At 32.8% G+C, this 69840-nt stretch overlaps 1 protein-coding gene across 5 annotated transcripts; it reads left to right on the top strand.

The window, feature by feature from the left end:
- Positions 1-10878: 10878 nt before the first annotated feature.
- On the top strand, positions 10879-47658 carry LOC127838029 (uncharacterized). 5 transcript variants are annotated; one of them, XM_052365557.1, is made up of 12 exons: positions 10879-11054; positions 30093-30192; positions 32180-32239; positions 32998-33078; positions 34524-34559; positions 34897-35079; positions 36521-36816; positions 37969-38183; positions 39402-39504; positions 39873-39972; positions 43505-43621; positions 45380-47658. In XM_052365557.1, exons 3-12 carry the CDS (start codon positions 32212-32214, stop codon positions 45454-45456), a joined length of 1236 nt encoding a protein of 411 aa, XP_052221517.1. In that variant the 5' UTR covers positions 10879-11054; positions 30093-30192; positions 32180-32211; the 3' UTR covers positions 45457-47658. The 5 variants fall into 5 exon arrangements, with proteins under 5 accessions (XP_052221517.1, XP_052221504.1, XP_052221512.1 ...); XM_052365544.1 differs by lacking the exon at positions 10879-11054 and adding an exon at positions 12624-12747; XM_052365552.1 differs by lacking the exon at positions 10879-11054 and adding an exon at positions 19321-19973.
- Positions 47659-69840: the final 22182 nt, after the last annotated feature.

Genomic DNA, 69840 nt, shown 5'->3' with positions numbered 1-69840 from the left:
ATACAATTAGTCTTACACGATTGTGGTATTAGTTGAAAACGTTTGTTTATTTCTTTGTTTGTTTTTCCATGAACTAAAATGTCACCGATATTCCTATCTCGTCTGTATGCAACTATTGGTACGTCTGGGAATATATTTTTCATTCTGTCTGATTTATATAGTTTGTCTGTATGTTTTCGAATTATTGAGTGGATATTTGGAAGGTTGTTTGAATAAGTTATAGCTAGTGGTACTCTCTTGTTGGCTGTTTTATTTGTTTCTTTCTTCTTAAGTAAGTCTTTCCTATTTAAATTATCAACTCGGGATAGCTCATGGTTTACAAATTTATTTGGATATCCTCTTTTTTGTAGATTCTGTTTTAGTTCTTTTTTACGATGTCTGTATTTGTTTTCGTCAGAACATATTCTTTTTAAACGTATTCCTAATCCATAGGGTATTGCTTTCTTCACATTTGTTGGATGGTCTGAGTCATATTGGACATATTGATGTTTATCAGTTGGCTTTGAGTATAAATCAGTTGTTATTTTATTATCTTCTAGTTGAATTTTTGTGTCTAAGAAATCTATCTGTGCTGTGTTCCATCTTAATTCTACTTTGATGTTTTCATGTATTTTGTTAGCATAGTCGAAAAATTTCATGAGTTCGTCAATTCCATGTGTCCATAGTCCAAACCCATCATCTATGAAACGTTTATAGAATATTGGTTGTTTATTGTATTCAGATAATTGTTCATCCCATTTTCTCATGTAACAACAGGCATAATTTCTCCCAAGTTTCGATCCAATAGCTACTCCCTCTTTTTGTCTGTATTCTTGTCCACAAAATTCGATCACATTATTTTCTAAAACAGTTTCAATCATTTCAATCACCGCTTCAGTGTTGATGGTCTTAGTACAGCGTTCATTTAAAGCTTGTTTGCACGCCTCTAGGCCCTCTTTCTTTGGAATCGATGGGTATAACTTGACAACATCAAAACAGTATAAGATAATTCCTTCTGGTAATGGTGTAGTTATTTCCCTCTCTATAGCGTTTAAAAATGCTGTGGTGTCTCTTATATAGCTTGGTGTTTCTATAACATAGGTTTCTAGCTCCTTTTCTGCTACCTCTGCCATTCTTTCAGTACTTGTTCCAATGCCATTTACGATTGTTCTATACGGGTTGCCTTTTTTATGTATTTTTGGATTTCCTTTAAGTTTCCCTCTTGATGGATATTTTGGTATCAAGTATTGTTGTAATTTCTTTGAGATAATGCCGTTTTTAAATAGTTTATTTGCTAGTTGCTTCACCTTTGTGTTTGCATTGTCAAGTCCATTCCCATTAGTTTTTTCATATGATGTGCTGTCATTAAGTTCATTCCGGAGTTTTTCTACATATTCATTTGCGTCTGTTATCACTATTCCAGAACCTTTGTCTGCAGGCCTTATTATTATACTGGAATCATTTAGTAACGTGTGCAATGCTTGTTTTTCTTGTCTTGTGATATTTGACTGTCCATTTTCTTTTATGCCATTTAGAATATCATTTTTAACTGCTTCTATATAAGCATCTAGCCACTTTTCTCTACCAGGTTCAGGAGTAAAACGGCTTTCTTTCTTTATCTCATATTCCTCCTTTTCATTTTTCCTTTCTTGATTTTCATCACTATGGAAATACTCTGCGAGTCGCATCCGTCTCTCCCATTCTGCTAGGTCACTGTGTATCTTAGATAAATCTACGTGTTTTTTAGACGGTACAAAAGATATTCCTTTGGATAATAGACTTGTTTCTGCTTCTGTTAACTTTCTTGAAGACAGATTAGTAACAGTGTCAAGACTATTATTATTTGTTTCAATTGTGTCTTTTTTTGCTGGTTTATTTTCACCCTTGTTTTTAGTTCTTTTATCGTTCGATTTAAGTTTTTGTGTATCACACTCTTGCGTTTTTCTATTTTTCTTATCTTGATAGTTCATTTTATGCCCTCTTTCTTCAAAATTGCAACAGGACTCCATTGTAAACCAATCTATTTGAACTTCCCTATTCATTCTCTCATATTCAGGAAGGTATTGATGTTTGTTTTGGTCCAATTTTATATGTAGTAAAGTAAAATGCTGCATTCTTAATCTTAGGAATATTTTTCGTTTTGTTTTTACTCCATTAAGTGGTTGGAAAAGTAGTTTACTTGTAATATTTTGGTCGTCAGCAAATATGCATATTTCACTTAAAAATAGGGTTGCTGCTGCATATATTTCGGCTTCAGTTGCCCACGATTCAACTCTTCCGTCACTAAATGAATGATTTTCTATATGCTTTGTGATACTTCTATCTACGTATTCTTTGTAAACATCTTTTAAGTCCTTCATATGGTTATTAATTTTTTGTCTAACTATTTCGTGCTTGTTGTCATTGTTATATATTTCTTTTGCAATACATCTGTAGAAACAGTTCCCATCCATTTGTATGGAACTTTCTTGAAAATTGTCTATTGTTACCAATGAAGATAAAAAATCTAACTTACAGTTCAACAGCTTGTAGAATTTTTCATTCTTTTTCTGTGTAAGTTCAGCTAGCTTCCGTTTTGAAAACAGTTTATGGTCGTCATTGTTTAAATCTTCCACACATACATCGCTTCTTAGTTTGTTAATTTTCTCTTCACAAGCTACCAATGTGAGTTCCATGAGTTTCACCGACGCATCTTGTTTGATTTTTTCACACTTGTTTAGTATTTCATCGCTACAGTCTATCTGAATATTCCAGTTGATCTTGAATCCTTCTGGTACAATCCCATGTCTTACACACTTTGATATAAAATCTTTATGTGACACATAACGTAAGTATTTTTCCATCTCTTGGCTTATGCAGTCCAACACATCTTCCATTTTGTTTTTCGGAGTTAAAAAACATATAAGCTCAGTTGAATTATCCGAAGGGATATTAAAATAATCCGCAATAAACATCAAATCTCTTAAATAATAGCGCAAATATATCATTTTTAGTATCAATATTTTTTTTATTCATAAATATATTTTCCTCTTTATATAAATACAAATAAGAGTAAACGTGATCGGAGGACTACATATATATACTGACAGAGACGTAGATAACACGTTATATATCTATCTACGTCTCTGATACTGAAAATCCCACAAAACAAAACACATAAATAAGCCGTTTTTTTCTTATATAAATGATAATTAAACAATAATAACACATTTATTTATTTGATCATAATTATAAGTGGTGTGGATGTTGTTATTGTTCATCAGCGATCGAAAGTGTAAGCTTGAGGTTCATGCAACCAGTTATAAAACAAAGCCCTCAAAAGCGGAATACATAACAATTGTTAAATGTTGTTAATTTTCTTCAATCACTCACTCCCTCACTCCCTCCCTCCCTCCTCCCTCCCTCCACTCCCTCCCTCCCTCCCTCCTAGCCCTCCCTCCCTCCCTCCCTCCCTCCCTCCCTCCCTCCCTCCCTCCTCCCTCCCTCATCCCCTCCCTCCCTCCTCCCTCCCTCCCTCCCTCCCTACCTCCCTCTCCCTCACTCCCCTCCTCCCTCCCTCCCTCACTCACTAACTCACTCACTACCTCACTCACTCACCACTCACTCACTCACTCACTCACTCACTAACTCCACTCACTCAGTCATCCATCCATCCATCCATCCTCCATCCCATTTATTATTTCATTATTCATTTTTCATTGATTCATTCAGTCATTCATTCATCCATTTCATTCATTCATTCTGTCATTCATCCATCCCATCCTTCATTCATTCATTCATTCATTATTCATTCTTCATTCATTCATTCATTCAATTCATTCATTCATTCATTCATTCATTTATTTATTTATTTATTTATTTATTTATTTATTTATTTATTTATTTATTTATTTTTTTTTTATTTTTTTTTATTTATTTATTTATTTATTTATTTATTTATTTATTTATTTATTTATCGTGCAAATTTAACTGTCTTTGCGTGTATATTCAAATCTCTTTACTAGAGACAAGGATCGATTGATATTTGTAACAATCAAGCATTTTATGATTAATAAAACTATATATTTAATATGTTTTACGCAAGTATTTTGGATTGCTTGTTTTCATGATGATGTTTTGTGCACTGCTGTAACGTACAATGGTAACACGTAATAGCCGATTATATATTTGCCGCTAAACGTTAAATACATTAATTGTGTAGCAGTTAAATTCAACAACATTTTTTATTAATAATTATTAGACATTGTATATTATAATAAAACTGGCTAATATATATACACTTAATCCTGCTACTCCATTTCGGACTAATATGTTCTTTTTTTAAATATGTGACGTATATTATTTAAACAACTGTTTTCTATTTTGGCTTTAAAGTTTGGCTTAAATGACTGCTCAATATGCCAAGAGATGACATAGGGGTTATCATAAATTGTGTTTAATGGCCATATAATCATCTGCCACATGTGGTTTATGCAGGCGCCCCAAGTATAGGTCCCTAATTTTATGACACCATGTTTACTTTGTAGCTGTCTGGACAATAAACGATCATAACATGATAATCGGTTTGAGATGAACGAACATAATTATAATGTGCAATTTAACACCGGGTTAAATATGATGAAACAAACAGTCTCACAATTGATGTGAACAATTAAATACCAACAACAACCTTTATTAGCATATATGATAACACAATGCTTTTTTGCAACAAAACAGAAAGTTACGCAGTGTGTATAATTATATCAATATATTGATTCAATAAGAGAATTAATTATGTTAAAAACACCAACAGTATAACAGCAGTAATCAATATAATTATATCTTCAACTGTAACTCGTGGAAATTGTAGATTTTATTAAATTATACAAACATATTCAATGACAAATATCATTTAACATGGCTATCATCTTGTTATTAATTATAACTGATTGTCCATATTAATACGCATTACATTAGCAGTTAAAATATATAAGCAAGGTTAATAATGTCTTTTTGTATTTACCGACTGCATTAGAATGTCAAATTTATTTAACGTCATCTATGGTTTTAATGTTCCTTTCTAATTTCTCAATATAGGGGGCAAACAAGAAGAAAGTGGTACTCGTTTTCTATAGCTTGACCGTTGCAAAACTTATATTTTCAAATAAAAACAATAGCTTTTAGCGAGAGAATTTATTTAATGTGTTACATTGTAAGTTTTTAAAGACATATTAAGGTTCAAATCAGAACTATTTGTTGCGTAAATAAATTCGATATATATATATATATATATATATATATATATATATATATATATATATATATATATATATATATATATATATATATATATATATATATATATATATATATATATATATATATAGACGAGTTAATTGTTATTGTTTACATTCGGGATTTTCCGCGCATGCGCACTGACTGGTTGGCAAAAACACTGGTTACAGTAACGTAAAACATGTATAAAGGGCTTTTGTTTAGTCAATAAATTGATAATAAATACGAAATAAACATTAAAACTCTTTAAAAAAAGTGCAAATATAGCATATTTAGTACCAAATAAATGTATATTCACAACTAAAATTTCCTCTTCATAAAAATACGAAGTAGTTATTAGCATAGAGTAAACGTGATCGGAAGACTTAATACTGACAATTCCACAAAACAAAACAATAAATTAGCCGTATTCTTTCTAATAATAAGACTTGAATAAATTATATTTAAACACTAATAAAACATATTTTAATTGTATTATAATTTTAAGTGGTGTGGATAGTGTTTTATTTCATCAGCGATCAATAGAGTCAGAGGTGCATTTAATCAATTATAAAAAAAGCCCTAAAAAGCGGAATACAGTACTATTTTTAAATATTGTGGTAATTTTCTTTTACATTGAATGAATTTACGTTTCGTTTACATTGAATGAATATAAATTCAATTTACCATACAAACGGAAAAACCCTGCATATTAATTACCCAAATGTAACTGTCTTTGCATGTATATTGAAATCTCTATTAGTAATAAGGAGTGATAAAAATATAGCATTTTATGATAGATGCATATATTTAATTTATCTAACGGCCCCTTTTGTGACTGCTTATGTTCATGATCGTGTTTCGGACCCTGCAGTAATGTACAATCTTTACACATAATAGCGGAGTTAACTTTTGCCGGTACCCGTTAAATACCTTAATTGCATAGCAGTAAAATTGCACAATATTTAAATGTATAGTTATTAAACAATGTATTATTAAGTTTAACTGGCTAATAAATATATACACTCGTTCCCGTTAATACATTTCCGACAAATGTCTTCATTTTTGTTAAAATATTTCATAAAAAATTAACTTATCAGTATTTTTAGCTTTAAAATGTGGCTTAAATGATTGCTCAATATGCCAAGAGATGACATAGAGGTATCGTGACTTATGTTTACTGACCAGACACTCGTCTGCAACATGTGGTTTATGCAGGGGTCCAAGTGTAGGTCCCTGGGTTTATGACACCATGTTTTCTTTGTAATTGTCTGGACAGTATCCGATCATAACGAGATAATCGGTTTGTGATAACAAAGGTGCAATTATACACCGGGATATAAATGCTGCAACAAAGAGTGCCAAAATTAGTGTGAACAATAAAATAAAACAATTACATTAAATAAAAGAATTTATTGAATGTGTAAGAAGGTTTTCCAGACACATAAAGGTTCAAATCAGTTACCCTATGTCGCGTACATACAATTGACCTATTCGTTGTTTGTTTTTATCCTTATTTGTTTTCGTTCATTAAATTTAATTCATTCTAAAAGAATTTTAATTTCTGAGAAGTTTTTAACTAAAAATGGTCGCGATGAAGTGCCAAGTAGAGAGATTTTTGTTTAACCACATACCGAGCTCTTAGATTGTGTTCCACTCCCGAGTTCGTTGTCAGTAAAAACAAATAATAATAAAAACAATAAAATCGTTCCAAAGATGCATTTCCTTGCATGCTAATGTTTTATTCAGACATAATTAGTAAAATTATATTCGATATTGTGCATGATTATCATTAAAAACGAAGATTTCGTCAACCTTCTCTATATGCGCTTATATAAATTGCACCTCTTTTGCCAACCAGTGGGCGGAGTCTAAACTTTGCAGGTGCGTGTGACGTCACGCGTTAACTCGTCTATATATATATATATATATATATATATATATATATATATATATATATATATATATATATATATATATATATGTTGTTTGTTGTCAACCTTAATAGTGATTTTTTTATTAGATTAAATTAATTCTGAAAGAATTTGCATTTCTGAGATTTTTTTATATCTCAAATGATGTGCTAATTAAGTTAGGAGATCTTTGTGGTTACCACATATACCGAGCCGTTAGATTGAATTCTACTCCCGAGTTCGTTTTAAGTAATAATAACAAATTATTACTACAGTATATTCGTTACTAAAATGCATTTACTTGCAAGCTTATGTTTTATTCATACATAATTTATAAAATTATATTTGATATAGTGCATGATTATCAATAAGATCGAGGATTATGTTCACCGTCTTTATATGGGCGGAGCTTATACGAATTCCATCTATTTTTGCCAACCAGTGGGCGGAGTATAAACTTTTGCAGGTGCGCGTTACATCACTCGTCAACTGATATGATATAATACATAATCGTCACAACACATTATAAATTATGTGTATTTGAGACGACCTGTAAATAAATCTCAAATACACACACACACATTATAAATCCAACATACTAGTATCTTAATTACAATTTCAGTTCGTGCTGTTATAAAATAACTTAAAAGCATTGCTATTATAATTGGTAAATATGGAGTGGTCTGTTCGCTTGAGTGCGATGACTTTGCTGTTGATAGTCAACGAGGAAGTGAAAGGAATCATATCTGGACTGAAGGCTGCAAGGAACAGTATTTCACAGCTGAAGGTATGTTGTAAAGCTTGATCTCCTTATAACATATTAAAAAAGTTCTGTCACCTTTGCCAAACAAAAGTAAATGGATGATTAAAGTGAGTAAACTACGTTCTATTGGGCCACATTTGTAACTGTAATAAAATTATATACTTGCTGGCTGATCAAATTCAGTTTTAATTTGTTCTAGAAATTAAATTATACAATGCTGAACTAATTAAATTTTTATTTGTTCAAGAAATATATTGACTTGTTATTATAATACAGTGATATTCCTCCATTGTTTTCAACGATATAATTACGTTTTCTTAGTATGAATACAAAAATATTTAAAAATCAATATTGAATTTGCTTGATAAATCATACCAGTATAAATCACAGTTTGGGTATTGGGTGTAGTGTGACATGTGTCCGCTTAGGTTAATTAACCACAGATAACGCTGCTTATTAAAATATACATGTATTTAACACCCCAAACCACCGCTTCACACATTTCCTTGCATTTCGCACAATGTACCAAACAGTGCGCACAACGTTCCAAAAGTGGAACAATGAAGAGGGAGCTCATTAAGACATTTGTGCATAATGTCCTGCACCCTCCCGGTCCCAATTGAATAAGTTTTTATCCTGCTATTTTTCCATCTAAGGAAATTATTTAATATGTAACTTATATCATTATTAAGTAAAATATACTTTCATTATAATTTTTTATGTGTGAAATATACATGGTTGAATAATCTTTTAAATTGTATTACTTAAATTAGTAATAGGAGGTTTTTGTGTGACGTCACAAGAGGGGTTTTCCGTTACTAAAAATAGATTGGCCGTCAACTTCTTGATCGCGGCCAATTACATTGTATCAGAGTAAAGGTCGTCGGAAGACTTATACTTACAATTTCACAAAACAAAACTATAAATACCCGTATTCTTTTTTAAAATAAGAATTTAATTAATGATATTTCAAAAATAATAAAACATATAATGATTTGAATATTATTATAAGTGGTGTGGATGCGATAGTGTTATTTTTCATCCGGGATTGAAAATTAGTGTAAGGGGTGCATTGAATCAGTTATAAAACAGAGCCCTAAAATAGCTCACTACATTTCAATCTTGAAATGTAGTTTTAATTTTCTTTTACATTGAATGAATTTTCGTTTCGTGAACATTGAATGAAAATATTAATAAATTTAAGCATTCAAATTGAAAAAACACCTGCATATTTTGCAAATTAAACTGTCTTTACATGTACACGTATATTGAAAACTCGTCTGTCGTGATAATGAGCAATACAAATCTAGCATTTTATGATACCATTAATCTACGCATTTAATTTATTTAACGCAAGTATTTTATATCCCTATAATGACCAAACGCGATTGCTTGTTTTCATGATGATGTTTCGAACACTGCAGTAACGCACGATCTTAACACATTATAGTAGAATTTACATGTGCAGGTATCCGTTAAATACGTTAATTGTGTAGCAGTTAATGTGTACAATATTTTAAATGTATAGTTATTAAACACTTTATTATTATGTTTAAACTGGCTTATATATATATACTTAATAGTTCCTAGCTGTTAATCCATTTCGGACAAATGTCTATTTTTAAATATGTTCAAATAGCAAAGCAACTGTTAAGTTTTTGACTTAATATGTCGAGAGATGACATGGAGGTATCATAAATTGTGTTTAATGACCAGACACATGTGGTTTATGCAGAGACCCGATACAGAGTCATACAAGTATAGGTCCCTGGGTTTATGACACACTGTTTTCTTAGTAATAGTCTGGACAGTATCCGATCATATCGAGATAATTGGTCTGTGATAAAGAAAGGTGCAATTAAACACTGGGTTAAAATACTGAAACAAAGAGTGTCAAAATTGGTGTGAACAATTAAATTAAAAACATTAACATTTATCAAGAGGATTTAGTTAATCTGTAACAAGGTAAGTTTTTACAGACAAATAGGTTCAAATCAGTTTCTATATGTTGATTACATAAATTCAATCAATTTGTTGTTTGTTTCGTCCTTATTTGTGTTCGTTCATTGGATTCAATTTAATCTGAAAGAATTTCAATTTCTGAGTATTTTTTGTTCATCAAAAGGGTCGCGAATATGTTTGTAACCTTATCACGATGCGCTTCATCAATGCAAACAATAGCAGAAAGGCCGCAGTTTTGACGGCCAAAATTTGAGCATGCGCAAACGTGACGTCATTATCGGAATCCCCAAAACCTCCTATTATATTTTCCTTCTATATCTTACTTTCTTTGACTTAAACACGCATGGTTTACTTTTAAAAATGCATGATAATCTCTTTATCTCTTGTATTTAGCATGTCAGTTTGTTTATTATTGTATGCCAGCTTAATTTTCGTATATTACTTAAATATGTAGTATTTAATATGAGAATATATTTTTCTATAGTGATAACTTATTATCAAGTGGTTTGTTACTAAAAATTATAAGCTCCAGCTAGCAATAAATAGAGGGGCGCCGCGCCCCTCTAAAATTTGCCCACTTAAAAAGCGCCCCTCTATTTTTCTGTTAAATGCCCTTTTAATCTCTAAATTCCTGCTTTCAGGCCGTATAAATCACCAGAAACATCGACATGAATACACAGATAACACCCTTACATGACTGCCTGGGGTGTATTAAGTCAACACAATGTGAACAAACAAGCCCCAAGGGCATGGTTTGTTATTAGATCACTAATTAGCCTTTTGTTGCAGACGATAGTAACATGCTGTGAAAGATTATCTCTGAGGTCACGCTTGGTTAGGCACAATCACACTCGAATGAAATCAAACTCAGCACTATTGATTTTTTTAAACTTCTGAAATCTTTGGCTACATTTTGTTTGTTTGCAAAAATATTGATTTTTAATTCAAAATACCTATTAACATTTGAAAATTAATCATCTTTTTTGAATGCGAATATGCGGATAATTTTAAGTCCGAAATTACGTCATGGAAAATATATTTTTGTTTGGATTTTATTTCTGAACTTTAAAACACTGTCTGTCCTCAATCATGATGAATTTTAACATGAATAGGGGCAGACAGTTGTTATTTCAAAAAATAAAGAACTTGTTTGGAAGGAGGATTTATCACTCTGCGAGTAAAATGTAATGTTGATATTGTCATATATTTTCGTGACCTAACAAAACTGTCAACGTTGTTGACATTAGTTGAAATAACGTGTTGTGAAATATATATATCCTATTATTAACAATAACAATGTTTCATTTTAATCTCCAGACTGGATGCTACTTCATGGTGACATTGATCATTGTTGAGACTTTAAATTTGTCAATATATTATAGATTTTTGTTTTAATAAATATTATTATTGTGGACAAACATTGGCTCAAAGTTATTTAAAGCAACAAATTTAAGTAGTGACAGTCACAACGTTTTTTTGACCCAGTGAAACCCCTGAGTTTATTTCATGTTTTCTTTATTTCATTTTCTTCTAAAAGGCAACTGATGCTGAAACTGGAACCTGAAAGATTAACATGCAGTTCAATGATGATAGGTGATTAAAAAAAATCAAAATCCCCCCCCCCCCCCCACACACACACATACCGGAAAGAAATATGATATCTACATATCTCTAATGCGTGAAGTCGGATGTTAGCCCAAGTCGGTTAGGAAATTGGCTACTAAGTTGTTTTCCTTAGCGCTAGTCAATATAAATTGCCGCCTTTAGAGTCTTTTGATGATTTTTTCTTTGGCAGACTCTTGGCGTCAATAGTCCACTCTATCTTTTTAATAGCGAGAGTTTTCCTTCTTTGTCTATATTGATGCGCAAGGAATTTGGTGCGCAACATTCAAGCCCCGATATCAGACAGTTAATATCAACGGATTGCAATAATATTTACATACCTGTGTAGATAATTCATTTCTCAATAATGTTCCGTAATAATTATGTAATGACTTTTTCAATTTTGCACGCCTGACCAATTTAAATCAACACACTACTCACATTTTCAATTCCAATCGCTGTGCCCGCTGTATACGGCAGGTAGATTTTAATCGATAACGCAGCCTATTACACCGTATGCCTTCTTCTGATTGGTTGATATTTAAATATTTCATAACATGGCGAGAGGTCAGTGATTGTATTGCGATTTAAGCAGAAGTTTAACTGAAACAAATTATGCCTTTTAACTTCAATTCGACGCTATTTGAGGTAAAAATGGACTAATTAACTAAAACTTTATGAGTTGGTTATGTTATTTTGCAATTTTAAGCATATTGATATAATAGTATTGTATTTAATTTTCGTTATGGTTTTTGCAGACCGGAGTTTCAGCGTTCAGATTTATTCTGAACGCGAATTATTTCAGCTACCTTAGCGCCAATGTAGATAGTAATATATTTATTATAATTTCATTACAAAAAATGACGAACAGCATACAATTGGTGAAGTCATCCAATGCACTAATGTTTACAATAACTAAGTGTATAGTATAACCAAAGTATATACTTAGGTATATTTATCACCAAATGCCCTATTTTCCAAAATTACGAGTAAAATGTGCCCTTTTTGGGGAAGCTCCCCTCTATTTTGAAAAGCTGGCTGGAGCACTGCAAGTTAAGTGTAGAACGTAATGCCAGGGGACTCTCTTTCACAGCGGTTAATTAGGGGACGAACGACAAATCTGCTAGGAGAATGGTCAGGGGTTTCGTTTAACTATTGGTGTTGAGTAACCTTTAAGCGACCAATCAATATCTTTGGGACGCCATTTAAAAAAGGGCAATCATGAACTTGTTTAATAAAACATAACATTTGTAATGGATAAAAATCGAAGGAAAGGTAACACTAAATATAACACGTTTTCGCTTGATGCATATTTGAGTAACTTTTTACACTGGGGCGTTCAACCGGGGAAAGACTAAAACAAAACGGTGGAAGATTTAGAGAATTTTGCTCGTCTCTGACAGTCTGAGTCTGTCTAGACTCTAGTCCAACATGTTTAAAAATATAAATAATAAAGCTACTTTTAATATTGGTTATATTTGGTTCCTTAGAATATAGCCTTAAAAAAATCCATCTAAATTCTTTGCGCGCCCTCAAAATCTGTCCTGGCTGTTGTATTAGCTTTAGAAACTTGTGCTGCGAATGGATTAGATGATGAATTTTCATAGAATATTTATTGACGCTCTCAAATATTAAGCTAATTTTAATATTGGTAATATTAAGAGCATACAACCGGGGAGGCAATCAAACAATGGTGGAGAGTTTTCTGGTTTTCTATTTTGTTGCGCAAATAAGATATTGTGAGCAACATTCAAGCCCGGATATCAGACACTAATAGCATAAAGGGGCCTTATCACACATTTTGGCATGTTTTGAAGTAAGTAATTAAATAAATGTAAGCATTGGATCTAAAAAGCTCCAGTGAGAAATCAAGATGAAAACTTTAAAAAGTAGCCCACAGCAGGGCTCGAACCACTGACCCCCCGGAGACCTGAAGTAAAAACGCATTAGCCCGCTCGACTATTCTGCCAAGCATATAGGTATTTCGTATTTTATGCCCTATATAAGCAATCTTCGTAGTTTCACAAAATTAAACGACAACAACAGAACTCTCCAAATTTAATATGAAATCGTTTCGCGTTGCAACGCTTTATAATTTTCAGGTTTTTAAATCGTCAAAAGATGCATATAATGGCTATATTAGACCATGGTAAATGTTTGGTAATACTGTTTCCTCACAAATATCATAACTTAAACGAAAATTTGCGAATCTAAAACAACTTAGGGCTGGGGGTAGCTCTGCCCTTTATCGTGGTTGGGGACGTGTGGGCCCCAGACCCTCAGTCTAATTTTCCGGATTTCACATTTGGGACAATCGACCCCCCTGCTATAGAAGCTTATTCAGAACTGAATCGATATTTTTGCCTGATTGTCAAATTCGGTCATTTGGGCACTCATTGAACAGTGTAGTAAGTTGATCATTCTAGACTCTATAACTTGTAATATTACGGGATGGAGTGGGTTAGGTCCAAGACTGACATAGTTACAAATGTTACAAAATAATAACTTTAATTCGGGCTAGTTAAAATTGATTCAGGCTAGTAACATTTCCCAGCTGGTAGCCCGATCGGGATAGTGCCTCAAAAAAATAATGCCAAGACTGGTGTAGGTATAACAATAAATGTGTTTAGAATTTAAATTAACATTAATGGACATGTGTATTTCAGCAACGGACAAGATAAATTTCCTAAATTGTTGTTCGTGGACAAGTACAATTTTTTAAGATTTCGCCAACCCTGGACCTCTGCGCTACAAAGTTGTTATTCACTATCTTTATTATCCTTTCAATTATTCGCTCCTAAAAAGTTATTCGGGATTTTCCGCGCATGCGCACTGACTGGTTGGCAAAAACACTGGTTACAGTAACGTAAAACATGTATAAAGGGCTTTTGTTTAGTCAATAAATTGATAATAAATACGAAATAAACATTAAAACTCTTTAAAAAAAGTGCAAATATAGCATATTTAGTACCAAATAAATGTATATTCACAACTAAAATTTCCTCTTCATAAAAATACGAAGTAGTTATTAGCATAGAGTAAACGTGATCGGAAGACTTAATACTGACAATTCCACAAAACAAAACAATAAATTAGCCGTATTCTTTCTAATAATAAGACTTGAATAAATTATATTTAAACACTAATAAAACATATTTTAATTGTATTATAATTTTAAGTGGTGTGGATAGTGTTTTATTTCATCAGCGATCAATAGAGTCAGAGGTGCATTTAATCAATTATAAAAAAAGCCCTAAAAAGCGGAATACAGTACTATTTTTAAATATTGTGGTAATTTTCTTTTACATTGAATGAATTTACGTTTCGTTTACATTGAATGAATATAAATTCAATTTACCATACAAACGGAAAAACCCTGCATATTAATTACCCAAATGTAACTGTCTTTGCATGTATATTGAAATCTCTATTAGTAATAAGGAGTGATAAAAATATAGCATTTTATGATAGATGCATATATTTAATTTATCTAACGGCCCCTTTTGTGACTGCTTATGTTCATGATCGTGTTTCGGACCCTGCAGTAATGTACAATCTTTACACATAATAGCGGAGTTAACTTTTGCCGGTACCCGTTAAATACCTTAATTGCATAGCAGTAAAATTGCACAATATTTAAATGTATAGTTATTAAACAATGTATTATTAAGTTTAACTGGCTAATAAATATATACACTCGTTCCCGTTAATACATTTCCGACAAATGTCTTCATTTTTGTTAAAATATTTCATAAAAAATTAACTTATCAGTATTTTTAGCTTTAAAATGTGGCTTAAATGATTGCTCAATATGCCAAGAGATGACATAGAGGTATCGTGACTTATGTTTACTGACCAGACACTCGTCTGCAACATGTGGTTTATGCAGGGGTCCAAGTGTAGGTCCCTGGGTTTATGACACCATGTTTTCTTTGTAATTGTCTGGACAGTATCCGATCATAACGAGATAATCGGTTTGTGATAACAAAGGTGCAATTATACACCGGGATATAAATGCTGCAACAAAGAGTGCCAAAATTAGTGTGAACAATAAAATAAAACAATTACATTAAATAAAAGAATTTATTGAATGTGTAAGAAGGTTTTCCAGACACATAAAGGTTCAAATCAGTTACCCTATGTCGCGTACATACAATTGACCTATTCGTTGTTTGTTTTTATCCTTATTTGTTTTCGTTCATTAAATTTAATTCATTCTAAAAGAATTTTAATTTCTGAGAAGTTTTTAACTAAAAATGGTCGCGATGAAGTGCCAAGTAGAGAGATTTTTGTTTAACCACATACCGAGCTCTTAGATTGTGTTCCACTCCCGAGTTCGTTGTCAGTAAAAACAAATAATAATAAAAACAATAAAATCGTTCCAAAGATGCATTTCCTTGCATGCTAATGTTTTATTCAGACATAATTAGTAAAATTATATTCGATATTGTGCATGATTATCATTAAAAACGAAGATTTCGTCAACCTTCTCTATATGCGCTTATATAAATTGCACCTCTTTTGCCAACCAGTGGGCGGAGTCTAAACTTTGCAGGTGCGTGTGACGTCACGCGTTAACTCGTCTATATATATATATATATATATATATATATATATATATATATATATATATATATATATATATATATATATATATATATATGTTGTTTGTTGTCAACCTTAATAGTGATTTTTTTATTAGATTAAATTAATTCTGAAAGAATTTGCATTTCTGAGATTTTTTTATATCTCAAATGATGTGCTAATTAAGTTAGGAGATCTTTGTGGTTACCACATATACCGAGCCGTTAGATTGAATTCTACTCCCGAGTTCGTTTTAAGTAATAATAACAAATTATTACTACAGTATATTCGTTACTAAAATGCATTTACTTGCAAGCTTATGTTTTATTCATACATAATTTATAAAATTATATTTGATATAGTGCATGATTATCAATAAGATCGAGGATTATGTTCACCGTCTTTATATGGGCGGAGCTTATACGAATTCCATCTATTTTTGCCAACCAGTGGGCGGAGTATAAACTTTTGCAGGTGCGCGTTACATCACTCGTCAACTGATATGATATAATACATAATCGTCACAACACATTATAAATTATGTGTATTTGAGACGACCTGTAAATAAATCTCAAATACACACACACACATTATAAATCCAACATACTAGTATCTTAATTACAATTTCAGTTCGTGCTGTTATAAAATAACTTAAAAGCATTGCTATTATAATTGGTAAATATGGAGTGGTCTGTTCGCTTGAGTGCGATGACTTTGCTGTTGATAGTCAACGAGGAAGTGAAAGGAATCATATCTGGACTGAAGGCTGCAAGGAACAGTATTTCACAGCTGAAGGTATGTTGTAAAGCTTGATCTCCTTATAACATATTAAAAAAGTTCTGTCACCTTTGCCAAACAAAAGTAAATGGATGATTAAAGTGAGTAAACTACGTTCTATTGGGCCACATTTGTAACTGTAATAAAATTATATACTTGCTGGCTGATCAAATTCAGTTTTAATTTGTTCTAGAAATTAAATTATACAATGCTGAACTAATTAAATTTTTATTTGTTCAAGAAATATATTGACTTGTTATTATAATACAGTGATATTCCTCCATTGTTTTCAACGATATAATTACGTTTTCTTAGTATGAATACAAAAATATTTAAAAATCAATATTGAATTTGCTTGATAAATCATACCAGTATAAATCACAGTTTGGGTATTGGGTGTAGTGTGACATGTGTCCGCTTAGGTTAATTAACCACAGATAACGCTGCTTATTAAAATATACATGTATTTAACACCCCAAACCACCGCTTCACACATTTCCTTGCATTTCGCACAATGTACCAAACAGTGCGCACAACGTTCCAAAAGTGGAACAATGAAGAGGGAGCTCATTAAGACATTTGTGCATAATGTCCTGCACCCTCCCGGTCCCAATTGAATAAGTTTTTATCCTGCTATTTTTCCATCTAAGGAAATTATTTAATATGTAACTTATATCATTATTAAGTAAAATATACTTTCATTATAATTTTTTATGTGTGAAATATACATGGTTGAATAATCTTTTAAATTGTATTACTTAAATTAGTAATAGGAGGTTTTTGTGTGACGTCACAAGAGGGGTTTTCCGTTACTAAAAATAGATTGGCCGTCAACTTCTTGATCGCGGCCAATTACATTGTATCAGAGTAAAGGTCGTCGGAAGACTTATACTTACAATTTCACAAAACAAAACTATAAATACCCGTATTCTTTTTTAAAATAAGAATTTAATTAATGATATTTCAAAAATAATAAAACATATAATGATTTGAATATTATTATAAGTGGTGTGGATGCGATAGTGTTATTTTTCATCCGGGATTGAAAATTAGTGTAAGGGGTGCATTGAATCAGTTATAAAACAGAGCCCTAAAATAGCTCACTACATTTCAATCTTGAAATGTAGTTTTAATTTTCTTTTACATTGAATGAATTTTCGTTTCGTGAACATTGAATGAAAATATTAATAAATTTAAGCATTCAAATTGAAAAAACACCTGCATATTTTGCAAATTAAACTGTCTTTACATGTACACGTATATTGAAAACTCGTCTGTCGTGATAATGAGCAATACAAATCTAGCATTTTATGATACCATTAATCTACGCATTTAATTTATTTAACGCAAGTATTTTATATCCCTATAATGACCAAACGCGATTGCTTGTTTTCATGATGATGTTTCGAACACTGCAGTAACGCACGATCTTAACACATTATAGTAGAATTTACATGTGCAGGTATCCGTTAAATACGTTAATTGTGTAGCAGTTAATGTGTACAATATTTTAAATGTATAGTTATTAAACACTTTATTATTATGTTTAAACTGGCTTATATATATATACTTAATAGTTCCTAGCTGTTAATCCATTTCGGACAAATGTCTATTTTTAAATATGTTCAAATAGCAAAGCAACTGTTAAGTTTTTGACTTAATATGTCGAGAGATGACATGGAGGTATCATAAATTGTGTTTAATGACCAGACACATGTGGTTTATGCAGAGACCCGATACAGAGTCATACAAGTATAGGTCCCTGGGTTTATGACACACTGTTTTCTTAGTAATAGTCTGGACAGTATCCGATCATATCGAGATAATTGGTCTGTGATAAAGAAAGGTGCAATTAAACACTGGGTTAAAATACTGAAACAAAGAGTGTCAAAATTGGTGTGAACAATTAAATTAAAAACATTAACATTTATCAAGAGGATTTAGTTAATCTGTAACAAGGTAAGTTTTTACAGACAAATAGGTTCAAATCAGTTTCTATATGTTGATTACATAAATTCAATCAATTTGTTGTTTGTTTCGTCCTTATTTGTGTTCGTTCATTGGATTCAATTTAATCTGAAAGAATTTCAATTTCTGAGTATTTTTTGTTCATCAAAAGGGTCGCGAATATGTTTGTAACCTTATCACGATGCGCTTCATCAATGCAAACAATAGCAGAAAGGCCGCAGTTTTGACGGCCAAAATTTGAGCATGCGCAAACGTGACGTCATTATCGGAATCCCCAAAACCTCCTATTATATTTTCCTTCTATATCTTACTTTCTTTGACTTAAACACGCATGGTTTACTTTTAAAAATGCATGATAATCTCTTTATCTCTTGTATTTAGCATGTCAGTTTGTTTATTATTGTATGCCAGCTTAATTTTCGTATATTACTTAAATATGTAGTATTTAATATGAGAATATATTTTTCTATAGTGATAACTTATTATCAAGTGGTTTGTTACTAAAAATTATAAGCTCCAGCTAGCAATAAATAGAGGGGCGCCGCGCCCCTCTAAAATTTGCCCACTTAAAAAGCGCCCCTCTATTTTTCTGTTAAATGCCCTTTTAATCTCTAAATTCCTGCTTTCAGGCCGTATAAATCACCAGAAACATCGACATGAATACACAGATAACACCCTTACATGACTGCCTGGGGTGTATTAAGTCAACACAATGTGAACAAACAAGCCCCAAGGGCATGGTTTGTTATTAGATCACTAATTAGCCTTTTGTTGCAGACGATAGTAACATGCTGTGAAAGATTATCTCTGAGGTCACGCTTGGTTAGGCACAATCACACTCGAATGAAATCAAACTCAGCACTATTGATTTTTTTAAACTTCTGAAATCTTTGGCTACATTTTGTTTGTTTGCAAAAATATTGATTTTTAATTCAAAATACCTATTAACATTTGAAAATTAATCATCTTTTTTGAATGCGAATATGCGGATAATTTTAAGTCCGAAATTACGTCATGGAAAATATATTTTTGTTTGGATTTTATTTCTGAACTTTAAAACACTGTCTGTCCTCAATCATGATGAATTTTAACATGAATAGGGGCAGACAGTTGTTATTTCAAAAAATAAAGAACTTGTTTGGAAGGAGGATTTATCACTCTGCGAGTAAAATGTAATGTTGATATTGTCATATATTTTCGTGACCTAACAAAACTGTCAACGTTGTTGACATTAGTTGAAATAACGTGTTGTGAAATATATATATCCTATTATTAACAATAACAATGTTTCATTTTAATCTCCAGACTGGATGCTACTTCATGGTGACATTGATCATTGTTGAGACTTTAAATTTGTCAATATATTATAGATTTTTGTTTTAATAAATATTATTATTGTGGACAAACATTGGCTCAAAGTTATTTAAAGCAACAAATTTAAGTAGTGACAGTCACAACGTTTTTTTGACCCAGTGAAACCCCTGAGTTTATTTCATGTTTTCTTTATTTCATTTTCTTCTAAAAGGCAACTGATGCTGAAACTGGAACCTGAAAGATTAACATGCAGTTCAATGATGATAGGTGATTAAAAAAAATCAAAATCCCCCCCCCCCCCCCACACACACACATACCGGAAAGAAATATGATATCTACATATCTCTAATGCGTGAAGTCGGATGTTAGCCCAAGTCGGTTAGGAAATTGGCTACTAAGTTGTTTTCCTTAGCGCTAGTCAATATAAATTGCCGCCTTAAGAGTCTTTTGATGATTTTTTCTTTGGCAGACTCTTGGCGTCAATAGTCCACTCTATCTTTTTAATAGCGAGAGTTTTCCTTCTTTGTCTATATTGATGCGCAAGGAATTTGGTGCGCAACATTCAAGCCCCGATATCAGACAGTTAATATCAACGGATTGCAATAATATTTACATACCTGTGTAGATAATTCATTTCTCAATAATGTTCCGTAATAATTATGTAATGACTTTTTCAATTTTGCACGCCTGACCAATTTAAATCAACACACTACTCACATTTTCAATTCCAATCGCTGTGCCCGCTGTATACGGCAGGTAGATTTTAATCGATAACGCAGCCTATTACACCGTATGCCTTCTTCTGATTGGTTGATATTTAAATATTTCATAACATGGCGAGAGGTCAGTGATTGTATTGCGATTTAAGCAGAAGTTTAACTGAAACAAATTATGCCTTTTAACTTCAATTCGACGCTATTTGAGGTAAAAATGGACTAATTAACTAAAACTTTATGAGTTGGTTATGTTATTTTGCAATTTTAAGCATATTGATATAATAGTATTGTATTTAATTTTCGTTATGGTTTTTGCAGACCGGAGTTTCAGCGTTCAGATTTATTCTGAACGCGAATTATTTCAGCTACCTTAGCGCCAATGTAGATAGTAATATATTTATTATAATTTCATTACAAAAAATGACGAACAGCATACAATTGGTGAAGTCATCCAATGCACTAATGTTTACAATAACTAAGTGTATAGTATAACCAAAGTATATACTTAGGTATATTTATCACCAAATGCCCTATTTTCCAAAATTACGAGTAAAATGTGCCCTTTTTGGGGAAGCTCCCCTCTATTTTGAAAAGCTGGCTGGAGCACTGCAAGTTAAGTGTAGAACGTAATGCCAGGGGACTCTCTTTCACAGCGGTTAATTAGGGGACGAACGACAAATCTGCTAGGAGAATGGTCAGGGGTTTCGTTTAACTATTGGTGTTGAGTAACCTTTAAGCGACCAATCAATATCTTTGGGACGCCATTTAAAAAAGGGCAATCATGAACTTGTTTAATAAAACATAACATTTGTAATGGATAAAAATCGAAGGAAAGGTAACACTAAATATAACACGTTTTCGCTTGATGCATATTTGAGTAACTTTTTACACTGGGGCGTTCAACCGGGGAAAGACTAAAACAAAACGGTGGAAGATTTAGAGAATTTTGCTCGTCTCTGACAGTCTGAGTCTGTCTAGACTCTAGTCCAACATGTTTAAAAATATAAATAATAAAGCTACTTTTAATATTGGTTATATTTGGTTCCTTAGAATATAGCCTTAAAAAAATCCATCTAAATTCTTTGCGCGCCCTCAAAATCTGTCCTGGCTGTTGTATTAGCTTTAGAAACTTGTGCTGCGAATGGATTAGATGATGAATTTTCATAGAATATTTATTGACGCTCTCAAATATTAAGCTAATTTTAATATTGGTAATATTAAGAGCATACAACCGGGGAGGCAATCAAACAATGGTGGAGAGTTTTCTGGTTTTCTATTTTGTTGCGCAAATAAGATATTGTGAGCAACATTCAAGCCCGGATATCAGACACTAATAGCATAAAGGGGCCTTATCACACATTTTGGCATGTTTTGAAGTAAGTAATTAAATAAATGTAAGCATTGGATCTAAAAAGCTCCAGTGAGAAATCAAGATGAAAACTTTAAAAAGTAGCCCACAGCAGGGCTCGAACCACTGACCCCCCGGAGACCTGAAGTAAAAACGCATTAGCCCGCTCGACTATTCTGCCAAGCATATAGGTATTTCGTATTTTATGCCCTATATAAGCAATCTTCGTAGTTTCACAAAATTAAACGACAACAACAGAACTCTCCAAATTTAATATGAAATCGTTTCGCGTTGCAACGCTTTATAATTTTCAGGTTTTTAAATCGTCAAAAGATGCATATAATGGCTATATTAGACCATGGTAAATGTTTGGTAATACTGTTTCCTCACAAATATCATAACTTAAACGAAAATTTGCGAATCTAAAACAACTTAGGGCTGGGGGTAGCTCTGCCCTTTATCGTGGTTGGGGACGTGTGGGCCCCAGACCCTCAGTCTAATTTTCCGGATTTCACATTTGGGACAATCGACCCCCCTGCTATAGAAGCTTATTCAGAACTGAATCGATATTTTTGCCTGATTGTCAAATTCGGTCATTTGGGCACTCATTGAACAGTGTAGTAAGTTGATCATTCTAGACTCTATAACTTGTAATATTACGGGATGGAGTGGGTTAGGTCCAAGACTGACATAGTTACAAATGTTACAAAATAATAACTTTAATTCGGGCTAGTTAAAATTGATTCAGGCTAGTAACATTTCCCAGCTGGTAGCCCGATCGGGATAGTGCCTCAAAAAAATAATGCCAAGACTGGTGTAGGTATAACAATAAATGTGTTTAGAATTTAAATTAACATTAATGGACATGTGTATTTCAGCAACGGACAAGATAAATTTCCTAAATTGTTGTTCGTGGACAAGTACAATTTTTTAAGATTTCGCCAACCCTGGACCTCTGCGCTACAAAGTTGTTATTCACTATCTTTATTATCCTTTCAATTATTCGCTCCTAAAAAGTTACTTATGTCGATTTGTTTCGACGACGACATAATGTGGGAATATAAACGGTGTCCGAATAAACATTACTTTATGCGCACTGCAGACTGGTTTCAGTTCCAGCATATAGCGCAGCATTTCTATCGCTATTAAACGACCGCACAGTCTATTAAAATGACAACAAGACTAGCACCTGTTACCTAATCAAAGCACTGGCCTATCTAGTTATGCGGAGATTCCATTCGCCCGAGGCTAAAATACGGTCGCCAATGCGAGCGGGCGACAGTTATTTTACACCCCTGCTAATCATTCGATTTTATTTGTTTATACATAATCTTGTTCAGCGATTTTCCTTGTCCAATTGGGAAAAGTACCCGTACCGGTTCAATTGGGAAAAATTGAGTCGTGAAAACCTCAAAATTGGGAAAAATCGAGTCGTGAAATCCTTAAATTGGGAAAATCGCGCCATGAAGTTTGGGTCTTATTGAATACATCATGCAGTTCATACTTAAATTAAACATACCCATTAAAATAATCATTTGCAGACATGCCTTAATGAACATTAAGTAAAGAACACACAAAATCAATTACTAGTTGTTTTAATCTCTTATAAAGCAATGTCTCTGTCTTTCATTTTTTAGCTCATCTATTTTTTGAAAAAAATTATGAGCTATTGTCATCACCTTGGCGTCGGCGTCGGCGTTGGCGTTGGCGTCCGGTTAAGTTTTGCGTTTAGGTCCACTTTTCTCAGAAAGTATCAATGCTATTGCATTCAAACTTGGTACACTTACTTACTATCATGAGGGGACTGGGCAGGCAAAGTTAGATAACTCTGGCGTGCATTTTGACAGAATTATGTGCCCTTTTTATACTTAAAAAATTGAAAATTTTGGTTAAGTTTTGCGTTTAGTTCCACTTTTCTCAGTAAGTATCAATGCTATTGCATTCAAACTTGGTACACTAACTTACTATCATGAGGGGACTGGGCAGGCAAAGTTAGATAACTCTGGCATGCATTTTGACAGAATTATGTGCCCTTTTTATACTTAGAAAATTGACAATTTTGGTTAAGTTTTGTGTTTAGGTCCATTTTATTCCTTAAGCATCAAAGCTATTGCTTTCATACTTGCAACACTTACTAACTATCATAAGGGGACTATGCAGGCAAAGTAATGTAACTCTGACTGGCATTTTGACAGAATTATGTGCCCTTTTTATACTTAGAAAATTGACAATTTGATTAAGTTTTGTGTTTAGGTCCACTTTATTCCTACAGTATCAAAGCTATTGCTTTCATACTTGCAAGATTTATGAACTATCATAAGGGGACGGTGCAGGCAAAGTTATGTAACTCTGACTGGCATTTGGACGGAATTATGGGCCCTTTATACTTAGAAAATTGAAAATTTGGTTAAGATTTATGTTTTGGTCCACTTTACCCCTAAAGTATCATAGATATTGCTTTCATACTTGGAACACTCACAAACTATCATAAGGGTACAGTAAAAGGACAAGTTGCATAACTCTGGTTGTCATTGTTACGGAATTATGGCCCTTTTTTGACTTAGTAACTTTTAATATATGGTTAAATTTTGTGTTTCGATCCACTCGAAGTATCAAGGCTATTGCTTTCAAACTTCAAATACTTACATGCTATCATGAGGTTACTGTACCTGGCAACTTGAATTTTACTTTGACCTTTGAATGACCTTGACTCTCAAGGTCAAATTATTAAATTTTGCTAAAATTGCCATAACTTCTTTATTTATGATTAGATTTGATTGATACTTTGATGAAACTACTCTTACCTGACATACCACAATAGACTTCACCCAAACCATCCCCCGTGCCCTCCCCCCCCCCTCCCCCCCCCTCCCCCCTCCCCCCCCCCCTATTTTTTTTTTTTTAAAGATCATCTCACAAATGACCACCACACCCTCACACTATACCCCCACCCCACCCCCCCCACCCCACCCCCCCCCCAATTTTTTTTTTTTGATTTTTTTTTTTTTTTTAAGATCATCTCGCTTTTTTGGAAGATAATGTAATAAATGTCCACAACCCCACACTATACACCCCTCTTCACTCCACTCCTCCCTCCTTTGTGATTGAAAATGAGAGTCCCTTCACCTTTAAAAAGAAAATAGATGAGCGGTCTGCACCCGCAAGGCGGTGCTCTTGTTTGAAAATTTCAACAATCTTTGATGTTTGATCATCTATCAGTTGCTGGCATCCCTCTCTGCACAGCATCATTAGTGCTGTCAATGTGTCCTGTTATAGACGGTTCCGAATGGTCGTGCAAAGATTGTTCATTAGACTGAACACACTTTCCACAGAGGCAAGGTTACAAACTGACGTAAAACAGTACGCTGGCTGCCTGACAAAAGCACCGTAAACAGTAACGACTCTATTGATCGTACGCGCTGAATAATAAAACCGAAACTAATCGAGCGCGTGGTTACACACAACTATACGATTTTCTTTGTTCGCTCGCCGAAAGTTGGGTTTTGTTACAAAACTTTCGATCGTTTTGAGAAAAATTCGGACGCCGATTGGGATTTTTTCAGATGCTGATTGGGAATTTGGGAATTTTCATTCGATTGGGAAAGTACCGTTTACCGGTACTTTATAAAGAAGGAGGAAAATCGCTGTTGTTGCTTATTTATTTCTATTTCGAAAATATAACTTTTAGTATATTTTCGTTGTTATTAATGGATTTATAGCGAGTTAAACACAAACAGACACATTTTACCCCAGCCCTTTAAACAGTGTCGTTACTGAGTCACGTGACCGTTAGCAATTGATTAGCTTACATCAATTCTATTCTCCTAAGCAAGATGTAATTTATAAAACTGAACTCCAAATATAAACGCTACAAATTGGTATAAAGTATGAACATGCAGGCTTTTTCCGCCCTATGCCACGGGTCCGGCCCCATTCCCAATGCAAATCTGGTTGTTTTTTTCCAAATTGAAAAAAATTCCCAATTCCACAAAAAAATAATATTATTTTTTTTACCTTAAAATATATAAGTTAACCTGATCCGGTGTAGAAAATAGAAAGTGTTGCATAATTAAATTATCTGTTGCCTCGAATTTGTTTTAAAAACTGTAAAAATATGTTAATGATTATTTAAGACTTTCCTTATTTTCCTCAAAATCCGGCGCTTCGCACGATTTTTTTCACCTCAAAAAAGGCCAGGCCTTTTCCCAAAGTTCAGATTAAAAAACCTGCACTTATCTCACATGTTCATAATACTTTGTAAAATTTTAATTATAAGTTATCAAAATAGTCGTTATTTACCAGTTAACTGCTTCTTTGAAATATAAGGAACACTATTTACATGCGATTATTTTTCCCAATTGAGCCAATTTTGCGAATATTTTTTTTTCCCAAAATGGGGGTTTTCACGACGCAAAATTCCCAAAATTCCAGTGTGGTGTATTCCCAAAATGGAGCGGTAAAAGCCTGACATGTCAACCGTAAATCTAGATTGTAATACGGTATGATATTTTCGAAAGTTGAAGTTATAACTCGCCGGGCTGCCCAAATCAGATGAAAACATAATATATATTTATATATCCAAAAACAATGCAACATGGGCTTTCTATTGATATTTACATGTATACAAATTGTTGACTTTGATTAAATGAATAATAGTGTTTTGCATAATTATGAGTACAATCTTATTAGTGCACATTTTTGTGATAATGATTGATGATTCAATGTGCAGGGATGGAAACTTACTTTAAACAATTGATTGCCAACACTGGCAACCATCTTTAGTATTTAGGTTGCCAAGCAAAGACTCACAAGCCCAGTATGATGTTTATGTAGTGTCATATGTATGTAGGACTTCTTTGAAATATAATAAAAGGTATCGGGTCCGTTCGCCCTAGTTACACGTTCGCCCTGGGTCCGTTCGCCCTGGGTTCGTTCGCCCTATATTATCATGTGCATATCGGGGTATGAACAGTTGATTGTTCACACATATAAGCAAGTTTGAACCTTAAGTTTTCATTAATTAATATAGTAAGCAATTAGTGAAAATAACTGGCCTTTGTTACAAACACGCTTACAAGTTAAAGAGCGCCGTTTTGATTTTTCACACATGTAAGCAAGTATGTACCTTAGATTTCATCATTAATTAATATAATAAGCAATTAGGGAATATTACTGGCCTTTGTTACAAATACGCTTACAAGTTAAAGAGCGCCGTCTTTTATATTTCGGTAACACTTTTTTGTTTGATATGTTCGGAATAACCTAACTGTGAATTATCACAATATAAAAAATGGAGCTCAAATGTCTGGTTCTATTATTTCAAAAATGGATAATGTGTTGAGCATTTCGTGCAATTTGGAGGTACGACCAAGACAACATGCGATTACACGCGACGTTTGTGAACGGTGGCAGCATCGGCTATGTGGAACTGGTTAGTTTAATTTAATGTGTCAATTGCATATAATAAAAACATATCGTACGTACTTTTTCTATATATTTTTAATGTTTCTTGAGGATTTCATTATTTCCATCTAATGTAACTGGTAACGGGATCTTCCTTTACGTACGATAAATTATTTAGTTCTTAATAATTAATCATTCTGTTCATTACGGTCTTAGTGAATGTTGTCTCTATCGTATTTCATTTTCAATTAGCATTAAATGCTACCATTCTTCGACTTATGCGAATTAGCGTTAAGCGCTAATATCCTTTGATCCATAATAGATGTAATTAATTAAAGAAGCTTACGTTTGCGTTCTTGATTTGGTAAACAATTTAGATTGGAATTTGCTACTCGCTCTCTTAGCTTACTAAACTGTTTTATTATAGTACATCAATGTATTTTTCCACGTGTTAGAGTTTGTAGCTCACCAAGCACAAAAAGTATACCGATGTGGTTTTGTGAAAAATGGGCTTAATGCGTGATACGGACTGCCCAATTCCTTAAGTATTTCTAACAATATACAATAGTTATTCTAAACAATATGCAATAGTTATTTTAAACAATATGCACTAGTCATTTTAAACAATATGCAATAGTTAGTTTAAAAAATATGCAATAGTAATTATAAAATTTTGTTAATTGAAATTAAGTAAAACTTTATTAATTATGATTAATTAAAATTATTAAATAAGTTAAAATGGAAATTTAAATATTACAAATATGTACACAATATAAAGTGCATCATTTATTATTCTATATATAAGCTGTATATATTAAATTTATAAATTATTTGTACATTTATATGTGTAATATAGTCATTAAGATTATGAGATTTTGAGTGTAACTTCTTGCGTTGTTTATGGTTCTTTCATTCAGCAATATATAACCACCGTCTGTCGGATTATCTAAATTCTTGTCGATCCCTGCATAGGCAAATAAATTTAAAATTCATATGAACATCATTATATCTCAATATAAACATCATCGATATTCAATTTACTAAACTGATCAACTTCCAATAATTCTCGCGTGTATTGCGCGGTGTGAAGTAGCAACCGGCCTTTATTGATCGGTGTCGATTAATTAAGAGATTATAGAGATAACGATCTGTGTTAATTGATTGATTGAGTGTCGTATTTACCTAATATAGTTAATATTGAGAACAATTACTAAATCATATAGAAATTAGTTATGTAGAATATGCTTATTAAGTTGAAACTATTATCCTAAAGAGTATACTTAATATTGATGCATGCATAAATCATGTTTATAAAACAGAACTGTAATTTTTTTTTTTTAGAAATTATCTTTAATATGATTATTAGCGTATGATTAAGAAAATAAACATAAATTATGTAAATAAAACAGAGCGGTATATTTTAAATTGTGTAGAAATTGGTCTCAAAGAAAATGTTCAATTATAATAAATACATTAAGTAATAAGATTATTATTAATTAATTATACCAGAACTATATTTTAAGCAATTAAAGCCGTGTTGTCAGTGAAATTTGCCGATGTCATTGTAAGTTCATGAAATTTGTATATATCGTCCGCAGAAAGCAGGCCCCATATGTATATACAAAGAGAACTGATGTATTTATGGAACGTGAATGATATATAAATCATTTACGTTTTTAAATAACTAAACAATAAGAGAAAATTACTGGCATTCGACGGCTTTGTTACAAACACGCTTACACGTTAAAGAGCGCCTTCTTATTTTTTTTACATATGTAGGCAAGTTTGTAGCTTAAATTGTCATTTATATATTAAAATGTTAAAAAGATAACAAATTTCGTTATATTTATTGCTTCCCTGCTTTGATAATAAAATTTAGGGCGAACGGACCCAGGGCGAACAGGTTTTAGGGCGAACAGGATTTAGGGCGAACAGAAATTAGGGCGAACGGACCCGGATTCATAATAAAAGATAACTAAACAACAACTTTGCTTAATTTACAAATTAATGATTAACTCACAGTAGCCAATTGCATTAAATGTTTAATTGCACTGAATTGTTTAAAGCTTAAAAAAGCAAGTTGCCCATCCAGACTACTAACTTTTGAATTTGTGTTGCCCAGGACAAAATGTACTGGCACTGGGCTCACAGGCAACCACTAATTTCCATCCCTGATATGTATGTTTCAGAAGGAAAACGAACCTTAAGATTTGCCAAGAGTTAACAACTTCCTTTCTTAACTTAACATTGTACAAAATTTTCATTTAAAATGCCTTATGAATCTTGTGACAAAAAAGAACAAGTCAAGAGTAAAGTTATTGCTACTTAACACGAGGAGAAAATAAAAGACACATACCCCGGTACATTCATCTTTGATTCAACTTTTGAACCATAGAAATACCTATATAAAAAAATTCATATGAAATAGGATATTCAAGCATAAAGTTCATTGGTATGTAATGTCGCCAAAATTGTAAGAAAAAAAAGATTTTGACTGAATTCTATTTCAGGTGAAAGTAGGAACAGCTTGCTTTCTGCTCTCTTTGGAAGATAACACCAATGAAGGAAAGAAAACTTGTTCGGCTTTCTTAAAAAGATGGTCCAGCTATGGTAAAATATTTTTCATTCTTTTCAAACAAAAGTTTACAGAGCTATTAGCCTATTAATCATATTAATGGCTTCTTGGTTACAGTAACATTAAAAAATTGTGCAATAAAACGTTATTTTGTATTTTTAGCTCTACTGGCCATAGGCCAGAAGAGGTTATGGGATGGCATGGTTTCTGTCTGTCTGTGTGCGCGTTAGACTTTCTCTTGTTTATCCGATAAAGTCCACATTTTTCATCAGATTCTTTTCAATCTTGTCCAGTGTGTTGATATTAATGAGGACTCTAACCCTATCGAAAATGGGTTACATCAGAGTAAAAAGTCCAGAATTAACTCCCCTTGAATTTGAGAAAATTGTGAAATAAGGCTTGTTTACGAAATTAAGTCCACAGTTTTTATCCAAACATTTCCCGACTTTCACAGTGTCTTTATTTGAATGATGAGTCAAACCCTATTGAGAATGAGCAATATTGGAGTTATAAGTCCAGAATTATCTCCCCTTGAATTTGAGAAAAAAATGAAAATCTTTTAACATTTTGCCATAACTTTTGCAATATTGAAGATAGCAACTACATATTTGGCATGCATGTGTATCTCATGGATCTGCACATTTTGAGTGGTGAAAGGTCAAGGTCATCCTTCAAGGTCAAAGGTAAAAAAAATAATCAAAGAGGCGCAGAAGGGGACATAGTGTTTCCGACAAACACAATTCTTGTTTGTTTAAATATGAAGTTCTATCCTTTTGAAACTTCAACGGATGTTTTATATCATCAAGGGCCAGAACCCCATTGAGAGTGAAGAAAATTTGTCCAACTTATTGTTGAAACGGAGCCATTTGAAGTTTAAATTTTATGTATTTTTTTGTTTATGCGATGAATTTCCCATTTTGGGTCTGTTTGTTTAAAACTTACTCAGATTGTTCATACTATCAAGGGCTTGAGCCCTATTGATTCCAGCCAGTAGAGCGATTCAGGCCCTCATGGGCCTCTTGTTTCTTACAAGCTTTGATCATTATGTGCCTTTATATTGTTGAAAGATGTCAATTATCTGGAGAAAAGGTGTAGTAGCTACCTGTAGAACATAAAATTAGATATGTTGATATTTTCAAGGGCTGATTATTTCAATTTCTGAACTTTGAACAAGAACAACACATTGTTTATAAATAATTTATTAAAGAAAATGGGAGCAGAATTGATAAGTATTGCCAGTAAACTAATTGAAATGAGTTGGATTAAAAAGGACAATTTCATTGTGTAAATATCCAGATTTAAAGATGCATTTGTATTTGTATTGAAATGTTAACTATGTGTGGTTCAACCAGGGTTTTTAATCTGATTTTGGAGAAAGGGCCTGGCCTTTTTTGAGGCGAAATAAATCCCGCGAAACTCCGGATTTTGGAAGAAAAAACACACGAAATGCCTGATTTTGGGGGAAAATAAGGACAGTCTTAAATAATCAATTAAGCATATTTTACTGTTTTTAAAACAAATTCAAGGAAACAGAAAATTTAATTATGCAATATTATTCTATTTTCTACACATGATCAGGTTAACTTATATATTTAAATGTTTAAAAAAATAAAAATAAAAATTGTTTTTTTTTGGAGGGGAAAATGAAATCTAGGGGAAACTTTACCAGCTAAGGGGAACCAAAAAATCGGAGGGGAAAGGGCCAATTTTCGGCGGGTCACAAAGAAGGAAAAAAAAAACCTGTCAACTGTTGTGGGTTGATTCTGAAAGACACATACATCGTTGAAAATATATGTTCTTAGTTGTTTATCAAAAACAATTGGAAAAACGTGGGAATCATATTAAAAAATATTCCAACCAAATGAAGTTCCATTTTTCAGTTATTTTATATGCAGTGAGTGTCTGTGTACAGGTTCAGTTGTTCAGACTTAAACAACTCAATTTTAAATGAACTCCTTCACAAAATATGATAAAATCACAATATCTGGCTCTGTAGTTTACAATAAAATGTTTTTATTGCAGTTCAGTCAACCACATCAGATTCAGAGGACAATATGCCAAGTAGTGATGATTCCTTCACTGGTATGCTGTATAATTTCAGGGCTTTTTTCGCAACTTTGGAAACATGTACTTTACCCTTTAAAATTGATAATTCCAGTGTCAATTTACCCCAAATTGGGAAAATATTAGTAAAACTTAATGAATTGATGGATAAATTGTTTTTGATAAATGATTTTATTGGTAATTTCAACATGTAAGTCCTTTATATACACTGGAAGTCTCATATTTTCTAAACTTTTTCAAATCAACCTATTGGGATATTTTGTGTGAGGGATTTGGGAAAAAATGAGTTTTGCTATTGATAATATTGCTTATAGTGGCTATAAAATCAGCTGAAAAAAGCCTGAATTCTTTTATTGACACTGAATTATTTATTTTTATAATTTTTCAATTTACAAACAAAGGAACTGCTAAATGAACTTAATGTTTTTTTTTTGCAAGAATAAAGCATATGTTTAATGGTGACCCATGTTTTAACCACTTGTGTCATTGCAGATAGTTTTAAATTTATAAAGAAGTGTGCTTCAAAATTGCTTTATTTTAACAGTTTGTATTCATACCATCCATAATGTTGTGCTGGATTTTTCAAACACATAAATAAATGCAAAAAAAACCCACACAGTTGCATTTAAATAATATTTTGTCTGCTCCATAAGGATACAAAAAAATTGAATATTTGTCCTCAAAAATAAAACTAGCGAGCGAAATAAACAAAAATGAATGAATGGTGTGAGGGGGCGTAAAGTGGATGGGTATTCATTCTATTTTTTGTTAAACAGAGTCTTTAACTGATGTGCCAGACCTTTCTTTGGATGATGGAGTTGAGACGTTGATAAAGGCACGTGATTCTTCTACGAAAGGTACCAGTAATAATATAGATTTTGCATTGTAGCACTAGATTTTTTTTTTTAATTCTTTTAATCAAAGAAAATCTAATTACCAAATCAGTCCAGCCCAAAAATCACCGTTATTTAAAAGAAATTGATCTATTTAGACCCGTATTTACTGCAATTAAATAACTATTGGGATCTATACACTCGATCAGAGCTTCCTTAATTGGGCAGAAAGATAATTTTGTGAATCAAGTTATTTTTTTCGATAACGATACACTTAACATTTTTGAACAAAAATGGAAACACATTAAACTTTCATAACCTAGTCAAGTTGTTTATCTACCCCACTTTATGCAACTCATATATAGTTTAATTATTACATATAGGTAAAAACATTATAAATATTAGCATATATTGTATAATATGTTTAACATTATCATTGCTGCATGTTATAATTTGTTCTTGCTTATGCACATGTTTACATTATATGTTTTATATTGAATAAAAAAAAAAAAAAAAGTTATTTTCACCCAATTGGGAACATGTCCGTTGCCTTTCGGAAATTTTCGCGCCCTGAAATCACCAAATTGGGTAAAATCAAGTTGTGAATTGTAACAATTGAAGAATGTTTTTTTTTTTACTTTGTTTACTTGTTTAACTTTTGGCAGCTTTTGTTAACACAGGAAAGCTACATAAACTTTTATTCACAGTCTTGCACAAACAACATTTGACCAAAACACAGATTGTTACAGACATAGTTCTCTGCTTTTATTTGCGTTAAATATATCAAGCTGGCATCTTTCTGGGCTGATGAGAGTCCAGACACCCCCAGGCTTCATACTTATCACTAGACTACTGTCATCTTCGACAATTTTTTGCAGTGTACTGAGGGGAAAAGGTGGACTAAACAGACGCTTAACTTTTTACAAAGCAAAGATCGCTTAACAAGTTGCTTTTGACTTATCTAGGCTTTAATTTTGTTCTCGACTCATGGCGAATATTGTCGAAAGCGTCAGAAAATTCAGACGGGTTTATACTTTGCCATAACATACACGTATTTAATGTGCAAATTTAACGTTAAATATTTAAACCAGTCAATGATTGAGAAGTAAAATGGGCAGCAAGTTGAAACAGTCTCGAAATACGTCAAGTTGGCGATTTCGGGGAATTGTTTACTCGATTTTGTTGTAGTTTTTTTTGAAATTGGGATGGGTCTGGTTCATTTTGGGAACGGGTCCATAGGTCATTTGGAACAGGTCCGTTTACCGTATCTGTCCATAGAAGGAAAAATAACACTAGCTTCTGTCTCTACCATACATAATCTGGCTATTGAAAAGTTTGTGAGATCAAGTTTCTGAAATCTCGACAATGCTGTGTTTACTTGTAATTTATATTTGAACTTGGTAGGCAATGAACAATGACAATTTGCTGAAAAACAATAAGTAACACTAACAAGTACTACTTTGTTTCAGACACTAATGAGAATGAAGCACAAAAGATGTTTTTGGGTAAGAACAATTATATATAATGTTGGAGTGAGCTTGTGATAATGATATTGTTTGGTATTTTCATTCCGTCCATTATTCTGACTGTCTGAACTGGGGTCTGTCACACTTTTCTTAGCTGTTCTCAGTAACTTTTGTATGGAATTTCATGAAACTTAAAAATAAATGTCTAGCATACTGCCAGTGATAAATAAATGAGTTTGCTATAGATGCATTGTTATCTCAGGAATTAAGATCATGATATATCGATAAATCAATTTAATGTTGCACCACTACAGGCAAGTGACAATGCAATCATGAATGTCTTGTTTGAATTTACTGTTCATCAACATTTTTTTAGGAATATTTGATGTCCACATTGAAAATCTCATCCCACCTTCGCCAAAAAGAGCATCAAGACTGCTGGACCTTGAACACGTGAAGTTTTTAATGGACTCTTTTCAAAGTGGAGTTTTTCAACAACTTACAATCCTGGTAGGAATGGTCCCTGACGATTGTGACCCGTCGATATTAAAGATGAAAGGTATATATTCGAGCACTATTTTATATATTTAGCTCACCACAGTACAAAGTGTACAGTGTGAGTTATTGTGACAAGTCTTTGTCTTTCATCAGATGTGTTTTGGGATTTACCTTGTAATTCCAGAGTTATGCCCCATATTTTTACTGAAACTAATCTATTTTTGTCAACTTTTTGCCGTCCAGAGCTGATTTTTCAATAACTATAATATTGCATCCAATTTCCTTAAGCTTTTAAATCAATGTCTATCATCATACATTGTACTGCAGTTTTGCATGTGTAAAGTTTGTTAAGATTGTCCTGATAACTTCAGCGTTATGCCCTCTTCTGTGACTTTAATCAATATAATCAATAAATTTTGAAAACCTTTTTTTGGTGTCCAGAGCTGTTTCTGTTTAAATATTGGATGTAATTTTACGAAACTTAAAATAAATGTGTATTATTTAGACAATAACACACGACAGAGCTGGGCTGGACGTCTATAATCTGCCCGCTGCCGACATAACAGCTTTGTTGAATCTCAATTTTATTGATCACTGTTGGCTAAGGCTGAATGTGGACGCCATTTTGTTCAGTAAAAGTCGCGTGTTTCCATTCTTTTCTGATATGAAAAATCGGCCCGGCTCAGCGGGCTGATATAATTTATATTGGCCCGCTAGAGATGAATAACGGCCCTGTCGCAAAGTCATTTTGTTACTATTTATAGTAATGATATGTGATATACTGCAATAGTGCACATACAATTATGTTGGGATAGCCTTGGTACTTCCAGAGTTTTGCCCCCTTAATTTATCAAAATTGAAGAGTAGATTAGTAACTTCCATGGACTTACAGTCCCATTACTACTGAAATAAAACAAACATTTTGTATAATATTTCGTAAAATAACGTATAATAAACAACGAAACATAGTGTTCATTTTTACATTAGACAATTGCCGAATTTTCAACGCCAGATGTGGTCTGGTAAAATAGATGCTCGTTTTTATTATTAATTTGCATATATAATGCCATCTTCATTTCCCACAACAATATATATTATTCATACGACACATTCTGTTTCCTATGAATAGATCTATTTGCAGTAAAAATAAAAATGGAATAAATTGTGTCACAAATAAATAAAAACGAGCATTTTGTTTCTTCAAAGATCTATGTAATTATACCACATCTAGAGTTGAATTTTGGCTTTTGCTTAAAGGAACACTGATTGTTTTGGTGTTGACTTTATTTAAAAAAATACTAATTTTTGTTGATTTTGAGCGTTATAGAGGGTTTAATATAAAAAGAGAAATACTTATGATGAGCAGATTTAAGACAGTAATTTACTATCAGAGACCGGTGAAATAATGATTTTTTTATATTCTAAATGCTGCTTGGTGATCTTATTCTGTTAAACTAGTACATTGCATTTTGTCAACTTATAATGATATCATGGAACTGCAGGTGCCGGACAGGTTGAGACCCTTGGAGGGAACCACACAAGGGAAGCCCTTCAGGGTCTTCTAAGGCGTGGTCTCGCAACTATAACCACAGTCAAAATGAATATTTATTCAGCCCTGTCAACATGCACAGCCTTAACGGTGGGTTGGCAGCACAATGTTTGCTTGCAGGAGAAGCAAAAGCCTTTAAGCTTCATTGACAAGGTGAGGCTTATGAGACAGGTTCGCCCATCAATGCACATGTCACCAACGGATATGAAGGCTTGGAAAGAAGCTCTTTCTTCCATCTTTCATGTGAAGGTATAGTTACACTTATATAATGGAAGGGTCTGAAACGTGCATTCTCATGCTTATATAGTATGGTTTGACCAAGACACTTTTAAACAGTTTTTCTTTGAATTATTTAGATTTAAATCAATGAACAGAGGGATCAGTTAGATTGGCATTTGACTACCTGCTAACTCATGAATGGCTGTTGAATGATTTGACATTTAATAAATATAAATAAACACCATTTTGATGAAAAGTACTTATGTAGGCATTGACAATATTATAATCTTAACATAGTTGGTGCACATTAAAATTGTCTGCAAAAAGCAATACCAATCCTATGTTTAAAGCAAGCACGTTGAGAGACTTTATTATAGTTTAACCCTTGGCGGGCGGCATCCACAGCAGTGTCCGCTCTCTAATTGAAATAGTTTTCATCCGATCTTCACCAAACTTGGTCAGAAGTTGTGTCTAGACAATATCTAGGTCAAGTTCTAATATGGGTTATGTCGGGTAAAAAAAAAGGTCACTGGGTCACTTTCAAGGATTAAGCATGATGTCCGCTCTCTAATTTAAGTAGTTTTCATCTGATCTTCTCCAAATTTGGTCAGAAGTTGTGTCTAGATGATATGCAAGTAAAGTTCGAATATGGGTTATGCTGGGTCAAAAATGAGGTCACAAGGTCACATAGTGCATTTCATGTGTATGGTGTCCGCTCTCTAATTGAAGTAGTTTTCATCTGATCTTCACCAAATTTAGTCAGATGTTACATCTAAATGATATCTAGGTCAAGTTAAAAAAAGGGTCATGCCGGGTCAATAACTAGGTCTAGAGGTCACTTACTGCATTTCAAGCATTAAGCATGGTGTCCAAAACCTACAAACGGGCGTATCTTGTGACAGTTTGGCACTCTTGTTCAAATTTGACTTTTCTGCTATCCAATTATGTACAATATTTGGAGTAATATAATGGGCATTGTTCACTGTTGAAAGAATTAACAGGTCAAAAGAGTTAAGTTAAAATGTGGTTACTGACCAATTATCTGCAACTCATCTTGCTACCAGTTGTTTATAAAAAAAATATCCAATATTTTACATTGGACAGTCCTCTAAGTTGATTATTCAAAGCGTTATTATTTATAGTTTTGTATACTGAATGGTTATCATTATTCATGATTTACAGGACATCAGAAGATTCCAGAATTCGTATGGACTGCATATGAAGATGGCTCAGCTTGAACAGAGAGTTTGGGCCATTGTGGAGGAAGTCTCGGGTGGTGCAGTGAAAATCTCTGAAAAATTCTTCAGACCACTCTTGAAAATTCAATCAACCGAGGATATTGAGTCGTGTCTGAACATTCTGCGAAGCAAAGGATTAGCTGAATATAACAACAAAATGTAAGAATTAATTGTGAATTTACAAAACTGTAACAGACTTTAAAATTTTCATTGTATTTCTTATAACGCAAGTGGGAGTGGTGTCATGGGAACAAGCTTATTTATTTATCAATTGATGATTTTCAGGCATAATTTTGTCAGACCTGCCTTGTGTGATCTTGACATATTTGTCACAATGATTGTTTGATGTGTTTTGTGCTGTTAATCCGGACAATGCTTGTCTAGAGAGCTACTCTGTCATTAGTAGGCACAATATCAAATAATTTGACAGTGGCTTTGTCAAAAATCAACCAAATTTACTGCATTTTATTTAAACTGTATGTCTTTAGCTAAAGGGTATCATCTTATTTGAATTATTAAAGGAAAGATTGTAAATGTGAATATTATTTTTTTTAAAGAAATAATAGACTGGTAGGCATTAGTTATTGCAGTATTTTTTTTTTGAAACGGTTAAAAAACACAAATATTTATTTTTATTATTTTATGTTTGAAATACCGTCCAACCATCGCACCCAAGAATCTTCCCCCTTCCCCCCCCCCCCCCCCCCCCGATTTTTTTTTTCATTTTTTTCGCATTTTTGGAAGATAATGTGATAAATGTCCACACCCCCACACTATACACCCCTCTTCACTCCACCCCTCCCTCCTTTGTGATTGAAAATGAGAGTCCGTTCCCTTAAAAAAAGAAAATAGATGAGCGGTCTGCACCCGCAAGGCGGTGCTCTTGTTATAATTTCACAAGCATGTTGAGGCACCTGTGTCGCGGGACGTTTTTAAAGCCCAGGGTTTTTTATCTTACTTTGGGGAAAGGGCCTGGCCTTTTTTGAGGGGAAAAATAATCGTGCGAAATGCTGAAATTTGGGGAAAAAATCACGTGAAACACCGGATTTTTGCGGAAATAAGGAAAGTCTTAAATAATCAATTTAACATATTTTGCTGTTTTATAACAAATTCAAGGCAACAGATAATTTAATTATGCAATATGTTATAATTTCTACACTGGATCAGGTTAACTTATGAATTTAAAGTTAAAAAAAAAAAATTAAGGGAAAAAATCACGTCTGGGGGAAAATTTGCCTGCTGAGGGGAAAAAAATCCGAGGGGAAAGGGCCATTTTACGGCGGGTCCCAAAGAACGAAAAAAAGCCCTGAAGCCACAGACAATGTAAAACATGTTGGTGTTGTATATATTTGAAGTAAATTTTTGATTATTTTTTAGAAAGGAATTTTTGGGATCCAGACCACTTACAAAAAAAAGAAAGCAAACTGACCTGGAAGATGATGCCAATGAGGAATGTTCAAACACTTCTGAGGGACTCCTTGTAAGTTAATTAATTTCCTTTTTTGTATATCAGAAACATGAGCAATTAAATAAATAGTATTTGGTTTATGTATTTACACTGGTGAACTGCAAGTATTAAGAAAGGCCTTGTGTTTGATTGGAAATCAGGTAAATGATGTTAAAATGAAAAAGTATTTGATCTTTTAAATAGCCTGAAAAAGCATTTTGAGAACATTACCTGTGATATTGGGAAGTTGTGCTTCAATTTTCCTTGTGAGAATAAAAAAGTTTGTTTGCATGGCAAAAAAAAAAACTTCAGAATTTTTTTTTTTGGGAACATGAAACTACTATTAAAATCGGCAGAGAAAGGGTCTGCTCATAGATCAATATATTAACTTGTACTTCTAGGAGAAGTACAGCAAGGTAGTTGATGAGCGTCAAATGATGAAGGACAAATGTTCCAAACGGGAAACAGAAAACTCAGAATTGAGGCGTCAACTGACAGAGCGTAAGTGCATATATTTCTTATAATATTCTTGAACACTTAATGAATGGATCTTTTTTATAAATGATAACTATTTCTTGACTTACAGAGTTTAGAATAATTCACAAACATTGGTTTAAGACCACTTCGAGTGAACACACATCTTCTGATGCCAACCCCATTAATTTGCCTAATATTTCAATGTTTTTAAACCTGAATATGCAGTTTGAGTTATTAGGCATAGACACAAATGTCCAGGCTTCGAGTACCAAATAACCTCATAAAGACCCTGTTTGAGACACCAGTGACAGTTGATCAGATATAAGTTGACATACATTGACACTTGATCATAAGTGAGTTATCCTGATTTATATGTAATAAATATTTTTATGCACCCCTTCCGAGAAGAGGGAGAATATTGTTTTGCACATGTCGGTCGGTCCGTTAGTTGGTCGGTTTGTCGGTCCATCTGGCAGAGGACCCCTATTGATTTTCAGGTCACTAGGTCAAGGTCACAGTGGTTCGGGATGATAACTCAGGAATGCTTAGGCCTTGATCATGAAACTTCATTGGTACATTGATCATGACTGGCAGATGACCCGTATTGATTTTCAGGTCACTAGGTCAAAGTTAAAGGTCACAATGGCCTGGCTGCCACTACAATGAACTGCCCATTTGGAGAGCATGCGTGTTTTACAAACAGCACTTGTTTTTACATCTTCTGTAATATATTTCTATTAATTTTTTCTGTTTATTGAATTGTCAAGTTAATGCTAATAGAAGTATTCTTTTCCACAATTATCCTAAGATTTAGACATAAACAACAGTTTTCGCAATTTATCTACCGTTTATTGTTTGTTCACCCATTGAAATACATAATTTGGGTATAATTTAAAAAATGTGCTAAAATGATGACGACACGGTGGTCTGCTCAACTTGTCACCTGTCCCAAATAAACCATGAATAGTTGTACTATCAATATGAACATTTTTAATGGTCCATTTCTCAGAGACTGTCAAAGACATTTGGTTCAACTTAGGTATTCATGATTACCAATTAAAAATGCATCTCAGTTCTCAAGGGCAAATAAGCCTAAATTGAATCATTAGGGCTATGAATTAGCAAGAGTCCAGTAGCCAAAGGCCCTAAAACTTGAGCTGGGCTCATAAAGATAAGAACACACTTGGGAGAATGGGTTAAAGTTTTAGTTTTATAACCTTTTCTCATAATTATGGCCCATTTTCATGTTGTAATTTTCATTGTTTATTGACCCTATTGTTGAGGACAATTTCTTTAAAAAATGGAAATAGATATTTGGTCATAGTCAATTATTCTTGTTTATTGTCACAAAGTGAACATATTTATCAATGGCAGATAAACCTTGATATTATTTTTCTAAATGTGTGCCCAGTGTCCGACAAATTTCTTATTTTTCAGGTAGCCCACTGGGCTACCAATAAAAATATTTGGTAGCCAATAAAATTTTCCTACAAAATGGTAAGAGGCAGGTTTTCTTCTTTATTTTATTTCTTCATTTACATATACATAATATGTATACATACATATACATAAAACAGCAAGTAGTCTGATGTACACAGTCAATATCGTAAATTAATGTTACAGTACAGGCACCGTGTACTTAAATGTAAATGTACCAAAGAAAATCATATACTACATGTAGATATTACATGTATGTGTACTTAAATTCGGACAGCACGTTTAGTCGTAAACGTAAATAAAGCGTTTAGATGATCAATACGATTGATTCGTATGGTGTTAATCAATGCTATTGCCCTTTTTAACAACAAATACCGAGTTTCAAGAAATCAAGAGTATTAAATCATTTATTTACTTGTGTCCGACTTAAAGTACTGTCCGAATTTACGTACATGTATTGCATCCGTATGTTACGACACTTGTGTGCAGTCTGTATACAATACAATGAACTGATACAGCGTAACGGTAACGATACAGCGTGTTTACATGATATTTTATTAAGAGAAAATGTCAATGCCAAATACTTCGCGAGATACCCCGGTACTTACATTGAAATTCACAACGAAACTTTTAATGTAAATTAAATGATCTCAATGTTGTACCCGCTACGAAATTTTTATTTACAAATAAATACACCCACGTCAATTTTCGCGCGCTTTTTATCAGGACAAAGAAATTCATTTCTTAAATGTAGAATTTTGTAACCTAAAATAGCTGTACACAACGCGTGCACACCACAGGTGGAAGTAACGTACCCAGGATAGTATTTTTCATATATATATTTTTTTAGGAGCCCAATATATTCAAATAAATATATAAAATCATGTTTAATGAGAAAATAAAATTGACAAAGAGCCATGAAAAAAATCCCCACCCTCTGATATTGGAAACATAATAAGTTATGATTCCAATATCAGAGGGTGGGGATTTTTTTTCATGGCTCTTTGTCAATTGTTTTCTCATTAAACATGATTTTATATATTTATTTGAATATATTGGGCTCCCTAAAAAAATAAATAAATAAAATACTATCCAGGGTACGTTACTTCCACCTGTGGTGCACACCGTGGCAGATTATTTACGCATGTTGCAATACAACGGTCCTGATTGGGAGCTTATTTCATCATATCTTTAAATAGAACCATGTGCCGAAATTCATTTGACACTTTAGAAAATTTCAAACGTTTGTGTTTATGACACTTATCGTCTATATTACCCACCCATAATTTGTTTTTAAAAATAAAAATCGGGCATATATGGGATTATTGATTAAAAGTCGATTAATCCAATTATTAATTGACAATGCAAACTAATTAGCAGGTGTTAACCGCGTTCACAAAGTTGTCATTAATATTCATTTTTGGTTTCGTTACCGTTTTGAAGAATCCGCTATTGTTTTAATTTATTTAATGTTTGGCGTCCTTGGATATTTAATTTTAACGACATCAAAAACGTTGTCGCTATTACTCATTGTTGCGGTTAACAAAGAATTCCAAACTGCGAAATGATGTTGCATCATGTGCGCCAACTATCCAACCGGCTCTCATTATATTATTAGCAGACGACAAATGTTGGTTCTGATTGGATGATTAAAATACACTGTTACTGTTTAAGACATTACCGCAAGTGATCGGTGACTGATTAGATAATTGATTGCACTTTGTTATCGGATTATAAGCAATACACAGTGTACAAACACATGGTCAGCGTGTTTATTCTACGTATGTCTGTCAATAAACCGGGCTACCGCTCTTACAGATTTATTGTAGCCCGGCGGGCGTCAGCTGGAAAATTTCAGTAGCCCGATGAAAAATTTCGGTAGCCCCCGGGCTCCGGGCAATGGATTTGTCGGACACTGTGTGTGCCCCATTTTGAACATTGAGTGTTGGAGTGTCACTGGTAACATTTACTTTACATGGACAGTTAACCTTAATACTAATACTAATGACTTCCTCTTCTCTACCTAACACTCGGACAAGTGGATGACAATGTCTGCAGATGGCTCATGCTCGGTAGTTCATCAAATCAGTTCAGGGTCTTTTATTATATCTGAAAACAGATTGCTCGAAGTCCAAGGAAAATTCATCAAAGGACAAAGAAATTGAAGCATTCTGGAGATTTGAAGACGGACGAGAGGAATGGTTGCCGGCCAAATTGATCCGAAAATATGCTAACGGTAATTTTAAACATAATAAAATATTTTACGAATAATGTACAATTTTCAAGTGAGATGAACAAAATCCCATATAAAACTGACCATGTACTAAAATAAGCTTTAATTACTGTGAATAAATAATCAGTTGTAAGTTCCCAACTGGTATGCCCAGAGGGAACTTGTGATATATCAAAACAACACTGACAATGTTGCTGACAATTTTGTAATGGTATTTTGACCAGTAGGGGAATTTTGCATTGCATGCAATGATAATCTTGTTTATATTGTGAAACTCAACATATAAACCCTTTTTTCTGTTCTTGTCTGTTTGTCAAAAGCTGACAGCATGCATATTTTCAACTAGTAAAGTGACTGTTAGTTTTAAAAACACCTTGCTTAAAAGGTACACTTCTAGAATCATAGTGAAATATATATATATTTCATAAAGCAGTTAGTTATTAATAAAGTTATGTAATATATATATATATATATTACATAACTTTATTAATAGCTAACTGCTTTATTATACCCCACCACAGGCGTTTGGTATTGCAGTAATGTCTGTCACACTTTTTTGTTGTGCAACTCCTTATTCATTTCTCATTCATTAAACATAAAAATACAGAATGATTATCATCAAGAACTGCCACTCATATCGTGAGGGTTGGCGATTGAAATTAATTAAAGAGAGTTATTATTTTGTGTAGATTTTATGTTACTTATCCATATTGCTGTACAATTTATTCATAAGCAGTGAATGGTACCATTTCAACTTAAACAGATATTCATAAATTGCTGTAGTCCATCTTGTTTTGGCAATTTTTTCCCGTTCACTCATTGAACCTATAGCAGGGATTTGTCTGTCAGACACCCTTCAATTATGTAAATGACAATTTAAACATGCAAAGACATTTCACATCACACAACAACTGTGTTTGATATTTATGCCCCCCTTCCAAGAAGAGGGGGTATATTGCTTTGCTCATGTCGGTCGGTCTGTCGGTCGGTCTGTCAGTCGGTCCGTCCACCAGGTGATTGTCAGACGATAACTCAAGAACGCTTGGGCCTAGGATCATGAAACTTCATAGGTACATTGATCATGACTCGCAGATGACCCCTATTGATTTTGAGGTCACTAGGTCAAAGGTCAAGGTGACCAGAAATAGTAAAATGGTTTTTGAATGATAACTCAAGAACGCATACACCTAGGATCATGAAACTTCATGGGTAGATTGATCATGACTTGCAGATGACCCCTATTGATTTTGAGGTCACAAGGTCAAAGGTCACGGTGACCCGAAATACTAAATGATTTTCGGATGATAACTCAAGAACGCTTTTGCCTAGGATCATGACTCTTCATAGGTACATTGATCGTGACCCGCAGATGACCCCTATTGATTTTCAGGTCACTAGGTCAAAGGTCAAGGTCACAGTGACAAAAATCGTATTCACACAATGGCTCCCACTACAACGGACAGCCCATATGGGGGGCATGCATGTTTTACATACAGCCCATATTCAAATTGACAATCATATTGGTTTTTTCTGGCGCTGAAAACATGAATGGTATATTTATGCAGTATCTTTATATATCCCATTGTGAGTGCCAAACTATAGTTTTCAAGCAAAACATTGTACATTTGACTCTGCAGTATCAATTGCTATGAGTACTAATGCTATAATTTAAAAGACATAATTAATAACCATATGATTATCATATCGCCTGGCTGTATAACAGCATTCAAATTCTTACATTTCAAGATGTTTTTTATTCAGGAGAGTGTTCAGTCCAGTACTCTGATGGAGTTAGTAGAGTGAGGTCCTCATGGGTGAGAGAGGTGGGACAGATGTAAGGTCATCCTATTGCCACATCTAGAAGTTATACCTATTTTCTCAAGACTAAAAATGTCGTGAACTTAAAATAAATGTTGATATCAATATTTGCAACCAGAGTACATATTAAGGCACTTGATGTTATTTTTCTGAATGATTGAAGTCAGGTTTCTCATACTAAGACATTTCCCTGTCAAGTTATGGAATTAACTTAAATTTTATGGTGTGAAATTTCTGTTTTATAAAAAAATGCATAGATAATTTTTATCAAATTGTGAGACTGATAGCTTCATTTTTTTTTATAAAATCATGCAAATGATTGCCCTTTTTTTGAAGTAAAAGAAAAAAAAATGAATTTTACATCACACTGATGATCATATTAAGTGTATGCATTATTCTACATGATTTTGTTCAGTTTAATGTTGGAATTGAATGTTCCCTAATCAACAATTTGATTCTCTTTACTGCACTTTTGTTTATGTGCATTATCCAAAGAATGTTTGAATTCCATTTTGAAATGCTTGATGAGAACTTGTGGTTTCACTTAGGTATATGCTTTTTTCATTATTGGTTTTGTTCAGTGGTGGTGGTCATATTCTTCTTATGTCATTTCGGTCAGTAGAATATGGGACTTGTATATAACAGTTTAAATGTTTGAATAGTTTATGAGATTATTTTAAATAAAACTATTTTTGAATTTCTTTCGCTATATAATCAAAAGTTAATTAAAGAGATTTCACGTTTCTTACTGTTGCAATCAATTTAATATCTTAAAATAACCCGAGATCTTTTAAGAAACTAGACAAAAAATAAGTTCTAATGGTGAACAATTCATATTCAGTCAGCCTTTGTAAGCAATTGTAACTGTGAATGTGTTCATGTGCATTATTCTAACATTTTTTTGATTTCGGTTTAGAAATGCTTTGTATGAACTTGTCTTCATTTTAAAATGCTTAATTAAAATTGATTTTGTTAATTTGTGATTACCAATGTTTTATTTTGTATGTCCTATATGATGTTTGAGTATTTCAGAGAAACAATAAAGTTTTGCCCTTACAATACATACTAAAATTGTGGCAGAATTGTTTAGTAATGAAAATACAAATTGCAGCAATTGCACTTGTTAAAGAACTTTGAATGGTTATACATGTAATAGCGGTAAAGATTGTTTTATTTAAATATTTAATTTTTCATAATGACTTCACATGTTAAAAAAAAATGTTTAGCATTTTTTAATACTTGTATATTTTGAGAACTAATTTAAGTGTGACATAAATAATATTGAATCATTCACACTATTTAATATATATTTTCTGACCTGCTGACTGGTGGATTGAGTACATATTAGTATACTGGTATTGTTTTTTATTTTTGAAATTTCACTGATTGAAAATTTACACATCATTTTGTGTGTTCTGTATTTACTATGCCCCCCTTCGAAGAAGAGGGGGTATATTGCTTTGCACATGTCGGTCTGTCGATCGGTCCGTCCACCAGGTGGTTTCCGGATGATAACTCAAGAACGCTTGGGCCTAGGATCATGAAACTTCATAGGTACATTGATCATGACTCGCAGATGACCCCTATTGATTTTGAGGTCACTAGGTCAAAGGTCAAGATCACGGTGACCTGAAATAGTAAAATGGTTTCTGTATGATAACTCAAGAACGCTTAGGCCTAGGATCATGAAACATGATATGTAGATTGATCATAACTCGCAGATGACGCCTATTAATTTGCAGGTCACTAGGTCATAGGTCAAGGTCACAGTGACCCGAAATAGTAAAATGGTTTCCGGATGATAACTCAAGAACACTTATGCCTAGGATCATGAAACTTCGTAGGTAGATTGATAATGGCTGGCAGATGACCCCTATTGATTTTCAGGTCACTAGGTCAAAGGTCAAGGTCACGGTGACCCGAAATAGGAAAATGGTTTCCGTATGATAACTCAAGAACGCTTATGCCTAGGATCATAAAACTTGATAGGTAGATTGATCATGACTCGCAGTTGACCCTTATTGATTTTCAGGTCACTATATCAAAGGTCAAGGTCACGGTGACCTGAAATAGTAAAATGGTGTCCGGATGATAACTCAAGAACGCTAATGGCTACGATCATGAAACTTCATAGGTACATTGATCATGACTTGCAGATGACCCCTATTGATTTTGAGGTCACTAGGTCAAAGGTCATGGTGACCCGAAATAGTAAAATAGTTTCGGATGATAACTCAAGAACGCTTATGCCTAGGATCATGAAACTTAATAGGTGCATTGATCATGACTCGCAGATGACCCCGTTCGATTTTGAGGTCACTAGGTCAAAGGTCAAGTTCACCGTGACGCGAAATAGTAAAATGTTTTCCGGATAATAACTGAAGAACGCTTATTCCTAGGATCATGAAACTTGATAGGTAGATTGATCATGACTCGCAGATGACCCCTACTGATTCTCAGGTCACTAGGTCAAAGGTCAATTTCACGGTGACCCGAAATAGTAAAATGGTGTCCGGATAATAAATCAAGAACGCTTATGGCTAGGATCATGAATCTACATAAGTACATTGATTGATTTTCAGGTCACTAGGTCAAAGGTCAAGGTCACAGTTACAAAAAATATATTCACACAATGGCTGTCACTGCAACGGAGAGCCCATATGGGGGGCATGCACGATAATTGCAATTGATAATATTTTAAAAATGGATTTTCCACAGAATCCCTTTTAAAAGGGTCATTTTAAAGGAAATTTCTTTAAAAAAAACCCACATTTTTCTCACTTTTTTGAAGAAAGTACAAAAAAATTTACGCTGGCAGTACAACCCATCTTACATTCAGACAGGAAAATTGAACTGAAACTTAAATGTTATGCTGGCGGAACAACCTCCCAAAGGTTCAAAATAAAAACTTAATATTCTTTGAAAATGTTACGCCGGCAGTACAAACTCCCTAAGGTTCATTATCACATAGACAAATAAATGTTTGAAAATGTTACGCCGGCAGTACCAACTTCCAGCAAGGTATAATCACACAGTAAAAATCACACTGAAAAAAAGGAAGATAAACCACTTTTAAATGTTTAAGTTCTTAGGTTCATAATCACAACAGATAATTCTTTGAAAACGTTACGCTAGCGGTACAAACTCTCAGAGGATCATAATCAAAATGTTACGCCGGCGGTACAAACTCCCTAAGGTTCCAATAGTAAAAATCACACAAACCACTTTTAAATGTTTAAGTTCTTAATTTAATAGTAAATTATACAAGTAATGTAAATACAGAACACACAAAATGATATAACCCTTAAAATTTAACTGAAAATGTTACGCTGGCGGTACAACCTCCCAAAGGTTCATAATCACAACAGATAATTCTTTGAAAATGTTACGCTGGCGGTACAAACTCTCAAGAGGATCATAATAACAACAGATAATTCTTGAAAATGTTACGCCGGCGGTACAAACTATTTAAGTACAGACTTACTCCATTAAGGCTAGATTTTTGCAAAACCTACTTATCTGTGGGTACAAAGCTTTCAAAATCACTTACCATATAAATTCTTATCATTTTAATGAATCTATCACCGGTTGATTCAATCAGTCAGCCTTATTTGTGTCGAAGGTGTTAATAAGTTTTTCCAAAGGAGGATACCTGGATAACACCTGTTCACCAAACATGAATACCGGTATAAGTTTTTTCTGGAATAACGCAGATACTGTCGTCATATGGGTCACTGTACCTGCAGTTTTTTTTTCATACACTCGAAATAACACTTTTCCGCTTGATCAAAGCAATTTGGGCACACCTTAAACGATAAACATAGAATCAAATTGTATTGCCTTGTTTCAAAATGAGGCAATAGTCGAGTGAAACATGTATACTGTCAATTTTCCATTTGACAACTCTAATGACACGGGTTGGTATGATATTTTTGTCTGCAAAATATATAAATAATGAAACACATAAAGTCACCATCATTAATGTATAGCTTAAAATTTATATTAATATGACATTATGTCTGTTTTCAGGAAATACACTGCATGGATTTTATGGGGAAAAAACAAAACATTTCCCTATAAATAGAAAGGCATTTGTTCACCAGTAACATAATCATTAGAAAAGTGTCAAAATCAGACATGTGAAATTCAGCCCCCCTTGTACAATGTTGAAGAGTTCAAATGTGAACAAGAGCACCGTCTAGCGGGTGCTGACCGCTCATCTATTTTCTTTTTAAAGGTGAAGGGACCTATCTAAATACTTCAATCAAGAAAGGGTCTGAGGGTGGAGTGGGAGGTATAGTGTGGGGATGTGTTCATTAATTACCTTATCTTTCAAAAATGAAAAAAAAGAACAACATATTTTTTTTTGGTGGGGGGATTCTTGGGTGGGATCGTTGGAAGTCTTTTCAAAATTAAATAATAAAAATAAATATTTGTGTTTTTGTTACCATTTTTTCAATACAAATTTATGTATTTTTTATGGGGGGGTTGAGGTGGTTCCTGGGATGGTTTGGATGGAGTCCATTGTGGTATGTCAGGTAAGTGTTGTTTTCTCAAAGTATGAATCAAATCGGATCATAAATAAAGAAGTTATAGCAATTTTAGCACAATTTTATAATTTGATGTCGAGAGTCAATGTCGTTCAAAGGTCAAGGTCAAATTCAACATGCCAGGTACAGTACTCTCATGATAGTAAGAAAGTATTTAAAGATTGATAGCAAAAGCTTTGATACTGCAGAAGTAGAGTGGATCCATACACACCATTTAACAAAATATTCAAACTTACTTAGTCAAAAAAGGGCCATAATTCCATCAAAATGGCAACCAGAGTTATGCAACTTGTCGGAGTTGCCCTATACAGTCCCCTTATGATAGTTAGTAAATGTTGCAAGTAAGAAAGCAATTTTTTTTTAACTTTAGGTTTAAAGTGGACCTAAACACAAAACTTACTCAAATTTTAATTTTCTAAGTATAAAAGGGGCAATCATTCTGTCAAAATGCCAGTCAGAGTTACATAACTTTGCCTGACAAGTCCCCTCATGATAGTAAGTAAGTGTGCCATGTTTGAATGCAAAAGCTTTGATACTTTATAAGAAATGTGGACCTTAGCACAAAACTTAACCTTAACACAAAACTAAACCGGAGGCTGACGCTCAGGTGATGACAATAGTTCATAATTTTTTTTAGGTGAGCTAAAAAGGGGATAAGTGATTATGAAGAAACATTGTACAGAAAAAGTTAAGTACTTTGTAGCTGCATTACTGCACTGATTTGCTTTTACAAAACCCAGGACATAAAATATAAATGGCTTTTCAACAACATTTTTTTATTCAATAAAAGACATACGATGTATACATGTGTATGATCATAAAACAAAGTGATACCATGTAGCAGCAATAATGTTCAAACATGTTATACAAGAAATCCTTATATACACTTTTTTGTTTTTGTGCTTTCCTTTTGATTAAAAAAAGGTTAATATATATTATTTTCTTTTGGTTTGTTGTAAGAAAATCAGAATACTTATGAATAAGGATGAGTTGCATAAATTGGAAAGAAAGCATACTGGACTTGTTTATTAAAGTTTAATGTGTTTCCATTTTTGTTCAAATATATGAAGTGTATTATTGTTTCTTTTTCTATTTGAATCTTCAGTTTTAAATAATGAAACAATTCGTTGTAGGTTTTTTGTTTTCTGTATTTCATGCTTAATATAAAAAAAATATTAATATAATTATGTAATTCACAGCGTTATTAACCTCTTGTATTTTGAAGGTTTTTACCCCTAAAATGAGATAGTTTAATATTTAATTGCTGTTTCTCTAGAAAGGTTGTCGATTGATTCCATAGCGATTGAATACGTTTACACTCCCAAAAAAGGTGTTCTATTGTTTCAATATGTTCACTACACATATCACATAGATTTGTGTTGGATAGGTTTCACTTAAGGTTCATGGGAGGGATGAAATTCATTAAAACTTTGATTTTTTTTTCATTGAATGTGGTACAATATGGTCAAACTATATATCATTTTAAAGGTAAAGACGGATAGAATAACATAAACACATTTTTGACATTCAATATTTTGTTGCTTTATTCATATTTTTGTTTAAAACCAATAGATGTGTACACTAATTTACAAAAACTCATCCAAAGTAAGGAAGGATATGCACTACCGTAAGTTGAATAAATACAAAGCTATATACATATACAAGGTCAAGTTAGTAACATTTCACAGAGAATTATTGTCAGAAAACAACAAATGAGTTATTATTCAACTGCATTTTTTGGATAATTTTCCTTAACAAAATTCTAAAAATAACTAAACTGAACTACTTTTTAAAAATCCAGGTATGGTGGATAATAAGGTCACCATTCTATTTCAAGGGCTTAACAATTTTGCTATAACCAAATGGAAAATTTTAAACCATCTCCAATTGAAAGAAATGCAGACGACATATAAAATTGTAAAAAAATGTAAAGAAATAGGTTTGTCTGGGTAGAAATCATTGTGATAAAAGGAGATATTGCTCATCAATAACAAGATTTTATGAGTTTTGTGCAGACGACTCTAGAAATCATAGTTTTACATAGAAATACACAGCTAGGTATCATAGTTTTTTCTTTCTTCCTTCCTGAACAACAACTGTCCTTGTACCGTTTGAATAATGTGTTCGGTTTGACAAACCGAATCTTTTTTATACATTTGTATATCGATTCCTTCTACCCATTTTGAAAGCGTGGCACTCTTTGTGCTCCGTAGAAAAAAACGTGCATTACAAATCGGTCGAAATCACGTAAAGTAGTAAGAAAACCTGGTACGTGTATACACATACCTGAGAAAACACATCATTATTTTGACAGTTGGTCGCGACTAGTAAAACAACTGTAAACATTTATCAGGAAGAGATCGCGCTTAATAACAGAAATGATCGCAATGAGATATAATAACTTACCCCATTTCAAATATTTTCCAGCTGAAAATTTCCCCCCACACGTCTTTTTTTTAGTGTATTTGTATTGTTTTTCTGGAGCCGAAGTGCATCTCACATAATATCCATCCGACTTCCGTTGTTTTCACTTTCGTTATTAAAAACTTCGTTTAAAAGAATTATTTTTACATTTAGGTTGTTGAAGCGAATATTATTACATATTATCAATAAAATAGTATACCGTGATGAATTGAACGGAGTTTCGTATCGATCTTTCTGTCAGTCTGTAAGCGTAGCGTACTATTTTGTGCGCAATAATACAAGTGCATGTGATTCGACAACAATTGTAAACATTGGCGAAATGCTTCTTACAAAGTTATTTTTTTGGAGTGTTTATGAGGTCTGATCATGCAGTTTGCACACATCAACGGAAAGATTACAATCCAATTCATTTGTCATTGTCAACCGTTTGGAATGTCAATTAGGCGATGAGTGAGTTTTTAGCATGTTTTTTTCAATTTTATTAATCTAAAAATGGCTGCCCCCATCGTCATGAAATGACATGTGTGCGAGTTTTGATATTTTTAGATATGTAATATTTTTTTACTATTTAAGCGTAACTTGCCCTCATCAATGTCGATATTATTAACTAGTTATATAATTTTCCGCCGAAATTCGTTGAATAAACATCATTCAGATTTTTGAAAATAATGTCTATTTTTGTGTTAAAATCGCTTTGTGTTTTGATTGATTTTGTCGATGGTATGAGATTTTGCTGCACAAATTTGGTAGCAGTTTGAAGGAAAACCACCCTTTTAAGCAAATATGTAAACATTTTCAATGTAGCACTCTTCGTTTAGTCAAATTTGAGTTCAATTTATGAGTCCCACATTTTTCAAACTGAAGCCTCTACATGAACCTTAAAAAGATGTTTATTTGTAGCTATGATTCTGTGGATGTATTTTGTTTGAAAGTTTCTCAGTGTGCTATCAGTAGTTGATTTATATGGCACTACAAATATGTGTTTCCAATTATAATCTTTTTCTCCAAGAAGGTTTTGCCATTTAGTTTGAGCTTTAGAGATTTCGGAAGGATTTTTAATTTGAAGTGTGTTAAATATTGTGTTCGTTTTGTTTTGTTTTGCAATTATGTTTTCTACGAATGTTTTTTGAGTACATGGTGTGTTATTTGTATTTATTACAGCTTTAATATGTTTGGGTATACTTTTGATCAATGTGTAGTACATCAGGAGATTACTTGTAGGTATTCCGAATATGTGGCATAAGTTATCAAAACAAAAGAAGTCGTTTATTCTGTAGTCGTACAATTGATCTACATATTTTATGTTTCGTTCGAACCAATGTTTATAGAAAAACGTTCTATTGTTAGTAGTCATGTCTTTATTGTTCCATAGAATGATTTTACTGTTTATTTTGGTTTCTAAATTATGAGTAACTTTACACCATGCCGGTAGAACATTTGATAGAAATATGCTTTTTGTTGACATTTCATCTAAGATATTATTGTCTATATTACATTCAAAAAGTAAGGAGTCACCATATCTTATTAGATTTTCTGGAAGAATAATTTCCATTTACTCGTATTTGTGTTATCTAAATATATTTTTACCCAACTGCATTTGATTTCATTCAGGAATGAATCTATATCCGTTATGCTGATACCTCCATATTCTACTGGTTGATTTAATTGAGTTCGCTTCATTTTATCATGTTAACCGTCCCATATGAAATTAAATATTTCTGATTTTATATCTTCAATAAAATCATTTGGTGGGTTTGGGAGAACTGTTAGTGTATAAATTAATTTAGGGAGTGCAAACGTTTTCAACACGGTTTTTTTCCGAGTAGTGTAAGTTTACGATGCTGCCATGATTTAAAACAATTTTAATTTTTTTTTTAATTTAGGCAATATGTTTTTTACAATTGTTTCCTTTTTATTGTTTGTAAAGGTTATTCCTACCGTTGTTGCTTCATCTGATGTCCAGTTGAATTTCATTTCTTTTTTAAGATGAATATTACTTTGTTTAAATTTGCCTACTCGTAGCACAGTGCATTTACTTTTGTTCAGTTTAAAACCCGATGCCATTCCAAAAAGGGTTAGCGATTCTATAAGATTATTGAATGAGTCACTACTGTCATTTGAAAAATAAGTTGCATCGTCAGCAAATAGGGACTGTTTAATTTCTTCGTCAGGTTCTAACGATATTCCCTTTATATATTTATTTGATTGGATATAGTGTGATAGATACTCGATGTATATAATAAATAGCGAGGATGAAAGTGGACATCCTTGTCGTACCCCTCGTTCGATGTTAAAACTGTTTGAGAAAAAGCCATTGTTAATTATTATACTGTTAATTTCGGTATAAAATAGTTTAACTCATATAATAAGACTTTCACCGAAATTCACATTTTCTAAGCAAGAGAACATAAACGAATGGTCTAGTGAATCGAAAGCCTTTTCGAAGTCTGCCAAGAAAATCAGGCCAGAGTTGTTTGGTTGGTTGAAATAATTTATGCATTCTTGTATCAGACGTACATTTTCACCAATGTTACGTCCTTTAATGAAACCGGATTGAGATCTTGAAATAATAAATGGTAATATTTTTTAATTCTGTTTGATATACATTTTGTTGCAATTTTATAATCATTGTTCAGTAAACTAATTGCGCGCCAGTTTGATAAGGATTCTAAGTTTTTTCCAGGTTTGGAATTAGTGATAGTATACCTTGTTTTTGTAGCGTAGTTAAGTTTTCGTTATTAAATGAATAGTTAAGTGAATTTATTAAATGTATTTTAATATCATTCCAGAATATTTTATAAAATTCTAGTGTGATGCCATCAGATCCTGGACTTTTGTTATTTTGCATTTCTTTAAGTGCTAATGCATATTCATATTCATTAAGTAATCCTTCGCACAAGTAATTTTTCCTCTTGCTTTAAAGCATGATGTGTATTTTTTAAAAGGGTGTTATTTTCAACATGTTTTCGTTTATAGAGTTTCGAAAAATGAACGTTGTTCTTCTAGTATTTGATAGTATTTGAGTTCTGTTTGTTATATCTTCGCCATTGACTACTAATTTGTGTACAGTTTTTTTCACTTCTACGTTTTTCGATGTTTGCGAAGTATTTTGTATTTTTTACATTGTGTTCAATATGCTGTGCACGTGCTCGTAGTATTATTCCATTGAAATGTGTATGATAAATTCCTTCTAATACTTGTTTTTTATGTTATTTCATTTCAATGTCTTCGGTATCGTTTATATTTGTTCTATGTAATTGTTTTTTAAGTATTTCAATGATTTTGATGGTTTCAGTTTCGAGTTTGTGTGTTTCTTTTTGTTTAAAAGACGTGCACATGTATCTAATTTTTGTGTTACGTATATTTCCTTTAATTACTTCCCATAAGGTGTTTGGGGTCGCATCTTTATTACTTTTAACTGTATTGAATATCTCTTGCTTTATTTGCGTTTGATATTGTGTATCTAATACGATGCTGTTATTAATTTTAAGTATCCTGGGCCCTTTTCAGGTTGTATTTTGTGTAGTTTAAGTTCAACTAGAGAATGGTCAGTCATAAATCCTGGTTTTATGCTACATGTGTCAATAATGTTGCAAAGTGACTGAGATATTAAACTATAGTCCAATCTACAAAATATTGTTGGTTTTGTGTTTGAGTGCCAGGTGTATTTGCTTTTGTTTGGATATGTTGTACGTCAGATGTCTATCATATTGTATTTTCAATTATGTTATTAAAACGTTTATATTTCTAGGATGAGTATAAAGGTTTCCGTTCTTTTAATCTAATAGTGGGTTAAGAACAGTATTGAAATCACCACCGACTTTAATGTTTGTATCTTGGTTATTAACTATAAAGGGTTGTAATGTTTCGTAAAAAGTGGAATCATCTATGTTAGGGCCGTAAACATTGATTAATGTTATTTGTGTTTCGTATATTTTCATATCTATACTTGCTTGTCTGCCAATGATTATTTCGTTAAAGTATTCGACTGTGATCCCTATATTATTTTTTATCAGAAAGGCAATACCTTGTTTATTAGTATGTTGTCCACTGAGATAGATGCCACCGTCCCATTCATCTTTCAGGATTTAAGCTAAAGTATAAGTCAAGTGACTTTCTTGTAATAGGCATATACTTTTGTTTTCGTCTATCCATTTGAAGATTTTTATGCGTTTGTCTTTATTGTTTAGCCTTTTTACATTCAAAGTACTCAATTTAATAATTTTAAGACGTGTAGGGTGATATAAATGATAATTTGTGTGTGCTTGTCCAGTTAGTTTCTATTTTAAAACATGTTCAGTTGGTTTCTATAATAAAACATAAGATGTCCATACCAACAAACAAAACTAGGAAACAAAAATTAGGGATACAAAAAGATGAATATTCCATAAAAATGAAGAAGTAAAAAGAAATAATCACAAAAATGAGAAAAAAAAACGACTGGTCCCCAATAGAAAAAAAGCATAAGCATAATCTACATATAGTGGACAGAAACAAAAGGAAACCACAATATACTAAGAAAAACATAAAAGTTAAATAGACAATATGTGTAACGGTAGCTTGGCTAAACATTACAAAGATAAACAGACATATGCAATCAGTAAATAGTTAATTTCAGAATTATTTCTCGAACAGTTATGTTTAAATAAAGTATTTTTGTAGAATTTTTTAAAGCAGATATCAATCAATACAATGTTATTAAAAAAAATAACTTAATTCAATTTTTACTTACAACATTAACATTTTTGTTGTCTCATTCCCCCCTGTTTTGATGCTTATACTATGTTATTAAGAAATGAATAACCAACAAGAAACAGAATTATGACAACATGTACAGCCACGTTGATTTTGGTTATGTAGTATAAGTGTTGTTATAATGTTATAAACAACTAAACAAAAACTACAACTACAGGCATAAAGACTAAAAAGTGTCAAGGATGTAATGCGGTTGCTAATAAGCATCAGAAAAAAACACAAACTAAAGTGTGTCCAGCATGTTATGTTGTAAATAAGGAAAAATGTTTAATTATTAAGGAGGCAATTAGTATTAAAATCAGATAGTGTTATTTCATTCAACATCTAAAGTTCACTTAACACTTGAAAAAAGCTTCATACGAAAGCGAAAATGAAGCGAGGTTTACAACTGTATAGCATGAAATGCTAAACTATAAGTGTTAAATGAAAACAAGCAGATGATCTTATGTTCATCACTTCTTGTACCTTCAATACATTTTTAATTTTCACAGTTAAAATGTAATGAATTAATTCGCATTGAATGTACATAAGTGCATAAATTATTAAGTAAGTTGTAATACTGAAAGATTAGTATCCTAGTACCTTCAAACCATTTCTAATTTTCACAGATAAAATTTCAATGTAATAAGTGGCATTGAAGGTGCCTATGTGCAAACATGATTATGTAAGTGGTAATATTGAAAGATCAATATTGAAATAAGGTTCAAAATAACCATTTTTTTTATTATATTGTTCAGGATGTACAGAGACATAAAATTTGTATTAAATAACAAGGTTACTTGAATAACATATGGAATACACATGTGTTTATAAAATTATGTTTATTTGAATTTGTTTAAGCAGTTAAACTGCATTGTTTTAAAAACATGCATGATTAGAAAAGCAAAGAAGATTAACACGCACAATACCTGTTGCAAACAGACATTCAATTTATACAAGCTTAAATAAGATATATCCAGGTTAAATGTTTTGTTTCCTGACAAATTGTCCAACAGTAGACAGGCAGCATAATTTGTTATTATTAAAAAAACTTTTAATATAACACAAAAATGTAATTATGCGAAATCAATTTAAGTAAATTGAAACGTGTCTTGAATAGGTTTTTATAAGATCAAATATATCTTTACTGAAATAAATAGACAATTTTTGTTGAAAAAAAAAAACGTTCCGCTAAGAAAGTTGTATTTAACGTAGCATTATACATAACGCCGTGTTTATGTGTGTTTTATATTCCCATGAAAAATATAGGTATTAAACAATTCACATTTGCGCCTAATTACACACGTGCGCCTAAATGCTAATTCGTTATATTTTTCTTAACAGGGAGATAACTATGCCTAAAGAACAACTATAATGCATTTGCGTAGCCTGATGGAGTGCTATTATTGAAACAAAGATGACGTTTTTTAGCTTTTCATAACAACAAAACAAAAAGGTTGTCACAAACGTTTCATGACTTGTTTGATGATACTCGGTTTGTTGCACTAGATGGGGTTTCAACAGACTCTGAGTATGACTTTTTGGGCCAAGGCTTCTCAAGCCTGTTCTTGAAGTCAGAGAATGTTATTTGGGTAGCATGTTCGTTTTCTTTGAACAAAGCGAAAATTTCCCTTCGAAGGACCATGTCTTTTCAACTGCACTGGGCTGCTTCAGGCGCACGGACGCTAGCACCTCGGCATTTAGTTTCGGAAGGTCCTCGTTCACGATTTTTGTTAGAACTGAATTTTCCTAGCCTGTGGGCTATGTCAATATCATGATGCTCAATCGAGATTCCCAGATGCGTGTTGACGAGCGAGACGATTTTGTTTGTCTCAGACACCGACGATTGACGATCCTGATCCTCCGGAACACCGGCTATTCTGAAGTTATTCCGTCTACTATATTGTTCGGTGTTGTTAGCGAACTTGTCGTGGCTTATTGTATCGTCGTTTTTCGTGCGTTGTTTTTGGCGGCACTTTCCTGTTTCAGTAAGTCAATTTCACGTTTGTGTTCAAACACATCACTCTCTGAAATTTAAATTCGTCGGATTACATTTCCCAGAAGCTTATCTTTTAATTGTTATACAGTTTATTTTATAATATCTTTAATAAAAGCTGAATCATCTTTTGTTAGTACGTGTGATAATTTATTGAATATTTCATCTAACCGTTTTTGATCGATAATCCACTTTTGTCACAATTTTCCTTTGGCGCGTTAGTAACAAAAGTAGTCATAGTTTTCTTTTTGTTGGGGTCAGGTTTATTTAGTTTCAATTTTAATTTGCTCTGTTTATGTTCGCTTTTTTCAAACACGGACGTTTCTAGCATGCTGTTGTTGGCAGAAGTTTCACTTGCGGTAGACGACAGCGTCCGCTTGCCTGCGTTCATTTTCGCTGGCATTAGCGTCTTTGTAGGCGTGAAAATTGATTTTACGGTAAATGCGCAGCTTATGCCAAATACCAATGCACAAATACAAGTACTCTGTTGATTTACAATTGTTACCCCTTCAAGCGTTACGATGATCCGCGTAAGCATGACGAATGAACGGTACTTGACAACCGCTCAAAACATAGCATTATTTGAACGAAACAAAATTCCCCACCCAACATATTTGCTTTGACAAAATTAGAGTTCGATCAAAATTCTTATTTTGCTTTACATATTTTCATACATAAATTTTATTGAAGTTCAGTCCTTTATATTCACTTATTGCGCACTGTTTTCACTTTAAATCACACTGATTGCATACGCTATTTTGAAATTAACTTTTACATTTTGTTTTCTACTGTTTATACCGGAACCGGAAATCGTCCCCTCCAACAACATGGTAATCCAGTTCCAAGCCACATACTGCATTAGTTCAGTGAGAAGATATCCAGAAGTCAGTTGTAAACCCATAATTGTTTTTGCCTCTTTTTAGGCGGTTCATGTGCACACATACACAATTCTTATTCTTTAACCACAATTTTAAACCTTAAAGTGATATTATAGGCATTATTCACTGTTGAATTGAGCTGAAAAGAATTAACAGGTCAAAAGAGTTATTTAAAATGTGGTAACTGACAAATTATCTGAAACTCATCTTGCTGCCAGTTGTTTATAAAAAATATAAATTATATTCGATATTTTACAAGACTCACCCAGTCCTCTAAGCCGAAATGATCCGTAAAACCAAAAAAGTGTTTTTGTGTCATATGAACAAATCTGCACTAAATACTAGATTTAGATTCACATCGTAAATCGAATCATTTCTGTCGTCAGTTGTCAAAACGAAAGTACGGTTGATATTCAAATGCATTATTTTTCTTTTTCGGGGATATTGTTTTAGTATGTTGATGCTGCATTAACAAATATAAGTGTATATGAAGTGATAACACCAAAAATAAACAACGAATGCGATAGACATCTATACACTGTAAGATGCCCATAATATCACTTTAAATTCACAAATGTGGTCATGGATAAAAAGGAATTTAAGGCAATGTCATCAATGGTTTAATAGTTGTATGAGTCATAGTATGACATTTGTCAAGTTTTTATTACTTTTAAAATACCTGTACATTACTATAATCAGTTATCATCAAGTTATTTAAATTTTTATAAATTGTGAAATTGTTTTATACATGTAATTATTGAGTTTATTTTGTTGTCTCCTTTTTTTGCATTATGCTTTGTTTGTATTGTATTTAGTATATGGAAAACATAAATGTTATTTTTTGCATATGAATTTTGCGTGATAGTTAAGGTGACTAAAACGAATTAAAATGATTTCCATTCATAAGGTTGATGTTTTTTCATTTATGTAAAAATAAAAATTATGTTCAATACATGTGCATGTTGATTTGTCATTTGTCCCAAATGCATCTCCTCCGAAGCCCTGCTGGGATTTGAAACCAGATCTCCTTCCTCTGGCAAGGAAAGTATTCTATCTTGAAATACAAAGGCATGTTAGAGGAAAATTAGCATTTTTAAGACTATAAACCCTAAAAATATTATATGTGGTATAATGTTAAACTTTTCTTAAGATTATTTTATTAACTGGATCTTTCTTACATAACAAACATATGTAAATGTGTAATACATTACAGCTAACTTCAGTTTTTATAATTGTTCATGTACCGGTATTTTCAAGTATTGTGTTCATCCCTATTAAATGGAATCTCCAAAACACAGGTTTTGAATACTGTGTTTTAAAATCTAACAAGATAGTTTGTTTTTGTTTTTCTCTGTTAATATCCCAGAAATATGCCACACTTTTAAGGGACTTTTTTTTGTGTTAATAATGTCAATTTTGTTTGACTACCACAATAGAAATATTAAAATACTGAAACACTAATATAATCACAGGAATCTAATAAGAAAAAAAAAGTTAATATCCCAGAAATATGCCACACTTTTAAGGGACTTTTTTTTGTTAATAATGTCAATTTTGTTTGACTACCACAATAAAAATATTAAAATACTGAAACACCAATATAATCACAGGAATCTAATAAGAAAAAAAATAGTTTTTTGATATCAGTCTGCGAACAGTTCTGATTAAAAATATACATTTGCTAGTATCAAACCTATCAGTACAAGTACAACATAATTAAATAATTGAAGTGTGGAATTTCCTGTTACATGTAGATCAGATGACTATAAATGAAAGGGTCAAAGGTTGACTGTTCGCTACAATCACAGGTGGTAGTAATGTTTGAACTCATCTTTATAATTTCAGTAATGCTCGTCTGAAACTGGAGTGGTGCGAAAGGACAGTAACCACTAATGCTCATTTGGTATTTTTCGGCTCAGGTACAACATGTTTGTACCCCAAGTACTCTTAAGTATACTACAAATTACCCGGGGTATGGAAAATATACTAAAAAGTAGCCGCGAGTATGGCAAGTTGCATTTAACTGTATTTTCCTAAGCCGGATAATTTGTAGTATACTTTAGAGTATCCGGGGTACTTTCAAGTGAAGTACATGAAACACCTGAATCAACAACAACCGGAGCCCGATCAATTTGTAACAAGGAGGATATTTGATCATCTAAAATATGCTGTTCTTCACAGGCAGTCTTTACTGTCATTTATTTGTCTCACTTGCCTGAGAGCACTTTTTGCTTTTTGTCCAATTGGTTCGCATTTGTTTTGTCAGAGGAAAAAAGCGGGTGTGTATGGATGTCATTGTTAAGTTTAAAGGGTGGAAAAAGTATGCATGGGTAATACAGTAATAATTATCAAGTCTTCATGCTGAAATATTTTGATTTTTAACACAAACCAACTGTTCCGTATGAGAGTTTTCTACTACTAAGTACTAATCATCGTGAAATTATGCAAAATGACCTAGATAATCTTCACAAATGGGCCAACGAATGGGGGATGGAATTAAACGGAAAGAAATGTTACCATCTAAGTTCAAAACACAAATCTAGCTATTTCTATAATATTAACAAAGACATCCTCAAAAGAGTACAAGAAAATCTCTACCTTGGGATCACCTTATCTGAAGACATGGAATGGAAAACTTATATCACCAACATAACAAAGCGAGCTTACTCCACCCTTGGATTCCTAAAAAGAAACCTCAGTGACTGCCCTTTAGAATGCCGCAAAAATGCCTTCCGCTCAAAACTAGAATATGTCAGTGTTGTATGGGACCTATTCCACCAAAGAGACATTGACCGCCTAGAAGGTGTCCAGCGATCAGTCACATGGTTCATCACCAGAGACTACCGCTCTAGACAGCCTGGTTGTGTAACATAAATGTTACACAAGTTGGACCTCCCACAACTCCAAGACAGACGGCGCGCCCAAATGGTGACGCTATTGTACAAGGTGTGAAAGGGCACGTACCGGCCATTTCCATTGAACGCTACCTTAAGCCACTAAGGCCAAAACGTACCATACGGGCCTAACAATACGAGACTATATCCATCAAAACATAGTGTGTAACCTTGTGAACAATAACTTCAAGTGCTTTGATACTATGCCAGCAAAAACTGTCCTTTTTAACAATTCATTCTTTGTTGAAACTGTGATTGATTGGAACAAATTTAGTGATGACATTGTGAAATCTTCAACAATTGGCATTTTCAACGACAGTGTTTTAAAACAGCAATAGTGTTACAATCGCGCACTCCACCACCGTCGAGTTAAAGCCAGAATTGGTTTCTTCGTCGTTACCATCCAGATCCAGATAATGTTAGACCATCTACAAGAATTTCTATCAGAATTCAGATTTGATCACATTTTAAACATGAATTAAAAAATGCAAAATGGTAAACTAATCTTTTCCCGTATAAAACTAGCAAAATAAGGTCCCCTTATTTGTTCGATATATAAATCGCAGAGGTGTATGTGAGAGCAAGGAACGACAACTCTGCGTGGAGATTGCAAGTTAACATGTATATAATGTGATTCACATAGCTACTGAAAAACACACTATGGCGGATAGGCGCTTACAAGTGACAGGATACAAGATCTTAACTACAATGTAAAGCATGATGTTCATGAATGTTCTTTACATGTATTCTTGATCATACAAATAGTTTTCTGAAAAGGCTTGACGTATAATACAATGCATATTGCAAAACATTTACAATGGCAGGAAAAAAATATGATCGGAAGAAATACGTATTAAATATCCTTGTATAATAACACTTCAGACCACCATGGCATGCAACTGTTTGTCCTTAACTGTCAATACTCTCTTGCCAGTCTTGGTTAGTCGTTGGAAATTCTACACATTCAATAAATATCTTCCTGCTGTCATGGACAAATAAGAAACTATATTCAGCCTGCTGGTATGCAAAATATATAAATGAAGAGCAGGCTTTTACATAGTATAAGCCTCAGGCTTCCTTCCCAATTCTGTCCAATTGTATTTAACAGCTTTTGTGTTGAGCAATACTGCAATTCTACCTGCATAGTATGTTGTTCGAAAATAATATGTATGCTTGTATTGTATTGCTTATATGTACTTTCAATGAACTAAATAAATAGTGTTTAAACCAGCAGGCTTGGCTGAGATATTGATTTTATCAGACCGCGATTCCCGGGCGTTGTATCAGAATTTTAAGATGCAATGGGTATTCAACTGTTTGTTTGAAAACTAAGGGCGCAATGTCATGTTTTCAGCGCTAACATGCACGTAGGCCATGCTTAAGTACGGTTTACTTTTCCACAATGAAATTGAGGCCTTGACATAAATTATTGGAGTTTTAAGTGGGGTTTAACATGCGATTTAGTTGCAGTTTCATAACATGTAACTGCAGTGTGCTGTAAACATGAAGCTTGTAATATGATCCGCGGGGAAAAAAACTAGGCCTGTTAAAGGGAGCTTACACATTTAAATGAAGTAAAAAAAACGAATGAGGTTTATTGCCAATATATGAAGGTGTGTTCCCCCATATACATGTGGTACTACATGTCTGTGCTTTATTATTTACACATTCATAATATTTATAATGAGTATATGGAAAAGACGATCATATCATACAGTTTAACATGGTAGATAAAAAGACGAGACTTAATGTCATTTGCAGTACATAATAGGATCGACACTTTTTTAATGAAAAAAAAAACATAATAAAATGCAACATGAATTCAAACCCATAAATAAAAAATATCATTACAAAATGACATGTGTTTGTATTATACAATTACTCGATTTTATTAGGCTTGTTTCAAACAGGAAAAGAAAAATCATCGCACTTAATAAAAAACTCATCATGTTACGTGTATATACCAGTAAAGCATGTCTAGTAGGAAAAGAATATAAATACACATCTAAAAATAGTTAAGTGTATTATCAATAACGTAAATAATAGCAAGCTTGTTGGGGAATTTTCTTGCCTTTTCTATATTTTAGAGTGTGCAAATCTAGTACCAGTTTAACGATCGGTATGTCCAGTTCCGAAAATTGGAATAACATATATATATAGTTCTCATTGATGACGTATTACGATAACATGCAAAACAAATTCGCACGCTTCTTCCAAATATGGCGTATTTGCATGTATTTTGATAAACCCGGTAACGAACCTGACATAACATGGAATTGTATCAAGTTATTGTAGAATGGGCGTTGAACATTTCAGCGCCATAACAATAAATAATGGTGAATGAGGAATACTTACAAGTAATTCATCTACAATGCGAATACAATTTGCAAAAAAGTAGTCATCAAGCTAGCGGTTTCGCTGAACACAATACAAAGAAATGCAAATACTATTTATGGCGTACTAGATGTTCCTAGCCGCGAACATTACATATGTGTCATTAATTATTATGTAGGATAACCATCGTATTCGTATTGTTTAAAGACATAAAAGTTGATTATTTGCGACCATATGAATATTTTGTTGCAATAAACAGCTTTTGAACTGACCATTTAATTCAAACTGACTGTAAGCATTACATTATTTATACGTATGTTAGTGATAATTAAGCTTATGACATATAAGCAACAACAAAAACAACAAAACGAAAATGATACGAGCAGCACAAATTACATTTTAAGCAATTAAATACATAATCAAATAAATAAAGAATCATTTATAGCTGAATATGAAATGAAACAAAAACTTTTTAAGGTAGATATATTGACTGTGGAACAGAAACTTACCGTATGACAAAATGAACAGGCATGTTAAGCTGCTATGTCCTCTGGCGAGTGATCTTATACGAGCTTTGAAAGAAATGCTTTAAAAAGGACCGGTCTTTTGCCGCGATACTCATAAATAAAAGCGAAGTTTTGTGAAAAATCATACACGATTGGACCTAAACCTTATTGTCAATTTCAATTTCACATAAATATTAGTGCAATGACGGTTGTACCTGTTGTTCCATATACTACCTGACACATTTATATATTTTTTATATTTATGATTTTCCACCAACAAAGTATAATCTTTAAAATACTAAAAAGCTCATCCATGTAAACATTCATTTCGACTTTATTGTTCTACCTGATTGTCTGCATATGTTTATCCTTACAGGTCCTTTTTCTGAAAGGGTATCGATGGGGCACACTTAAAAGAAACTATGACCAGCATTATATATATATATATATATATATATATATATATATATATATATATATATAGTAAGAAGAACATGTACATTATTTGTTTCACGCACGTATTATTCAATGAGAACTGTATCACACTATATATCTTACTTTGTTAAAATTGTTGATTAAATCTTTACGATTTTTTTTCAATATGTCAGAATCATATCCACATTATAGGTTTTACTTCCAATCAATTAATACTTTAAACACTGACATTTTTCAGATTTCAGACTATATTAAAATGAAAGAAAAGAAAATTGTATAAACATTTTTAACGCTTCCTGAGCTCATTTATAAAAAGGTCATTTATTATATACGAACTAACAGTCTAGGGGAAGCAATCGCGATATATGAACACATCGGGACTTACTGATTTTCCTCCCTTTACGATCTGTTCACCTTTATACTTTAATGAATAAAGCACCAAAGCAATTGATTAAAAGTTTTCTTTCTCCTCTATCAGATACTAAATGCAATCATCTGAACCAGAAGTATATTTGTATTCACTAATGTAGGCTAGAAGCTTTATTGTAAGCTTGATTGCTGAATAAATGTTGTTGTTGTTGTTGTTGTTGGTTAGCGTGCGGCTATGATGTTAATTAGCGAAAACATCATTTTGAATGAATAATAATCAAATTATAACGAAAAATAAATTTCTCTGAAAACAAAATTACTATCAAATATATGTATAAAACAAGGTTTTCAACTCGAAATGACCCGAACACAGGGTGCATCGCTTTGAATGGCCATTATTTCACCAATGTTACAGCGATTTTCACGAACTTGGTCATATTCAACGCAGAAATGAATTTCCTTTCTGGAAATGTACATATCTCGCAACATTTTTACAAATGCTGGGTCAAATTTTAAGAAATAACACGATACACTGCTCGCGTGACCTACTCGTCAACACAAATGTCTTGCACAAGCTTTTACTGTTCATTGTGTATTGTAGGCAATATCATGAGCTTAAAATACTCTGCTCTGTTAAATGCTTGAACGGTTTTAACTATTGATAGAAAAAATATTTAACCAGACTAAAGCGTGTGATGCGCACCTACCCCATACGTTTCATATGAGTCGTTAACATGCAAACAACTATTTAGAACATTTTGATGTAAGAGCGTCATTACCAAATATCAAAAGCATTTTATGTGATGACTAATCATCTAAAACAAATTAAATATTTTACATCCTAGTTTAATGAAGCATAAATTAATTCGTTTACTCTCAATGCACTTAATTTTCCGTTATCACGTACGTAAAGTCCCAAGCTCATTAAAATAAAATCCTAACATCCACTCAAAGATTTGTCGCTGTAAGCCGGTTGTTATAGAAGCGTTAGACCGGGTATAGTTTGAAAGTATAATATTGAAACAATAACCATGGATTCTTCGAATAGAATTTATCAAACAACTCAGTTTTCTCGAGTAAAATAGGGTTACATGTCTATTTCTAGAGCAAAGCTCATGCTTCACTTTAATTTTGTGATATATGCTAAAATGATTATCATTCCTTTCCGAGAATGTCATAGACTTCATACCTATTATGCTTACATTAATAAATCTAATCCTACAAGCAATATACGTTAGAACGTTCAACTGGTTTATATCTAGTGAAATTGTTGTTGTTGTTGTTGTTATTGTTGTTAAATGCATTTTAGGCCACTTTTAAATATTAATAAAACATACAGCAATTGTACAACATAGCAAAATTACTGGTGCATATTTGATTATGTTAATGTTCACAACATAATATCTATAGCCGCCAATCTAGAACTTAAATCAATGTTATCAAATTTTCATCACGTTGTATTATACTGTGAAACCATTATTAATTGTCAGGCACTAATTTCCATGTATTTCGTCAGTCGACCGATCGACGAATTTAAGATCCTAACGAACAATTATGTTCCACATTTGAACAAAATTAAGACTGAGTTACCTCAGGCATGAGGCATTAAAATCCAACGTAACCCACGCATACATATTTCGTTTGTTTCGCAATCAAGATAAATTCCGGTGAAGATTACACAGTGCACTTAACTGACACTTGACATTCATTTGTTGTTAAACGCGTGTGCAGTACAGCTGTATCGATTGCGTTTACTTCGTTTAGGTAGAATAGTAATGAATAGCGCTAATTGTTTACAACTTAAAAACCCATGGTGTATTGTGTTTTTCAGTGTTGTTGCAGATTATACAGCCTCAACGCATCGGATCCGGATCAAAGATAATAAACGAAATTAAAACCTGACGATGTGTGATCAACACCTGACTGATACACATTCTCCGCATTGATTACAAATTAATAAAGAACATTTTGATTTGTGTTTTGTTGTTTGCATTTAACTACAAAACAGATGTGACAATAGCTTGTGTTTCGTGCATGGGCTATAGATCTTTTTTAAGATTTACAGCTTTGTCAAGTTTTACGATACATGTTTCAAATCATTATTACTTGCAGCGATATAAATTAAAAACATGTCAGATAAAATACAATTGAAAACGTAACAGGTAAAGAAAAATTAGCAAGCGGGACGATTAGTTCCATCCAAACGTATTGTAATTGTTTACAGAAATTCTCTTTCATTTTCACTCGTCCATTGGTTGTTACAATTAAATCTGAACTGTTCCCTATGAAATAGCTGTCCCATAATGCACTGTTAATTTTACACTTCCTAAAAATGGCGTATGCTTGTGTTTATGAAATTCTTCAACACATTTATCGAGGCTTGGACCCTGTCATCCGCGTTATATTGGAGTTATAGTGTATTAATTTAAATTTGTTAAATTCATTGACAATATTAAAAGTGACATTTCAGACAATTCTGCATGTAATGGCGGTCTTATAATGAAATAAGTATTTCGTTTAGCCTCTATGAATAATACTCGAATATCCATAACGAAGCTGGCGAAAGGGTTCAAATCGATCAATTGAACAAAAAGCAAATTATTGCCTGTCAGCAGTAATAAGCGTGTATCACTTTAACAAGTACACACTTTATAATGGTAAATGTATGTTTTTCTTATACATTCAAATCAAAGTAAGGCTAACGTTTAGTATTTATTTATTGAATTTCTTTGTAAAACTAGTATTGTACGTTCTAAAAAAACTCGGATTTGCAATTTAATTAGTTAATATTCCTGTAACTAGCGCATTGTAACGATTTTATAATACGTGTATTACGCATGCGTTTTTGTAATGTAATAATGTAATATAATGTGTTAAAGGATATTTAAAAGGGACCGTCAACCAGATTGACGAAAAAATGAAAAGATATAAAATACCGTATTTTTTGCAATTATGTGTTTATATTGATTAAAATATCACGACTGGTATATTACATTACTTGAAAAAAGTTCAAATTTTCAGTATATTCGGTAACAAAATTAGGTGACATAACGATATACACACTATAAATAACTATTAAAAAGCCATGAAATGCAAAATGTTTGCTAATTACTATAATAATAATATGGACTCGTTACTCGTTGTAACATTTATATATGTCTGCCGTTTATGATTTTCCACCAGCAAAGTATAATCTTGAAACAACTAAAAATCTCATCCTTGCAAGCATTTATTTCGACTTTATTGTACTACCAGATTATATGCATATATTTTATGCTTACAGG

This window comes from Dreissena polymorpha, chromosome 1, assembly GCF_020536995.1.
Source record: "Dreissena polymorpha isolate Duluth1 chromosome 1, UMN_Dpol_1.0, whole genome shotgun sequence".
NCBI lineage: Eukaryota > Metazoa > Mollusca > Bivalvia > Myida > Dreissenidae > Dreissena > Dreissena polymorpha.
This window is presented reverse-complemented; position numbering and strand designations above follow the sequence as displayed.

Excerpts from the sequence above, each read along its gene's own strand:
- LOC127838029 (XM_052365557.1), top strand. The coding sequence starts at position 32,212 with ATGCCAAGTAGTGATGATTCCTTCACTG. Across the intron at positions 32,240-32,997 it reads TAGTGATGATTCCTTCACTG|AGTCTTTAACTGATGTGCCA; the intron begins GTATGCTGTATA and ends TTTGTTAAACAG. Across the intron at positions 39,973-43,504 it reads GAGGCGTCAACTGACAGAGC|ATTGCTCGAAGTCCAAGGAA; the intron begins GTAAGTGCATAT and ends ATCTGAAAACAG.